At 33.0% G+C, this 72,089-nt stretch overlaps 1 protein-coding gene across 1 annotated transcript; it reads right to left on the bottom strand.

Annotated features, from left to right (window-relative positions):
- Positions 1–14,697: 14,697 nt before the first annotated feature.
- Positions 14,698–50,015, bottom strand: LOC138695091 (natterin-3-like). The gene is made up of 4 exons (XM_069819480.1): positions 49,857–50,015; positions 35,253–35,446; positions 26,981–27,124; positions 14,698–14,917 (listed from the first exon to the last, which is right to left on the bottom strand). The coding sequence occupies exons 1-4, from the start codon at positions 49,861–49,863 to the stop codon at positions 14,831–14,833; spliced, it is 432 nt and encodes a 143-aa protein (XP_069675581.1). The 5' UTR covers positions 49,864–50,015; the 3' UTR covers positions 14,698–14,830.
- Positions 50,016–72,089: the final 22,074 nt, after the last annotated feature.

Genomic DNA, 72,089 nt, shown 5'->3' on the forward strand with positions numbered 1-72,089 from the left:
TAATGTATCACTCAAAATAACTGATTGGATTCTCATCTATATTTTCTTTCCTTAAAACCTTCGGGTACTGAGCGACCAACATGGGGAGCTTTTCATCAGGATTTTTCTGAAATGGAAAGGTGCGACCACGAAAAATGGAGCCCAAATATCCTGTCAGACTACTGCTGGACACTCAAGAGTTGTTTCTAAACGAAGTATAGCCTAAAATCTATTTCACACACATTTTAGGTAAATAAATATGATTTTAGGTAAAATGTTACAAGGTATCAATACTAGAAAAGTCTGAAAACATTTCATATAATTACTCAAAAACCCTGGGTGATAGAAAAAATTTGAAAACCGATCTGAAATTGGCACGCAAAGTGCTATAAGAATCGCCCATTCTTTATCTTTCAACAAAAAAATGTGTTTAATTTTGTTGACCAGTGTAATCATTGTTACCATAACATATATTCTGTAAGACGAAAAATTAATCTTTACATATATTTTATGCTCGACCATGCCGAAATGTAGTAATTATACACCTGGTAGCAGCCCTTTAATGGACCTCATTAAAGTACACCTATTCATTCAGTTCAGGTGTTCCACCAATCAGAAAATACCATTGAAGCAATATGAAAAACGCAAGTATCGATTATTCTCGAATATACAATCGAAAGACAACTAGCGCGAGATTGGACAATATTCAACTCAGTCGAAAAAAACAACACACAAATTAACGTCAATTCACCGTCATCTTCCAGCCTTTCACAAAGCACATTCACCCAAATTCATTTCACCAATTGCCGGAAAAAATCAATATGCTCGAGCATAAAAAGTCGTATGAAACCTGACTATAATGGTAATTAAGACGCTCGTATGAAAATTATGAAACGAGCGCAAGCGAGTTTCATAAACATACTCGCGTCTTAATTACTATCATAGGCTCGTTGCATCATGTACTATTAAGCATCATAATAGAATCGGTCATTGTAAATATCTGTACCAAATTGCATATGGATAGCTAAAAAATTGTGGGATCAGCGATTAATTACATTTAACAGTGTATTTGAGACTACGTCTTCCCTTAAATATGTAATACATCACCTCTGTGTTTTTAATTCCTTTGTGAAGGAAATATTGCTAAAGATATTTTATCTCCTTACAATAAAGCATCTCCCTCAGATCGGATTTGCCAACTTCATATCCTATGGTAAGCTAGATAACCACCGAGAGTGTTATTTTCAGAAGTAACAGTGAAAACTTTAAAATACGGAGCTGCATAAATACGAATAGATAGTGAAACTGAATTCTATACTTCAGCTTCCTAGCGAGACGAGGCGAGAAACTTTCGAGCAGAATTTTATGAAGAACTTGGAAAATGTTATAAGTTTTTCTTACAGCAGGAATGGATCCTAACCTGATTTCCAAACTGCAACCAGCATCCACTCACCATAATAATGAGATTAACGTCTTTGCTCCTTCTTTCGCGGAAATAACCGAAACTTGCTATTCCAACTTTTGCTTTCTTATTAAACAATCTCTGAAGAGAATTCACTTTTTCCGAATTGCATGCATAACTACATAAGTGAGACTTAACACTCCATCCTCTATTCATTGCATCCCTCTTCCAATATTTCATGTTTTTTTTGTTCTAGACAAACGCTTAGATAATCGGCTTTTCAACCTAAAGGGTCTGATTTCAAATATCGTTGCCTATACTTACTTAAAAATGGCTTTTAAGGAACCCGGAGGTTCATTGCCGCCCTCATATAAGCCCGCCATCGGTCCCTATCCTGTGCAAGATTAATCCACTCTCTATCATCATATCCCATCTCCCTCAAATCCATTTTAATATTCTCCTCCCATCTACGTCTCGGCCTCCCCAAAGGTCTTTTTCCCTCCGGCCTCCCAACTAACACTCTATATGCATTTCTGCATTCGTCCATATGTGCTACATGCCCTGCCCATCTAAAACGTCTAGATTTCCCTAATTATGTCAGGTGAAGAATACAATGCGTGCAGTTCTGCGTTGTGTAACTTTCTCCATTCTCCTGTTACTTCATCCCTCTTAGCCCCAAATGTTTTCCTAAGAATCTTATTCTCAAACACTCTTAATCTCTGTTCCTCTCTCAAAGTAAGAGTCCAAGTTTCACAACCATACAGAACAACCGGTAATATAACTGTTTTATAAATTCTAACTTTCAGATTTTTTGACAAGAGACTAGATGACAAAAGCTTCTCAACCGAATAATAACAGGCATTTCCCATATTTATTCTGCGTTTAATTTCCTCTCAAGTTTCATTTATATTTGTTACTGTTGCTCTAAGATATTTTAATTTTTCCACCTCTTCGAAGGATAAATCTCCAATTTTTATAGTTCCATTTCGTACAATATTCTGGTCACGAGATATAATCATATACTTTGTCTTTTCAGGATTTACTTGCAAACTTATCACTTTACTTGCTTCAAATAAAATTTCCGTGTTTTCCCTAATCGTTTTGTGGATTTTCTCCTAACATATAAAAACTCTAAAACACAAGAACAATTTTTGAAGAATGCAATTAAATATTTTGTTTTAATATTCTTTTTTCAATAGGCCTATGAAACAACACTACAGAATTTAATAGCATTGAATTCACAACCAATGAACTTATCATTATTCTGTTTGCTAAATAATTTCCACAAACGTTCGCAGTGTTCATGTTGCCCATGGCCTTCATTACTTAATCTCAGTTAAAGTTTAGACATACAGAGTGTCCCAAAATTCGTGCACACCAACTACATCGTCGGAATCTGGGATGAAAATGGAGACGAAATATATTAATGACAAAGTTTCGTCCCAAGAATTTGTAATTGTACAATGTGGCAACACTGTATTTTTTAAAACAAATTGTTCTGGTGATCGTAGCTCAAACTATCCGTTCCCTACTTTAAAACTGAATGTTCTTATGATTAAGAATCGGTAGAACGGATAAAAATGCTCTCCGGCACCGAGATTCGAACCCGGAGATAATTTTTCTCCATTCTACCGATTTTTCATCATATGGAAACGCAGAATTACTGCACTGAAGATCCATAATATGTACTTCGGTACATCATAGTAATATGAATAGGCCTATTCTTACTTCATATCACCTCTCTCGATTTACATTTTTTTATTTCAATATTTTTAGTTTAATTACCTTATGTAATGTAGCAATTGTTATTGTGTTACTTTATAACCCTTCATAATTTCGTAATATAAAAGTCCTATATATTTCCGTAATACTTGCAATTTCTATTTTTATTTGGTTTAGGCCTATTTTACGTCGCTTTATAACGGGGATGGATTTCTACCATCTGTGGGATAATGTCATCGAAATGTATTCATGATCCAGCACTGAAAGTTATTCAGTATTTGTTCTTAATGGGCTTTGAGAAAAACCCGGAAATAACTCAACCAGGTAACGTGCCCCAACCGGGCTTTGAACCCAGGTCCGCTCACATTACGAGAGACATGCTAACATACTTAATATTTGTGCCGCTTTCAAGGCGTTGAATAATATTTACTTCATCAGAAATACTCAGACGTGAACGTGTTTGTGACACGATGTCTACCGGTATGCAGATGGCTTAGATTCTCGTCACAATAACAGCATACGTTGTACTGACTTCTGCTTTCTTTAGATTCAAACGCATTTTACTAAATCGACGGAACAATGTGTGAATATAATACAACTTCAGAAAAATTAGCGCTGAAGGCACCAAATTTTGTACAGACGGTAATATTACAGGCATGTTTCTATAGTTTGAAATTAATATTTTGGTTGAAAATAAATTGTAGAAATAAATTATATATACAATATATATATATAGGCGTATGTGTGAATCTAGATAATTGTTGAATTGTTGTGAAGCTGTTTTTGTTTTTTAAATATTTGTAAATATCCATGATAATATAATATGCCAAAATAACAATAAATCGATTAAACAAATAAGTAAATATATAGAAAATTAAATAAATAAATAAATCATTAAATGACTAAATAAATATGTAAATAAGTAAATAAATAGATAAGTAAATAAGTATATAAATAAATAAATGTCAGTAATTAAACAAATAACTATATAAATAAGTAAATAAGTATATAAATAAATAAATAAATAACAAAATTAATAAGCGAACAAGTAATTAAACAAATAAGTAAATAAATAATTAAACAAATAAGTAAATAAATAAGTAAACAAATAAATAAATAAATGAGTAAATAAGTAAATAAATAAATAAATAACAAAATGAATAAGCAAACGAATAATTAAACAAATAAGTAAATAAATAATTAAACAAATAAGTAAATAAATAAGTAAACAAATAAGTAAATAAATAAGCAGGCCTAAATAAGTAAATCTGTACTAATAATAAATCTGTAGCCGAAATTTTTCTGGTAATTTTCGATTTTCCAAAAATAATTGGTCCTAACATATATAATTAATCACCCTGAAACCGAAAATCGCTTTTTTGAAATTTTTGTTTGTATGTCTGTCTGTCTGTATGTTTGTTACCTTTTCACGCGATAATGGCTGAACGGATTTCGATGAAAATAGGAATATAAATTAAGTTCGTTGCAACTTAGATTTTAGGCTATATGGCATTCAAAATAAATTATTTAAAAGGGGGGTTATAATGGGGCCTGAATTAAATAAATCGAAATATCTCGCTTATTATTGATTTTTGTGAAAAATGTTACATAACAAAAGTTTCTTTAAACATAATTTCCGATAAGTTTTATTCCTTGAACAAGTTTGATAAGACTGATATTTAATGAGATAGATGAGTATTAAAATTAGAATAACTGCCATCTAAGGCCGTGTAATCAATTAAAAAACAAATGACTTCGTCTATAAGGGGCCTTGGACAACAACAATCGAAAACTATGAAAGATAGCCTACAGAGAATGTTTCTGCGTTTGTATGAAGTAATATCGGAAGCTAAATTAACTGATTTGTATAATTAATTATTAATTCACCATTGGAAAGTGTAGTTTCTCTAGATGGACATAATGCTATAATGTTATTACAGTAACTTCTGAGTGAATCGAGGACAGGTAAGATTAAAATAGCTTCTTATGCACAGAAAACTTGATAGGCTATTCTGTACATTCGTTTCCTGTATTTCCTAAATTAATTTTTGTGACCAAATGAGTGGTCTCTGGATCAAAATGATCGCATTTTAATTATGCAAATACAATTTAAATTAAGTAACATAATAAACGATTTACCCTTATATCAAACACGATCAAATGTCCTATTTTAATTATGTAATTACTTTATATTTATTTCTAACGGGTGCAGAGGAGCGCACGGGTACGGCTAGTACTAATAATAAATCTGTAGCCAAAATTTTTCTGGTAATTTTCGATTTTCCAAAAATAATTGTTGTTAACATGTATAATTAATCATCCTGAAACCGAAAATCCCTTTTTTTTTTTTGTCTGTCTGTCTGTCTGTCTGTCTGGATGTTTGTTACCTTTTCACGCGATAATGGTGAACCGATTTATACGATAATTGGAATATAAATTAATTTCGTTGTAACTTAGATTTTAGGCTATATGGCATTCAAAATACTTTATCTAAAAGGTACGTTATAAGGGGGCTTGAATTAAATAAAGCGAAATATCTCCCTTATTATTAATTTTTGTGAAATATGTTGCATAGCAAAAGTTTCTTTAAAAATGATTTCCGATACGTTTCATTCCAAGCAAAATTTTGATGGGACCAAATTGCAGCAAAAACGGATGTTCTCTGAAGGAAATGATTATATTGTAATTATTTGCGTGTAATAACAACTAAGAAATATGTTAAAGAATTATCATTGCACCAAATGAGTGGTCTCTGTACCAAAATGATCGCATTTTAATTATTAAATGCAATTTAAATTATATAACATACTAAACGATTTATCCTTCTATCAAACACGAATGTTCCCTGGATCAAATGTCCTATTTTAATTATGTAATTACTTTATATTTATTTCTAACGGGTGCAGCGGAGCGCACCGGGTACGGTTAGTAAATAAATAAATAAATAAATAACAAAATTAATAAGGAAACAAATAATGAAACAAATAAGTAAATAAATAATTAAAGAAGTAAGTAAATAAATAAGTAAATAAATAACAAAATTAATAAGCAAACAAATAATTAAACAAATAAGTAAATATATAATTAAACAAATAAGTAAATAAATAATTAAATAAGTATATAAATAAATAATTAAGTAAATTATTAAACAAATGTTTAAATAAATAAGTAAATAAGTATATAAATAAATAACTAAATAAATATGTAAATAGAAAAGTAAATAAGTCAATAATTAAATGAATAAATAAGTATGGAAATTAATAAATACAATGGTACATGATGAGAAACACGCTTTTTACCTTCCATGCTGTGAAGATCTCAGTCATAAATATAATATTCAAGATTGGAATGTCATTGGACTTATGTTTGGTGCGCGAGGAACAATTCCCAAATTTACATTGGAGATCCTCAGAAAATTAAAGGTTCCTGAAAAGACTCTTCAGACAATTGCGTCAGCTATTTTAAAATCTTCGTTGAACATCATCAATCACCATCTCTATTCATCTTTATAATAATTTTAATAATGGTTAATGATTTGATGTGCAATGTCTCTGCTTATTCTGTGGGATTCGCTGATGCCGCCACTTTCTTGACAAGTCATAGTGATATTAATGAATTGAAAACTCTTAGTAATTCCGTTTTTAATACAGCCAAGAAATGGTTTAGTTCTAATAAATTTCTTTTAAATGAAAGTAAAACTGCGTCTTTGTTGTTTAGTAGTACAGCCATGGAAAATAATAATTTTAAGCTTCTTGGTATTCCTGTGAACAGCACACTTACTTGGGCAGACCATGTTGAGTCTGTTTGTAAAAAATTGTCAAGAGTAATATTTCTTCTGCGAAATTTGAAAATGTATGTCCCGAAGAATTACATTAGAGTTATCTATTTTTCTTATTTTCACAGTATACTTTCTTATGGACTACTTTTATGGGGTAATATTCTCATACTAATAAGGTACTTATGTTACAAACAAAAAGCTATTAGAATTATAACTAATTCATCAATGAAGGCACACTGGAGACCGTTATTTGTAAATGAAAAAATTATGACTGTAACATCACTGTATATTTATCAAGCCCTAAATTTCGTCAAAGAAAATTCACATATGTTGACACATAGGAATTATGTTCATATATACAACACCAGAAACCGTGACCTTTTTGACATACCTAAGTGTAGGCCGACTAAAACAGTGAATAATTATTTTATTATGTTGTTAAAAATAGCAAATAAATTTCCGAGATATCTTTTTAATCTGGAAAGGAAGTCTTTTAACAGACTTGTCTCTGGTTGGTTAATCAACAAACCATTTTATGAAATTAATGAGTTTTTTAATGTCAACGTTGTTGAGAGTTTTTGAATTGATTTTATTGTTTTGTTGTTTACTTTTTATTGACTTTGTCAATTGCACAATGTTGTGTGCTCTGACTGTACAATACTGAATATACTGAATATTCAATGTATATTATTTATTTTCAATAAATTTTTATCGTTTTGATAGCCACCACATCTTATCGCAGAATATTCTCTTTTAAAGTTTCATTATGTATTTTTTAAAATTAATTTACGTTTTCTTTTTTTTTTCATTTGAATTGATTAGGATGCCGATATTTTAAATCCAAGATTTGGACGGCTATCATTTCGATAAGTGTGTTCCATTTATTCTAAAAAAAAAATTGTAGAAGTTTTAAAAATCACGTAAGTGCCCCTAAAACGGTAGTACAATGAAGTCCAATAGCTATCTCATGTATTGATATTACGGGAAATATCATTTTGCACAACGCAGATCATGGAACTTTATCTTTATATTTTAGCTACGTATATCATCACAATCATAGTTTAAAGAAGGAGATTTAAATCTCAAATACTGTCATCTATTAAAAATGAAATAAAGCGTTAAACTCGAATTAATGTGGAAGAATATCAGCTACACAGCATCTACTTTGTACATTAAATTCAGCCTGTAGTCACAACTCTCGACAAAGCGTGTTTGATCTCTTGCACAAGGAAAATGGTAATATCACCTTTAAATTCCCCAATACTCGTTGCATATTAATGTATTAAGAGAGATGAATTGCAAGGAGCGTAGCAACAGATGGGAGATTTATGACAGGGTATGCGTTATCCATATTTATTATCGATGTATCAACTGCCTGTATTCTGCCCTCTAAGGTTTTCGTGCACTGAATTAATTAAGATCCCTAATTACCAAGCTATTTAACGTCGATAAATGGGCATAAATCTAAAATCTGAGGCAGATATGAGGGATGTTGTGTGAAGGCAGCCTTAGAGGTATTTATTTCGTAGTGTGGCACTCAATCTCTGAATAATCCCTTCAGAAAATTTATTGTGTAGACATTATCAAAGTAGCGGTGTCTGTGAGAGAAATATGTAACTCCATCAGATTCTGAATATTGATCCTTACATAGATTTACGATACTTAAAGCCACAGATTATTGTAAGCCACCATTCACTTTTTTTTTCTGTTTTATGGTGATAAAATAGAAATCCTGTCTCTTCATTTAATTTTACGTATATTAAAAACTTCGACGGAACTACGACACATGGATTGATTTTAAATTTCCTTCGCTTCTAACCCTCTCTATTTATCATTTCATTCGTATTTCTCTCTCTGTCATTCTCATGTCTAACTCCTTTCCTTTGATGTTTTTTTCATGTGCTGTATTTCTTTATAACTTTATGTATGCCTGTTTATTTCATTGCCTATTTCATTCTGTCTGATGTTATGTTTGTATTTTTTTTATATATTTTTTTATTGTTCGTTCTCTACGAATATTTCTCTTTATCCCATTATTATTATGCAACATTTCCTCTATATCTCTATTTTGCTTTGTCTGTCTCTCATTCTTTCTTCCTGCCCTTCTTATTGAATTTATTCTTATTCTGCAGCATATCACTCTCTCTTCCTTCTCATTTTCCTCAGTTCCTCCCTATTTATGTCTCTAAATTTTCACCTCTCTCTGTTACTTTTGTCTTTTTTTTCGTTATGTCTGCCTCCTTGATAGATTTCCATCCATTTTCGCCTCATTGAGTCTCATTTTCCTCTGTTATGGTCTCATTGTGTCCCTCAATCTGTCCCCTGTCCCTGATCTCTCCCCTTGTGTCTCTCAATCCTCCTTCTGTCTCTATTCTATCTCTTTGTGTCTCTCAACCCTTACTTTGTCTCTATTCTGTCTCTTTGTGTCTCTCAACCCTTACTTTGTCTCTATTCTATCTTTTTGTGTCTCTCTATATTTCCTCTGTCCCTCATGTCTCTTTGTGTTGTGTCCCTCAATCTGTCCTCTGTCCCTGATCTATTCCCTTGCGTCTCTCAATTTTCTTCTTTCAATTCTGTTTTCTTGTGTCTCTCAATCCTTCATCTGCCTCTGTTCTCTCTTCTCGTGTCTCTCAATATTTCCTCTGACTTTATTCTGTCTCTTTGTGTCTCTCAGTAACTCCTCTGTCTATGTTCTATTTCCCTGTGTCTCTCTATTTTCCCTGTCTCTATTTTGTTTCATTGTGTCTCTCAATCTTTCCTCTCTCTCTTTCTGTCTCCTTGTATCTCTCTATATTTTCCCTGTCTCTATTCTATCTCATTGTGTCTCTCAACCCTTTCTCTACCTGTGTTCTGTCTCTCTGTATTTCGCAATCTTTCCTTGTGGCTGTTTTGTTTTCTAGTATCTATCAATCCTTCATCTGCCTCTGTTCTCTCTCTCTTCGTGTCTCTCAATATTTCCTCTGTCTCTATTCTGTCTTCTTATGTCTCTCAATATTTGTTCTCTTTTCTGTTTGTCTCTCTTATTTCTTTTCTTTGACTCTGTTCTGTCTCCTTGTGTCCGTCAGTCTTTCCTGTATTTCTGTTCTCTCTATTTGTGTCCCTCAAACTTTTCTCTGTCTCTGTTTAACTCTTGTGTCTCTCAATCCGGCCCCTGTCTCTGTCTCCTTGTATAATTTTCGTCTCTCTGTCTCCTTGTGTCTTGTTATCTTCTGTCTTTGTTCATTACATTTTCTCTGTCTCCGACTTCCATTGTTTTTCTGTGTGCTTGTATTTTATGAAGCTTCCTCTTTCTCTGTTAAAGTTGTTTTCCGTCTCCGAATTTCAACGTTTTCCTTCCCTCTATTTCATTGATCGTTTCTTTTTCTTCCTCTTACACTATTTTGCTATTTTTTTTCTTTCTCCTACTCTAACTTTCTTGTCTCTGTACTTTTGTATAATTTTTCCTCGTTCCTACCTCATATAATGGTTTACATACTTTCTTTTCATGTGTAATCTTTTTGAATTTTTGAGTTTTCATTAAGGGCCGATTTCTTAAACGAGGTGTAGACAACGACCAGGTCTTTAAATCGTGTTTGGATTTATAAAACAATATCATATTCATTTTTTTTAGTCATGGCTCGAAACCATGGTATCAAACAAAGACCACAGCAGGGGTAGCTTTAAAACACTACTTTAATGTATACTACAAGATGGAGGTAGTATGTCCATATTTTTTTTTTTTTACTAAGAACATAATCACTTTTATATTTAAGTAGGCTATGACTTTACTATTTTTCTCATTGTTTCATTATGTATTTCACTTCTGGTAGTGTGGAAGAGAAGGCCTCATGGCTTTAACTCTACCAGAATAAATAAATAAATAAATAAATAAATAAATAAATAAATAAATAAATAAATAAATAAATAAATATATAAATAAATAAATAAATAAATAAATAAATAAATAAATAAACAAGTAAATAAGTAAATAAATAAACAAATGAACAAGTAAACAAATAAATAAAATAAACAAATGAACAAATAAATAAAAATCCCCTGTTTAGTGTTTGAAATAGCAGGAAGAATCTTTTATAACTATATAATAACTATGTAACGACGATAATTTCAGGCGAATATTTCGATTCTTTGAAGAATCAACGTAAATTTGAGCAAGAATGCTAAATAATAATCTACAACGAAATTCAAGAGGCGGCGGGTTATAATTATGTCGCCACGGTGGTGCAGTGGCTAGAGCGCTGGGCTTATAATCCTGTGGATACGGGCTCAATCCCCGGTGTATCCCGATGTATAACTTGTGTTGGGAAAGCCCGTGGTTCAGGTAAACTAACACAGAACTTTTCTCCGGGAGCTCTCTGTAGCAACAACCATAACGATCTCATCTCATCGCGGGTATGTCGAAGACCAGCCTCCTAAGTCGCAACCTGGGCAACGACTCTGTCTGTAAATTAGTCTACATAACTGGCTTCATATGGGTGAATGACGAACAGTCAAATACTTGACATTAGTTAAAAATTTGTAATTATTATGCATTTATTATTTTCATTTTAGCACCTGGAAATCCGCTGCCTATTAAGTACTAAGTCATGCTACTGTTTTAAACGCATAACATTTTCTGTAAATTAGTAAATATAATTGTAACTTATCTCGGAACAAAAGAATGTACTGCAATTCAATAAAAATATTAATCCCGATGTTCATTTCATTCTAATGTCAACTGTTCATCAGGAATATATATATATATATATATATATATATATATATATATATATATATATATATATATATATATATATAGTGGCTTGTGCAGCAAATGCTGCTGCAAACTAAGTTCGTTAGACGTTCAAATAAACATTTTTCAGATTTATTTTCAATGAAGAATAGGCCTACTTGTCTTTTTGATAGTTATTTGCTTCCATAATAATGAAACATACTACCTCTCAATGGATTTTTTTAGGCCAAATACTTTTTCTTGAACCTATCCAACTTCAGTTTTTGAGTTTCAACGCAAAAACGCAAGTATCAATGTCAGGACGATAGCAGTAGCTATTTCAGGTCATTGTGGATTGTAGGCAAAAGTTAAAAAAAATGTCAGGTTTGCTAAGCTTTCGAACAATAGCATTTTCGTATAGCTGCTGCATGTAGAACTTGAACTGTAGAGCGTAAAATCATTTTATCCTACTAAGAGATCTTGCTGAAATGATCTGGAGACTACAAAATTTTCTTGGCCTCTTATTTTATCAGTACGTAATACCTTTTGATCTTTCCTTAGGAACTGTAATTTTTGCGCTCTCTCGAGCCAATGCTGAAGACAATGACACATATCAATATCTACACTACACCGCCATTTAGTATATGAAAAAGACCCAACCCCACTGGGCTAATAAGTATAAAAATATTTGATTTTTAATAACAATATTATTATCTTACTTAAGTTTTGTAGTTATATCTAGCAGCCATTCAGTAAATTATAGAAATGAAGATCTAAATTAAGATATTCTCTACATTTACTTACATAACCTCAAAACGTTTCACTTTCATGTCATCTATATAGCATCAATATTATGTACAATTAATGAAAAATAGATGCATCATAATATTAACTACAGTAATATTAAATTTCAAATGGTAATAATGTCATCAAACCACCTCAAGTTTCGTAGATTTGAATATCCAATACACAGCTGTACTCAGAAAATTATACACTGCAGAATCAGTTTTTAATAACAAATTGAATTGAGCTCTAAATATGTCGGCAATCCTGCAGGTCATGGCCTTCGTGTAATAACCTATTGTTTATTGTAATGTGTGTTTTGTTCGGAAATTCAATCAAGTCAGCCGTGATTCAATAAAATTAGTTCTCAAAACTGACAACAGATGGATTTTGGAAAATAGGAAAATTATGTAGAAAAATTAACATTTCAGTGAAAACTACTATTTTTCCGAAAAAAACTTTGGATGCCAGGCACGAAAATGAGGAGTCACTCATTAAAATCCGTTCAGCCGTTTTCCCGTAATTTCCATTACCATATATATATATATATATATATATATATATATATATATATATATATATATAATTTGAACTGGTAATGGAAATTACGGAAAAAAGCTGAACGCATTTTAATAAATGACCCCTCATTTAGAAGCTTGGAACACAAAGTTTTTCAGAAAAATAGTAGTTTTCAGTGAAATGTCAATTTTCCTATGTCATTTTCCTATTTTCCAAAATCCATCTGTCGTCAGTTTTGAGAACTAATTGCATTTGCGCATATTTTAGAATCAAACAAAACACACACTACAATAAACAATAGCTATTACACGAAGGCCATGATCTGCAGGATTGCTGACATATTTAGAGCTCAAATTCAATTGGTTACTAAATCTTCAAAACTTACTAAAATAATTTACAGATCTGATTCTGCGGTGTGCAATTTTCTGAGTACAGCTGACATTATTACCATTAGCAATGAAGTATTATTATAGTTAATGCCATGATGTGACTATTTTTCATTAATTATGCATATTAATGTTATATTGATGATATGAAAGCGAAACGTTTTGGGGTTATATAAGTAGATGTAGAGAATATGTTAAATTAGGTCTTCATTTCTATAATTTACTGAGTAGCGGCTATATAATATATATATATATATATATATATATATATATATATATATATATATAGGGGAGAGTCGGGTAGTATCGGACATCGGGTAATATCGGACAGTGAGTTTCTTTCATCTACCACACGATGATAGTACCTGATTGACATGGTTACGTTTCTGTGATGTCGCATAGAGAAACGTAACCATGTCATTCAGGTACTACCATATGGTGGTAGATGAAAGAAACGCACTGTCCGATACTACCCGATGTCCGATACAACCCGACTCTCCTCTCTCTCTCTCTCTCTCTCTCTCTCTCTCTCTCTCTCTCTCTCTATATATATATATATATATATATATATATAGATAAACTGCAAAACTTATGTAAGATAATAATATTGTTACTAAAAATCAAATATTTTTATAGTTATTAATCAAGTGGAGTTGGGTCTTTTTCATATACTTAATGACGATGTGGTGTAGATATTTATATGCGTCATTCTCTTCAGTATTGGCTCGAGAAAGCGCAAAAATTACGGTATTACTTATAAAATAAGAAGCGTAGAAAATTTTTTAGTCTCTCGATCATTTCAGCAAGATCTCTTAGCAGGATACATTTCAGTGTAGTTCACGAAACATGCAGCAGCTATACCAAGATGCTATGTCTATTGTTCGAAAGCTTAGCAAATCTGATTTTCTTTAACTTTCACCTGCAATCCACAATGACCTGAAATAGCTATTGCTTTACTCCCACATGAAAAACCCACTGATCATTCTGACATTGTTACTTGCGTTTTCGCGTTGAAACTCAAAAGCTGAAGGTGGATAGGTTCAAGAAAAAATATTAGGCATAAAAAACCATTCAGAGGGAGTATGTTTCATTATTATGGAAGCAAATAACTTTCAAAATGTCTGGTATTCTTCATTGAAAATAAATCTGAAAAATTTTTATTTGAATGTGTAATGAACTTAGTTTGCAGCATTTGCTGAACAAGCCACTAGTAAATATGTAATCTTTGCTGCGTCGCCATGACTACGAATCGTGTTTTCTTCTCGAGCAGCGTCCCTATTTCGTTTTAGAAATCACACAAGGATTCAAACATTGATCGCGGTTTAAAAGCCTTGGATGGAACCAAAATTTCGTCCGTGTTTTAGAAATAGACCCTAAAAGTCTGAAATGCGTCGCAGGTTAATAAATGATCAACTCAAGACAATGTTAACAGTAAGCTTTACTCCTCGTTAGTGGCTGCATATTCATTCCCATTACATTCATGGCACTGTAACGTCTCTAGCTGAAACACTTTTAAGGCAGTTACGTCTGGATATGACGCGTTGTAGACTTAATCAATTCATGATGAGCACCTCGTACTGCTTGTAAGGGATCTCCATGCCGTCGTAAGGGATGTAACACACTCCATGGCTGGGCTGTACCTGCGAACCAAGGAAACAACATTCGAACACACAGTCTTTCAAGTACCATTATCTACGACTTGTTTCCGTATCACTTAGTCATTCAGTAGAAATGGTGAATATTCTAGGGAGGTTGTAGAATGTTGTATTTTGAATTTAAATGTTCATATAAACATGTGTCTACAGAAAACTGTAGATATAAACGCAAAAAAGTCTTCTGTTCAGTCTGTAAATATAGGGATTCCATAAGGATCCATATTGGGTCCTTTTGTATTTATAATTTTTGTGAACGACCTAACAGCTGCCATATCTGATAAAATTATTTCATACCCAGACGACACTACTGTTTTGAGAGTTTTTAGTGACATAAATATAAATATGGCAAGCACGTTACATAATTTATCTGAATGGATTAGTGCTTTTTAAGTCTTAATCCTAGTAAAACTCAAACCTTTGTATTTAGTTTTTATAATAATAATAATAATAATAATAATAATAATAATAATAATAATAATAATAATAATAATAATAATAATAATAATAATAATAATAACAATAATAATAATAATAATAATAATAATCCGTGGCGCTACAGCCCGTGAAGGGCCTAGACGACCAGCCGGCTGCTGGCCTCACTCCCACATGCCGAAACAGAGGTGGACGATCATCCAACCAGAATAAAGGTATCGTGTGGTTAGCACGATGATCCCCCTAGCCGTTATAGCTGGCATTCGTAACCGGATTTCGCTACCTATCGTAGCTTCCCAAGTGCATCACGATGCTGGGTGGGCACCGGTCCCATACACTGGCCGAAATTTCATGAGAAAATTTCTTCCCCCATGAGGACCCGAACCAGCGCGCATTCCGTAACGCGAGTCTTAGGCAGGATGCCTTAGACCACGACGCCACGGCGCGGGACTTTATAATAATGTTAGCTGTCAAAAATATGCTAAACTGTTAGATTTTATCTCATTAACAAACTTAGCCTACATGGAAGGAGCGTTGTGCGTCAAATTGTCAAAGATTATTTACTTATTAAAGCGTAAGGAAATGTAATTTTGTAGTTAAAAATCGAAAAAAAAAAAATCTTTACGAAGAAACTTCATAACACATTTTTAGCTTCAGAATATTAACTAATTAAAGAAGTAATACTCGTGAATAGTTCATTCTTTATCCGTAATATTTTTTTACCCTGAAAACTCAACAATAACGGTATTTTACAAACAACTTGAAATTAGTGTAATTCTGAAAATATTGAGATTAGGACAAATGTTTATATGACATTTTTTGTTCAAAATGTCTTCGTAAATAAGCTCCGTAAGGGACTGTAAATCCTCGCGAATCATCCTGTATATTTATGAAGTTTTACTGTATATTAAGAACTGTATATTAGAAATGAAATGCATTATTACGAAACGAGTACCTTTACTTGTAATGTACCGTTGCAAAGATTGACTGCCACTCAGAATACTTATATGTGTACCGGTTTAAAGGTTTTAAATATGCTGCCTGTAAATAGGCTGTAAGATATTTGACAATTCCAGCATTCAAGAAAAAAAATTAAACAAGGTTAATTTCCAGACCATTTTATTCTCTAAACAAATGTTTTAAATCTAAGTTTGATTTTTAATCCACAGTTATTTTGACGAAGCCTACTATATTGTTTAATATTTGAGAGTAAATAAATAAATAAACAAATAAATAAATACACAAATGTATTATTATTATTATTATTATTATTATTATTATTATTATTATTATTATTAATCTAATAAATTTTAGCTCTGTTTCATAATCATAAATTTCTTAGTATTATGTTTTATCTGAAAATTGCGTTTATTTAGAACATTGAGTTTCTTACGCGTTTGCACTTTGACGTCAAAGTTATTTTCGTCGAATGTTATCAAAGTTCCTAGATATCTAATCTTAGAAACTCGTGCTAATTAATGTTGCTGTTTTTTTTTACATATTTTGTCATGTTGATCCTTATCTTTAAACTTTGAGAAGTGTATTTTCAATTCTAATATTTCAGCAAATTGTATTTAGATCACTGTCTTCTTGCAACATTTATTTCAATTCTCTTAATATCCTGTTTGCGTGTAATGTAATGTTAAATTAATACAGAGTGTTTCGTAACATGGTAGGCCCTTGTCAGGAACTGATTGAAAACTGCAAATAATAATAAAAGAGATTAAAATATATTCTAACTCTCTTTGATTTTAATAACAATTAAAAATTGTGTAACTACTTCAGGCCCATTTTTTTTTAAAAAGTCCTCTCACTTAGGTGTTACTATGTAACCCCACAAAACTATGAAGAGAAAGGAGACCTGTCCTCTCAATATAAAACTACAAGTTCCCTAACTTTCCCTAACATCTGAGACCAAAAGTTGATAACTCAGCGATGCGTAAGATTCGAATCGATACAGACTATAGAAGGAAGTTTCTTTTACCTCGCTGCGTTTTCTACATGCTGAGTCCTTGCTATGACCCATTATATGTAGATGTTTTCTTAGGGCACTGTGGCCTGTTAATAGGTAGTTCAATGGACAGTAGGACTGAGCTTTTAAATTAAAAACATTTTTCATCCGATCTCTTTCATTTTTAGCTGTTTCTTATTTGCATTAAAGATAAGATGTATATAAATTTTAAGCTCAACCGTAGTGCTAGTTTCAAGTTATTTTTTTAATTGTGGAAATTAGTGACCTAAAAAAAATTCAGATGGATTTTTTTTCCAGAAATGTAATGCTACAAATACCTGGTCATTATTAGGCTCTTGCCTTTTGCTAGAGTTTGTTACAATAAATTGTTAATTTTCACAAAAGTTCTAATCATACATTCGAAATTTTGTCGCAAACAGTTCGTTTGCGGACCCTTGTTTACTGGGACTTTTTCGCTTTTATTTTCGTGTACTTTCAACCCTGTAAGTTTGTGCCATCCTTTTTTATACACCCTATATATAAAGTTTCTGTTACACGTGGGAATCTTTTCGTGAAGACTACTATTTGTGATTTACCCCTGTTTATCTTAGACCTCCATTTTGTGGACCATTGAATTAGTAGAAAAAATTGAATTTTGCATTTGTAGTATTGCAGATTCTATATCCTTGTTTTTAATATACAGAGTGATTCACGAGGATTTACTGTCATTTACGGAGCATATTTCCGAAGAAATTCTGAGCAAAATATATATATATATATATATATATATATATATATATATATATATATATATATTTCAGATGGGTTTTATATTTCCAGAAATTTAATGCTACAAATACGAGGTCATTATTGGGCCATTTCCTTTTGCTAGAATTTGTTACAATAAATTGTTAATTTACACAAAAGTTCTAACCATACATTCGTAATTTTGTCGCAAACGGTTCGTTTGCGGACCCATGTTTACTAGGACTTTTTCGCTTTTATTTTCGTGTACATTCAACCCTGTAAGTTTGTGCCATCCTTTTTGATACATCCTACATACGAAGTTTCTGTTATATGTGGGAATCTTTTCGTGAAGACTACTATTTGTGATTTACCCCTGTTTATCTTAGACCTCCATTTTGTGGACCATTGAATTAGTCCAAAAAAGTGAACTTTGCATTTGTGGTATTGCAGATTCCATATCCTTGTTTTTAATATACAGGGTGATTCACGAAGATTTACTGCCACTTACGGAGCTTATTTCCGAAGAAATTCTGAGAAAAAGTGTCATATAAACATTTATCCTAATCGTAATATTTTGGAAGTACACTAATTTGAAGTTGTTAGTAAAATACCTTTTTTCTTTAGTTTTAAGGGTAAAAAAATATTACAAATAGAGAATGAACTATTCACAAGTATCATTTCTTTAATTGGCTAGTGTTCTGAAGCTAAAAATGTGTTGTGAATTGCTTTGTACAGATTTTATTTTTTAATTTTTAAATAAAAATGACATCATTCTTACGCACTTATCACAAAAATTGTTACAAATCATACGACTTTAGGAACGTGATTATTTACAGTTTAATTATGCATCCTAATGTAAAATCTTAAAGAATTTACAAGAGTGGCGTGATTTGTAACAATTGTGATAAATGCGTAAGAAAATGTAATTTTGAAGTGAAAAATCGAAAAAAAAAAAAATCTTTACAAAGCAACCATGGAATTCACAACACATTTTTAGCTTTATAGAATACTAGCTAATTAAAAACACGATACTCCTGAATAGTTCATTCTTTATCTGTAATATTCTTTTACCCTTAAAACTAAAGAATAATGATATTTTACAAACAACTTCAAATTAGTGCAATTCTGAAAATATTGAGATTATGACAAATGTTTATATGACATTTTTTGCTCAGAATGTCTTCGGAAATAAGCTCCGTATGGGACGGTAAATCCTCGTGAATCACGCTGTATATGACTGTCCAAAATGGCAAGTCGGGTGAATTTGTAAATCTTGTACATATAGAACATACATAGAATACAACATTGGAGATAGTACAGGGACATCATTTATTTTTACTAACATTTTTAATATTAACCTGTCTATACCTTTAGAGAACCGGAAACACCGCTTGCTCCCCCTCCAAGACTGGAGTTCGATGATACTGGCGTAAAACACAAATCACTCTACTAGGTATAGGAAGGAAGAAAAGTAGTTCATCCATTTACGTAAACTAGGAAATATCGCGATTTTTGAGTTTGATAATTTTCATTGGGTTTTTCTTTAATCAAAGTACAGCACTGTATTAAGAATAAGTGTTTTTACTCACGAAGTGAGTTATCCATGCGGACGTATTCATTATGCAGTGTATATTATACTTCTACAGCACATTAGCGTACAATATAGAGAAAGAAGTTAAATTGAAAAATAGTCATAATATGAATATTTAAACACAATTTTGAAAATGGTGGCCGTTCATTTCGATACAGGCTTCAGTTCTTTTGTGCATATTATCGCACTATAGACTATTGCATCTAATTCCAATTGCCAGTTTCGTCCTTCGTACTAGTAACTCATGTTGAAATAATTCTGTACCTACTCTACGTACTGTAAATTCAATCTTCACTTCTGCCCGACCCGAAAATATAAAATTACTCAGACATGCTATCTACTGTCCGTCCAAATGGTTATGCCGCAGGATTGTAGAAAGGGAGGAAATCACGTGACAGTTAATTACTTAACGAGGCCCTTTTATTTAAGTTAAATTAAACAGCTGTATAATATTACGTAAACTTCCAATTCCTAAGAGAAATTAATGTTTTCAGAAAAGAGCTAAGACAGCCCAGCTATTACAGAGGGGCGAGCAGAAGCAGGTGGGGGAAATCGGGATGCGACGTAGGCAAACGGACAGTACCTGTGCGAAAATATGATTCAATATTGAAAGTTCTTTCGTCACTGGAAAACGCGAACATATTTCTGGAACGTACTATACTCAGTAACTCAGTACTGCTTACTATCTGCGGTCTTGGTTCTGTGTGGAGTTGGAACTTTCTTAGTAGAAGGGGTGGGAGTGAAGTACATTCAAAAACTCAGGTACAATAAAAATTGAAGTAAAAATAAAATGATGTCCCTGTACAACTCCTTGTGAGACTCCTGCTTCGATGACGTATGGTTTGGAGTCAGGTGCATGAACCTACATGAGATATATTGCATTTAGATAGAACAAGCGAAACAAAATTCTGTTAAAGACGTTTTAAGAGGACTTAGCGTGTTATTTCTACGGGATTTTATGTTGCAATGTTGTGACTTTGTACACTCGAAACCAATGACTGAAATTAAATTGTTGAGAAGCTTTCTGCTATAAAATGTGCCGAAGTCAGGGGCTGAACGAAAGAGAGCGTGGCGTGAAAAAATCGTGCAAATGAACCGTGGAAAATTGAGCGAAAAGCGAAAAAAAAAAAAAAAAACAGTAAACTTGAAAGAGTGAGAGAATCCAGTACAAGGAAGAAGGAATTTTACAGCCCCTTTTCTGCAGTTCAGTTACAAAATATCAACGATTTAGTGAATGTTTTCTACACATCTAATAAATCGATGAGTAGCTACAATGCGTAATCCAACTGGTGACAGTGATTTAGAACTAAATAGTATTTCACCATATGAAGACTTTAAATTAAATAAAAGTGATCATCAAAGATTTGGAAATTACAATTCACAATCTTATTAGTACATTATGCAACGAGCCTATAATGGTAGTAATTAAGACGCGAGTATGTTTATGAAACGAGCGCAAGCGAGTTTCATAATTTTCATTCGAGCGTCTTAATTACCATTATAGTCAAGTTTCATACGACTTTTTATGCTCGACCATATTTCTAACTTGAAATTATTCATAAGTATTCATGTTATTCTTATCTGACTGAGGAGCGGAACTGATCTTGTGCAATACCTCGTAAATTGTGAGATGTGCGCAGACGCGAAAGTATTGATTTTTTTCCGAGAAAAAAATGTCGACATTGACCTTGATATAATCTAGAGAGTAAAATAAACATTAATCTTGATATAACCTTGAAATTGAATTAGACATTGAAAAAACGAGATGAAAAATTGAATTTATTTGAATATTATTGACAAGTAACGCTAATTATTATAGTAATAGAACTCACTTTATTTCAAATATAGGTGATTTATTGATTTTTTGTTGTCTTTCGATTGCATATCCGAGAATAATCGATACTTGCGCTTTCATATTGCTACAATGGTATTTTCTGATTGGTGTAACACCTGAACTTTAATGAATAGATGTACTTTAATGAGGTCCATTAAAGGGCTGCTACCAGGTGTATAATTACTACATTTCGGCATGGTCGAGCATAAACAATTTTATGCTCGACCATGCCGAAATGTAGTAATTATACACCTGGTAGCAGTCCTTCAATGCATGTCATTAAAGTACACCTACTCATTAAAGTACGGTACAGGTGTTCAGCCAATGACAAGTCAACTTTGTACCGTTATAAAACCGCAAGTATCGATTATTCTCGGATATGCAATCGAAAGAGAATTAGCGAAAAGTCACGGAGGCTGGAAATCCAATACTGTCGCAGAAGGTTATGTTCTGTTACTATAATAATTAGCGTTAATTGTAAATAATATTCAAATAAATTCAATTTGTCATCTCGTTTTTCAATGTCGAATTCAATAATCAAGGTTATATCAAGTTTAACGGGATTACATCAAGGTCAATGACATTATTGTTCCTCGGAAAAAATCAATACTTTCGCGTCTGCGCACATCTCACAATTTACGACCTAGAACAAGGTCACTTCCGATCTTGTCAGATACAAATAAAATGTATACATTTGAATAATTTCAAGGTAGAAATATGGATGAGCATAAAAAGTCGTATGAAACTTGCCTATAATGGTAATTAAGACGCTCGTATGAATATTATGAAACTCGCTTGCGCTCGTTTCGAAGAGTATTGAGTAAATTTAACCCTAATATATCGTCTCTCACTGGACGGACATTTAAAAGAATTTCTATTTCATGAGAAGTTGCACTTCAGCTGGGCGTAGAGGCTTCACACTGATTTTTTTTCTTTTCTCTGAAGAAGCGTTACAAATAAAACAATAAAATGTGTTATAAAAGTCTAGTGCAAGATATAGAAATAGGCAAATAGTGAGAAGTGGAGAGATAAGATTGTTGTGTTATCTGTGTACTTGGAAGTTGAAGTGTACTCGGAGCAAACAAACGCAAACGCATGTGACATGATGCTTGTCAGTCACGTAACAAGCCAGGGGTGAACAAAAACTTGTATTAAATAACGTGACTTTACCTATAGCCCTATTCGTGTGTATGTCAGTCTTTTGCAAGAGAAGTATTGAGGTTGCCATAGAAGCAATCTAGTCATTCTACTGTTACTGGGGACACGAAAGAAACACAACTCTGCCTGTACAAATTGAAGAGTTCAAAGCCATAGTGGGCCAAGCGCCATATATTAAAAACAGAGAAAACAAGGGTTAAATTTAAGTGAAAACCATAATTCAATTAAACATGTAGCAAGTAATCTATACTAATAATAAACCTGTAGCCGAAATGTTTCTGGTAATTTTCGATTTTCCAAAAATAATTGGTCCTAACATATATAATTAACCACCCAGAAACCGAAAATCGCGTTTTTGAAATTTTTGTTTGTATGTCTGTCTGTCTGTCTGTCTGTCTGTCTGTCTGGATGTTTGTTACCTTTTCACGCGATAATGGCTGAACAGATTTATATGAAAATTAGAATATACATTAAGTTCGCTGTTACTTAGATTTTAGGCTATATGACATTCAAAATACATTATTTAAAAGGGGGGTTATAACGGGGCCTGAATTAAATAAATCGAAATATCTTGCTTATTATTGATTTTTGTGAAATATGTTACACAGCAAAAGTTTCTTTAAAAATGATTTGCGATAAGTTTTATTCTTTGCAAAAATTTGATAGGACTGATATTTAATGAGACAAATGAGTTTTAAAATTAAAATACAATGCTATCTAAGGCGGTGTAATGAAATGAAAACAAATGACTACGTCTATAAGGGGCCTTGGACAACAACAATCGAAAGCTATGAAACACAGCCTACAGAGAATGTTTCTGTGTTTGTATGAAGTAATATCGAAAGCTAACTTAACCGATTTGTATAATTAATTATTATTTCACCATTGGAAAGTGTAGTTTCTCTAGATGGACATAATGCTATAATGTTATTACAGTAACTTCTGAGTGCTCTCTGGACCAAAATGACCGCATTTTAATTAGCCTATTTAAATAAAATTTAAATTAAGTAACATATTAAACGATTTATCCTTGTATCAAACACGAATGTTCCCTGGATCAAACGTCCTATTTTAATTATGTAATTACTTTATATTTATTTCTAACAGGTGCAGCGGAGCTCACGGGTACGGCTAATATAAAATATGCACATTAAAACTAAATGATAAATGTCAATTTTCATTAAACTATGTTATCCACTTAACTTTAACCCTTGCTTTCTCCTATTTTAATAAATGGCGCTTGGCCCACTATGGCTCTGAACCCTTCAATTGTACCTTAAGACAATAGGTTCTTTCTTCAGAAAATCAAGGTTTTGGATTTAAAATAAAATGTTGATACTTTTTTCAGTTCTGTCTTTATACTCCTCGCATTTAAATTTAACAAGGCGGAGCCTTTCGTTAACTACTTCATAATCGCTTTCTCATTCCATGAGGCCTAGTCTAGAGACAATAGAATAATTGATAGTCGAAACGATTCACACATCAATGTGATGCCAATGAGTTTCTTGTAATAATAATAATAATAATAATAATAATAATAATAATAATAATAATAATAATAATAATAATAATAATGGAAGTTAATAATAAGACAGTTAAGTATCTTAAAATTAGACTATGTTAAATAAAATGTTTTTGTCTTGATAATCCCCGTATTTATTAATCATCACATTTATTAACGAATAATAATGAATTTATTATGACGTCACAGTCATTTATTTCCTCTTTATGTTTTACACATGCTGACTGGCTTCGAAATTACTTTGCTTTAAACATTATAATTTCTATCATCGAAGACCTACTACAGTTACGTTACTGTATTAACAGATACTGTGACCAGAATTTTTTAATGCCTAGAGTATAAAAGTTTCACGTCAAGGGACAGTACAGTGGTAAAAAGTTTAGTAGAATTAAAAATTTAATTTCTGCATTACCTGAATTAATTCTGTGCTGTAATTTAATAGAGTGATTACCTGATCAGTAAACAATTTTAAGAATTCAAAAAACGTTTATTGTTGGAGGTAATTATATTTTTAAATTGGGGAGAGCAATTTGTGCAGATAAAATATATAGGTTTCCCTGGTATCTTGTACAGTTTTGAATGTTTTTAAATGCTTTCTTCCCTATTTTATTCATTATGAGTGCATTAAAATGTCTCCCTTTATCATATGAATTTATAAGTAATAAATATTTTCGTGAGTTTTTTCCCCACGAATATATATACATATATATACATTATATATATATATATATATATATATATATATATATATATATATATATATACAGGGTGATTCAGACTTCCCGTAACAGTCATTTATTTCGGAAACTAGTGCATGAAAATTTTAGAGACAAAAATATTTATGACTAAACCACATGTGAACTTTCACTTGAGCTTGATTTCATCAATCAGCTCTAACAGGAAGTAGGGTCAGTGGCGTATCGCTTTAAAATTTCAAATGGGAGTCGCTGTCAAATATGGTACCATGTGATAGAGCTCTTCAAAACAAACAACTTTCATAGGAAACGTTTTTATTAATTCCTACTCTTTCAATTAGAAAACGAACGAAAAAGCAATAGGTGATTCGGATCACCTGTGTCATTTATTTCGGAAACTAGTGCATGAAAATTTTTGAGATAAAAGTATTTATAACTAAACCACATGTGAACTTTCACTAGAACTTTATTTCATCAATCAGGTCTAACAGGAAGTGGGGTCAGTGGCGTATCACTTTAAAATTTCAAATGAGAATCGGATCAAACAGGGTACCATTTGATAGAGCTTTTCAAAACAAACAATTTTCATAGGAAACGTTTTTACCAATTCCTACTCTGCCAGTCACTTGACCACGCCGAAGTATTAGGAGTCACTGACAGTGTTAGAAGAAGAGTACAGATGTGTGCTGCTCAGAACGGCAGATAGTTTGAAAATTTATGAAAAAAATTAATGTAATTGTCCAGCCTTTCAGTAACATGTCAACATTAATTATCTTGTTTAATTTTCGTCTTGTAACATTTTTCAACATTGATGACATTGTCTTTTTGTACGTTTTCTCATTGAAAGAGTAGGAATTGATAAAAACGTTTCCTATGAAAGTTATTTGTTTTGAAGAGCTCTATCAAATGGAACCATATCTGACACGACTCCCATTTGAAATTTTAAAGTGATACGCCACTGCTCTACTTCCTGTTAGAGCTGATTGATGAAATCATGCTCAAGTGAAAGTTCACATGTGGTTTAGTTATAAATATTTTTGTCTCAAAAATTTTAATGCACTAGTTTCCGAAATAAATTACTGTTACGGGTGGTCTGAATCACCCTGTATATACAGGGTGCGGCATTTAACGTTTCCTATTTTCAAACCCCCATAACTTATTTAATTTACAAGTAAATTACAAGAAATTAATCAGTTTACAACCATTATAATCTTGGAATTACAGTACATCTTATGTTTTGAAAATAATCTCTTTAAGATGTCCTCCATTGGCGTCAATGCATTGTTGCAATCTTCCCTACACACCGGCCATTAGCCTACTCGCCGCAATGTTTCAGGTGTAACATCAGCAATTTCTTCACGAATCGCGGTTTTAAGGTCCTCGATGTCATGAAGGATACGACCGTAGACCTTACTCTTAAGATACTCCCACAAAAATAAGTCTGGTGCAGTGAGATCAGGGGAAACCACAAGCGCTGAATGTTCCAATTACGCCGCACGGAACGATACGGACTTCTCTGCAGAGCCGTTCTCACACGTTCGACATTATCAGGAGTCCGCTCCGAACTCGAGCTTTGTTTTGAACCGATCCCGTTTCACGCCACTGACGCACCCACACATTGATTTTTTTCGTGATGGTGCAACTCCACGTTGATTATCACCAAAAATCCGCCTGAATTCGCGCTGGACAGCAACAATTGACTTGGTTGAAACAAACTGTTCAACACAGAAAATGCGCTGTTGCACCGGCCAACGTTCCATGGTTAACTCAAGGCTTTGCTACACCGAATCCCTGTGTTGGGATGTGGCTAATTAAATCCAAGGCTTTGCTACACCGAATCCCTGTGTTTGCAAACATGTTTTACCAACAATGTGAACAGAATCGCCAACTTAAAATGGAAAACGTTAAATGCCGCACCCTGTATATATATATATATATATATATATATATATATATATATATATATATATATATATATATATATATAGCCTACCAAATTAAAAAAAAAAAAAGGAAAGAAAAATGTGAAATGATAAAACTATGCTAAAGGCAGGGTTTGTTAATACATTCATACCGCCAATATTCAGAAACTCAGTTTCCTCATCCCGTTGTTCTCACCTTGCCTGGGGTGAGGGTTCCGTCGTGTAGAACGCGGCCCACGTACAGCAGCTCTCCGTTCTGGGTGGTTCCAACGTGCAGAGCATTAGGCGGAACGTCTCCATCACTCGCGTTCTGCCACATGGCTTGTCCGTTGCACAGAACCTGCAGGAATTCCCATACAAAGCAGTGAAAATGTGTACTTGCTTCAATTTACAGATCTTTGTGATATCTTATTGTTAAACGTATGCGCTATTCCATCTCAAATCGACCGAAATATAGAGAAAATTGATCTTACAATTTCTAAATACAATAAAACTTTTTTGTACGTAGAGAACTGTGATACAATGCTTTGTGCAAAGTTTGAGGCATCAGAACTTCATAGTTTTTAAATTTAAAATACTTAAATTTATCGTATTTTCATAAAATTAGCAACTTTAAACTGTTGTAACTCCGAAACCCTTTCATCTAATGATCAAAATCGTGGTTTATTTTGATGCTGAGAAATTAAAGTTTATATTGACATATAAACAGATTTTCTTACTTTTTATGGAAATGGAAAAATTTAGATTTTTCCTCATTAAGACGCCTTTGGCTAGGAAAAAAAATAATTTAAAAATATATAGTTAGATTCCGCATTGAAAGTACAAATAAACACATTTTTTTTTACTGATGGTATGTTGATAAGAAAGTATTGAAAATATCAAATAAAGAAAATAAATAGTACGCGCGTGAACTAACCAGCTGACTGTGAGACGGGAGCTAGCCGAGACAAGCAAGGCCAGGAGACAAACACGTGATGTATCGTCTAGCAGTCCTGGCTGGGCTAGCTTTATCACAAGTTTTCATAAACACAGGAGTAAAATGACGCCCAACGCTCGCTTATCTTCAGCTCTCGGCCAGTGCGTGCGGTACTGCGCTGTTCAAGTCTAGGCGTGCGAAAATAATCTATTTAATACCCTCGAATCTTATTGCCGAGCCAGTAAGCAAACAATGCCGAATCCCTCTTAATAATGCATGTTTTTTTCTCAATATTTTTTTACATTTTTACAAATGGCCAAAAAGCCTAAAAGTAGGTAAAATCAGATTATCTGTCTCTCTGTGTACAATAAAATTAAGTATTACTTCTTATCATAACCTACCAAATGTCAGCTTCAAAATGAGCTACCGTTCAATGTTCTGCAGTAAATGGTTCCAGAGTTCTGAGCGCTGAAAGAGGCAGGTTTTTATAAAATACGCTAAATTTATCGCTCAATAATATGGAAACCGTTTGACTTTCGATAGTATGTTTTTGAAAATGCACTCCCCTCAGCACCTTGTATAAGTAGGGAAAAAATTAGAGTAGAAAAATATGCGAGGTTTTTTACTGATCGATTTCATATGGAATAGCCCGTATGCTTGCCATTAACGAAACAGTGACACAAAAAGTGATGAGAGCTTTGAAACGTGAAATGCCGTAAGAAATCGAAATAAGAAAGAATTTAAATAAGTGCTACACAATTTACTTTTATATAGTGCAATTTAAGACAATGATCTTCAAATGTGTGTGCATTAATTTCTTCTTCTTCTTCTTCTTCTTCTTCTTCTTCTTCTACTTCTTCTTCTTCTTCTTCTTCTTCTTCTTCTTCCTCATGTAATTAGGCCTTTGACCTGTTTCCACATCAAGAGATTGTATCTTTCCATCTTGTAAGTGTACGTCCTACTTTCCTTTTGCCTTTAGGTTGATATTGAAGTGTCAGCTGTGGAAATCTATTATGGGGTATCCTTTCAATGTGTTCTAACCAGTTCTTATTTGGTTTATTCTGTCATTTACGTTGTATATATTTAATTCTGTTCTTATGTCTTCATTATGTTTTTTGTCTAAAAGTGTATAACCCGCTACGGAACGCAAGAACTTCATTTCAGCTGTCTCTATTTTTCTTCTGTCTGATCTATTAAGTGTCCAGTTCTCACAGGCGTACGTTAACATAGGTATGCCATTGTTTTGTAAAATTTTAGTTGAGTGGTTCTTAATGTTTTATTTTTTAATGTTCTTCTTATTGTTCCATACATATCATAGAATCTATTTATTTTTATATTGATATCATTTTTGGCAGTAGGATACATTGCATCCCAAATAGTTAAAGTTATTTACTTGTTCTATTATTTTTCCGTTAATCACTGTTTTGCATCTCAAGTGGTTTGTCCCTTCAAAAGCCGTACCTTTTGTTTTTTGTTCCGAAATTCTCATATCATACTCGTTAGCTATTTGAGTTAATTTAAATATAGCAATTTGTAAATCTTCTTCTGTGTTGCTTAATATTACTTGGTCGTCCGCAAACAGTATAGTGTTATTTCAAAGGCATATTGGTTCCGTTAAGTTCAATTTTAATTGAAAAATGAGTTCTATTCAGTCAATACTTAACATAAACACAATAAAACATGTTATAATAACATGTACACAGATTTAAAAACAAACGTTTTCGCCAATTTTGATTGGCATCTTCAGGTCGTGTAGGTCGAATGGAACATGTGCCTCATGGATTTCAAGACGTTCTTCCATTTTTTGTAAGTATTGATTTAGAAGATTTAAATAATACTTAAATGCTTCTAAATATTCTTTCACTCTATCCTTACAATTTACAGGATTTTTCCTGCTCTCCATAACGGCCACACGACCGACCTGTTCGTAGCATCTTCAAATCTATCTTGAAAACTGTATCTGCAATGACAGAAGAGTTTTGCTGTTTCTTTGGTTCACACACGCCTCTTTCAACACAGTGATTCTTCACACATCGTGGAGGCTTTTTGCTATATTCTATTCTCTGTTTTTAAGTGATATTACAGTTGTAACTTTGGTTTTTAACGTCATATACCAAGTGTTCACTTTTTTTATAACATGTTCCATTCGACCTACACGACCTGAAGATGCCAATCAAAATTGGCGAAAACGTTTGTTTTTAAATCTGTGTACATATTATTATAACATGTTTTATTGTGTTTTATGTTAAGTATTGACTGAATAGAACTCATTTTTCAATTAGTATAGTGTTAATTTCTACAAGTACAAATTATATAAAAAAAAATTATACGTGATACACCGTCACGTAGAATGCGTTATCCATTTTCTGGAATTAAACTAAGTTGTATACAGAGACAGATACTAAGTCCTAGAAAGGTGGCAGTGCGCATGATCAGACATAAAACGAAACAAAACTAATTTTATTACCTCAACTAGTCCTTCTCTTGTGAACCAGGTCGCTCATCCTCTGATCATGCGCAACTGCCTCCTTTCAGGATAAAACTTTTTTTCTAAGACTGTACAACTCAGGTTCTACTCTATTTTCCCATTTAATGAAGAGAATCAGACTTAAAAAATCAGGGAGCTACTTCTGACAATAAAAATGAAAAGGTCATCATCATCATCAATAACAGTCTTGGATTAGGCCTCCTGGCCTGTTCCGCTTCCAGAAGAAAGTTGGTCTTTCCATCTCTTCCTTGGTCTTCCGATGTCTCGTTTTCCATGAGGTGTATAGTCCAATAGTCTCTTGGGTAACCTATTGTTGGGCATTTTTAATACATGTTCATACCAGTTGTTGCCGTAAGATCTATAGTATACGTAATGGCGGTGATATTCAATTCTGTTCGGATGTCAGCGTTCCTTTTATGGTCGTAAAGAGTATATCCTGCAAGAGGTCTTAGCAACCGCATTTCAGCAACTTCTATTCTTCGAAGTTGTCCTTTCGTTAATGACCATGTCTCTGATCCATATAAGGTATCATACCTAAACATGATAGGGGCAGAAGAACAAGGAATAGAAAGTAGTCTGCTGCTTTATCGGCCCTTCTCTTTTGGAATCATTATCAGCTTGTTACTGACATGTCACTCAGTCTTTTGTCCCAACCGTCAAGTCTTTCCTTCAAGCTGATTCTTCTCTACTGATTCTTGGTATCAATCTCCTCTATTTTAATTCCGCACTGTTAGGTCGAGCTTATTCCCATATATGTACCTCGTTATTTTTCCAAAGTTTTCGCAAGTATCTTTTTCTTTTACCCGGAAACATTCGTTATGGATCTAATTATTTCATATTCCTAGGCCCCAAAGCAATGGGATGCAGCTTCCAAGAATCTAAGTCTATCGTAATGTTTCTGAGAAAACTACAATTTTTGTTCTACATGGAAGAAACATTTCTTAGAGGGAGGGAGAGAGAAAGGAGAAATCTTCAGACATTTTGTTATGTTGACAAGCTTTGATTACAGAACACCGTCTTTTCCTTCTCAGTAACTTTCAATAACGTTCTGTAATTTGTTTCGAGCTTTGTCTAGCTCAGTATTTGATGCAGGTCGTAGTATAAAGTCATTCGCTGAAACGAATTCTGAGTGAGTGCAAATGTCACGAAACTAAGTTTAGTATCTATAAATTCCATCAGACGGTTCTATATACAGGGTGATCCGTTTGGGTATGAATAAAATAAAAACACCGTAAAACACTTACTACTGAACTTTATTTGTTTAAACTTTGTACATACAACACTGAAAGATTCATAGATTTCAAAAAGGTATATGATTCGGTTAAGAGAGAAGTTTTATATGGTATTCTTATTGAATTTGGTATTCCCAAGAAAATAGTTCGATTAATTAAAATGTGTCTCAGTGAAACGTACAGCAGAGTTCGTATAGGTCAGTTTTTGTCGGATGCGTTTCCAATTCACTGAGGGCTAAAGCAAGGAGATGCACTATCATCTTTACTTTTTAACTTCGCTCTAGAATATGCCATTAGGAAAGTCCAGGATAACAGAGAGGGTTTGGAATTGAAAGGGTTACATCAGCTGCTTGTCTATGCGGATGACGTGAATATGTTAGGAGAAAATCCACAAACGATTACGGAAAACACGGGAATTTTACTGGAAGCAAGTAAAGAGATAGGTTTGGAAGTAAATCCCGAAAAGACAAAGTATATGATTATGTCTCGTGACAAGAATATTGTACGAAATGGAAATATAAAAATTGAAAATTTATCTTTTCAAGAGGTGGAGAAGTTCAAACATTTGGGAGCAACAGTAACAAATATAAATTATACTCGGGAGAAAATTAAACGCAGAATAAATATGGGAAATGCCTGTTATTATTCGGTTGAGAAGCTTTTGTCATCTAGTCTGCTGTAAAAAAATCTGAAAGTTAGAATTTATAAAAGAGTTATATTACCGGTTGTTCTTTATGGTTGTGAAACTTGGACTCTCACTTTGAGAGAGGAACATAGGTTAAGGGTGTGTGAGAATAAGGTGCTTAGGAAAATATTTGGGGCCAAGAGGGATGAAGTTACAGGAGAATGGAGAAAATTACACAACACAGAACTGCATGCATTGTATTCTTCACCTGACATAATTAGGAACTTTAAATCCAGACGTTTGAGATGGGCAGGGCATGTAGCACGTATGGATGAATCCAGAAATGCATATAGAGTGTTTGGAGGCCGGAGGGAAAGAGACCTTTAGGGAGGCCAAGACGTAGATGGGAAGATAATACTAAAATGGATTTGAGGGAGGTGGGATATGATGATAGAGACTGTATTAATCTTGCACAGGATAGGGATCAATGGCGGGCTTATGTGAGGGTGGCAATGAACCTCCGGTTTCCTTAAAAGCCAGTAAGTAAGTAAGTAAGTAAGTAAGTAAGTAAGTAAGTAAGTAAGTAAGTAACACTGAAAGATGGGAGATTCCTCAGAGCTCAACATGACCCCCATTGCGCACCCTGCACAACTCATAACGGTGATGCAATTCAGCCCATGTCCGTTGTAACATAAGAGAGATGATTTCATGAAAAACTTAAGTAAATTTTACTCTCAGATCATCAATGTCCCTGGGTTTGTGTGAATAGACAATGTCTTTAACAAAACCCCACATGAATAAATCAGGAGGGGTTAGATCTGGGGAGTTTGGTGGCCAAGCCAAGAGATAGCTGCTTGTCGTACTAGGTTTCGCCTGCGACCTCCTGCATGTTTTTTTTTTTTTTTTAACACAGAACCTGTTTCTACAAATTTTCGATACCACAACATTATGGAATCGTATTTAGGTACATTGCGCACACCATACTCAAGTCGAAATTCCCTTTAACATCCTCAAATTTAGCATACCAAAGAAGACATTGTGCCCGCTATTGATTTGAGTAGCCATTTTAATCATCTATGATTTTCATTTGTCCTTTCAGATTATGCATTATTGATTGTCATATATGGAAACTCCCATCTTTTAATCATAATATAACCATCAATAAATTTTTCCTACTACCATAATAGCTTTATAATAATAAATTAATATTATCCATACCCAAAAGGATCAGACTATATACACGTACATCGGGTAAGACATTTAAAACAGAGCACCTGAATAACATGGTCATTTTTAGGGATAAAACAAAACTCTTCTGATAAAAGTTGATTGATATGAAGGAGAACATAATGTGATATTGATAGTTTTTTCATAGGTATAGGCGTACAGGAGCTATTAAAGCCAACTTAGTTATTTTAAATGGATTGATATCTTTTACTGTTTATCCCTTAAATTTGCGTTTGAAAACGCATAGAACGACTGTGTTTTGAGGGTCATTCAAAAGAGTTGAATGTCAGTGACTAAGAAAAATAGTTTACCTCAAGAAACAGATTAACTACTTGGTTTTGCTTTTACACAGTTGGAATCATACACATCGAATTTAAAACACACATTCAACTCTTTGTATGTTTCCTTTTTGTATTTGTCTCCATGGAGACCATTAGTCTCTGGTATGCAGTAGCAGCGCTCAGACGACTTCTTTCTAAAGTTATTCAGATGTTCACAATACGTTATACAGAAACCGAGAAGGTGGGTATGATTTTCACTTATAGTGAATGCTTCCAAGTTATTAGAGTAGCAATGTGATTATACTCGTAGATTTTGGTCTAGAGAAAATACCTCGTCATATTTTGTTTTATTGATGAATTACTTGTCAATGAGTTTATTACGCACAATATATTTAACTTTATTTCAATCAATAATTATGTATGGAATTATAGGATGGGGTAACTCTTTTAAATCCAATTGTAATGCACTTTATTTATTACAGAAGAAAATAATTAAAATATGTCTTCATAAACCTATTGATTTTCCATCTCAAAAATTGTTTTTAGACTTTAATGTACTTAACATAAGACAAATTTATTATATTGTATTGATAAAATTCATACATAAAAATTGAAATAATTATGAATTGTATTCTCATAGTTATGAAACAAAAGGTATGAATTCTTTAAGATTGTTTGAACCAAAATGCAACATGCTACAGTATTTAATCATAGTAGTAATTTAGGATAAAGCATATATAACAAATTTATATTTAAATATCATAATCTTGCCAATCCTAATAGTTCTAGTATTAAATTTAAAAAGTTATGTATGAATTTTATAAAAATTGAAAAATTGTAAATTTAAATTTATATCTTCTAGTAGGCATAAGAGAAATTGTATTGTATACTTATTAATTTCAATTCAGGAATCCGTTCCTGAGCACGAGTTCTACTCTTTCAGGGGCGAGCTAATGTTTTTCTGTATATATTATATTTTATGTTACAATTATTAGCTAAAAATAAATAAATAAAATATAACATTTTTGTATTGCGTACGAATAATATATGTAAATGAAACGGTTTATAGAATGAAATGAAATCTTGTGTTTAAATTAATAAGTTTTGTCACGTGCGGCTCGCTACAGGAATAGTTTGGCTGTGAGATGATAACTGCGCATGCGCGAACTTGGTTAATAAAAACCTAGACTAACGAAACCTAACTTCCGTATATGTAAGATGTGTACCCGGAGAAAGAAGAAAATAAAATAAAATAACAGAATCTAATGCTGACATCAATATAGTTGAAAATATTAATGATGATCCACATAATTCTAATGAGAATATATTTCAAAATACTTTTCAAGAACAACATAATCCTAACGAGAGTATATTTCAAAATATCAACTGTATCTAAACTTGTCACTAACAGTGGTGCTATCTGTCAGTTATGTTCAGAACGAAGGAGATAGAAAGAGAGAAAAAACAATTTTGGCGACATTGTGTATTTAGTTCTATTTGGGTGTAATCGTAACGGCACGGTTGAAAGCTACCGTAGCTAATTCTCCAGTTTAGCGATTTACTGTAAGATTTGAGTGTGTGAAATAAACGGAATAAAGTAAGCTATGAATAACTGTTAAACATACTCCAAGAACCAACAACAACAATAATAATAATAATAATAATAATAATAATAAAATGAATATGCTTGTTCCCTCACCTCGTAGTTGTACACAGGGTGTTCCTGTCCCCCGTGTGGCACGTATGCCGCCCCGTGGTGGGGGATAATCTTGGCAGGCAAGATGTCAGACCCAAAGTAGGCACGACCTATGAAAATCGGTCCTCCGTCTTTGTCGTGGCCCACCCTGATGGCACCTTCGGGCACATGACCGTTACTACCGCCAACCCAGCAGCCTATAAAGACAAAGGGACACATCTGTGAAGAAAGATTAATTTTTATGCATATGGCGTGTACTATAGTTTTCCCTTTCGTCATTCGAGCGAGTTGTCGCTGTATGAATGCCATATTCTGGGTATGAAGCCCGTCTGGGATGCTGACTTCTTTCATGAGTTCTATGTAAACTACACAGTTATCTACCGTGGATTAAATTTGTTATAGTGGAATGGTATTTTGGCGAAATTAGGTAGAGGATTCGTTATGGAATTATCTGACATTCAGCTTACAGCTGGAGATAACCTAGGAAAATATTCAACTAGGTAATCAGCCCAACCAAAATTTTACTGAAAACACTTTGTAATTTTTTTTTGTGTAATCGTGTCTAAATGAATCACGATCATAATTTGCATGTCAGACTCTGTGTCCTTCAGTCCTTACAACTCACAATTATACTATTAATCATATAATTCCATGCTGTAAAATGTTTTCAAGGATACAGTGTCCCTTCTGAGAGACTACCTCTCGTCACTGGAACTCTCTGCCGCCTGAAGTCAAGGGCTGCCGAACATTGAAATCTTTCAAATCCAAGTTAGAAAATTATCTTATGACGAGTTGCCAAACTAACTTACTATTATGACAAGTGTTGTATTGCATGTTTCCACGTATTCACATTTTTTATGTTCTAGTGATATTTAACTTATTTTATATTTTTGTTTTCATATTTTCCGATAATGGTATATCTATAATGTAATAAGTTAAGCTATATATAATCATAATTTTCCTTACTGTGTGTACTTAAAAATATTGTATTCATTGTATGCTTTGTACTGCACTATTTTATTACTACTATTAGTATTATTATTACTATTAGGCCTGTTATTATTTTATTATTATTATTATTATCATTATTATTATTACTATTCTTACTTTTTATCATCATTATTATTATTATGATTATTATTATTATCATTATCATTATTATTATTATTATTATTATTATTATTATTATTATTATTATTATTATCAATAATTGTCTTATTTTGTTATACTTTGTATGTCTCATTTATTTTGACCTGCTGTTCACATTTTATTATGCTTTTTTCTCTCTTTCTGTATGTTATATATTATGTCTGATTTCTACTTACTTGTTGTTTACATTTTATTATTATTATCTTATTCAGTTTTGTGTGTAAAATTGTAGTGTACTTTGTAAATTTGTAGTGTTTTTTGTAACGCATTTTTACTCCTGGTTGAGTGTTAGAGAAGGCCGTATGACCTTAACTCTGCCAGGTTAAATAAATCATTACTTACTTACTTACTGGCTTTTAAGGAACCCGGGGGTTCATTACCGCCCTCACATAAGCCCGCCATTGGTCCCTATTCTGAGCAAGATTAATCCAGTCTCTATCATCATATCTCACCTCCCTTAAATCAATTTTAATATTATCTTCCCATCTACGTCTCGGCCTCCCCAAAGGTCTCTTCCCCTCTGGCCTCCCAACTAATACTCTATATGCATTTCTGGATTCGCCTATACGTGCTGCATGCCGTGCCCATTTCAAACGTCTGGATTTAACGTTCCTAATTATGTCAGGTGAAGGATATAATGCGTGCAGCTCTGCGTTGTGTAACTTTCTCCATTCTCCTGTAACTTCATCCCTTTTAGCCCCAAATATTTTCCTAAGAACCTTATTCTCAAAAACCCTCAATCTCTGTTCCTCTGTCAAAGTGAGAGTCCAAGTTTCACAGCCATAAAGAACAACCGGTAATATAACTCTTCTATAAATTCTAACGTTCAGGTTTTTTGACAGCAGACTGGATGACAAAAGCTTCTCAACCGAATAATAACAGGCATTTCCCATATTTATTCTGCGTTTAATTTCCTCCCGAGTGTCATTTATATTTGTTACTGTTGCTCCAAGATATTTGAATTTTTCCTCCTCTTCGAAGGATAAATCTCCAACTTTTATAGGTCCATTTCGTACAATATTCTGATCACGAGACATAATCATATACTTAGAAATAAATCATCATCATCACTATTATTATTATTATTACTATTATTATTATTATTATTATTATTATTATTATTATTACTATCACAATTCTCAAACTTATTGTTCTTAAGACTAGTTTGTCTGTGATATTCTTTGGCAGTATACCAAGCATATTCTTCATTCTTTTAGTGTTAAATTATTAAATCAAGCATTATCTCCATGGAAACTGAAAAACATAAAACGAAATGGAGACAAATGAGCGGCGTATGGGTTCTGAAATGGACGACGACATTATCCTGGTTAAAATCGAGTTTTGTATTTGAAGTTACTCCCCTTCTAATCGCATTATCTGATGCCGAATCACAATGGACGACACAAGCTCAGAAACAAATTAATTGGCACGCGGTTTAGCGGGTTATTATAACATAATTATGCCCTGCAAATGGAACATGCCTCGTGGTCATCCCGGCCGATATCTATCAATTAAAACTATTACGACTTTGTAGAGTGCGAAATGAGGGATTTTCCTGTTCGATAGATAACAGTGATACAAAATAAACGCGGAAATTAAACTGTGTTATTTACACTAGCGATTTTAATAGTACGCGTGACTTTTAGCGTAGTAGTGGTAGAATGTGTTAATGTTTAGCAGAAGTATAGTATAGAGTACCGAATGACATGAGTTTAATACCGGGCGAGTCCAAATGGAATTATGGGGAATAGAGAAGGATTTGTAACTCATTTTCCTCTATGTAGGCCTGTTTCTCTTGTCAGCACCAAATAATTTCTCCACAATTTCAGAATCATCCGTATCCATGGTCAGTGTTGCCAAAGTTTTTTGAAGAAAGTACAGGAGACAAAATCAACATAGTCTCGCATAGAAAATTGACAATATATTTTTCTCGGTTTTCAGTTTTTGCATTTTTGCCCATGTTAAAAATCTCTTTCCACAAATTTTGAACTACCTGCATGACTTTTTTTTTTCCACGTCTCCCTTGATCTGTGATCTATGAAAGTTCGCTTGGCTATCTCAATAGAATTTCAAAGGGATTAAAAAAAAATAATTTATACAGTCGCGGAAATTTTTTTTTTCGTATTTGAACTACAGTAACGTAAACAATTTTTTTTAGATAAAACTAATGCGCATACTTAACACGTCCATACCAATTTATTATTATTATTATTATTATTATTATTATTTTACCTATTTAACCAATAGACAATCTTTTGTTCGATTGGGAAACTCTCTCTCTAATCCTTTCACTACTCTTTGTGGTGTTCCACAGGGTTCCACCTTAGGTACGTTATTATTCTTGCTTTTTATCGATGACATTTGTAAGTCCATCTGTTCCCATTATCTTCTCTTTGCCGATGATTTAAAAATATTTAGGAAAATTAATAGTCTTGCTGATTGTCATTTACTTCAAAATCATATACATGCCATTCAACGTTGGTCTGATTATAACGGTATGAAAATTAATATTTATAAAACATGCGTTATCTCTTTCTCTAGGAAAACAACTACATTGAAGTTCAACTATTCGTTATCGAATGCCGCCATAATCAGGAAGGACTGTATAAAGAATCTCAATATATATCTTGATTCTAAACTGTACTTTCATGACCATGTTGATCATTTACTTAATCATTCACTAAGAATGCTTGGTCTTATTAGGTCTATTACTTATTCCTTTTCCTCACCTGATACACTACTTACATTATATTATGCTTTAGTAAGGTCTAAATTAGAATATGCATCTGTTGTGTGGAACTCTATTACGTCTACTGATTTAGCTAAACTAGAAAATATCCAAAAAAATTCATTTCTCTTTGTGCGTTCAGATTTGCACCCAACTCCTCTTCTTTAAACTATGAACTATCTAGTAAATATTTTAACTGTACCAGTCTGTATTCGAGACGTCAGGATATTGATTACACTTTCTTTAGTAATGCTATTAATGGTGTAATTGATTGTTATTCTTTTATTCACAACACCTACCCAAGAATTCCCGTGAAAGATTTCCGTGGTCAAAGAATTTTCTTCACTAAATTATTTAAATCCCTTTCTCCAATAGCCAGATGTATTAAAAGTGCCAATTTGCAAGATCTGATTTGATTTTACTTAACTTATGCATGATATATCCTTACTTCTTATGTAATATCTTTTATTATTTGTTAGATATTGCCATTTATTTTGCTGCATTTGTCAATGATTAATGTTGACCATTATATTGATTGTATTTCATCTCACTGCCATTTTCTGTCATTCATTCTCATCATCATTTGTTCTGTTTTGTTTTGTTTTTTATTTTGTGCTAAACTGTAATTGGCCTTGTGCTGTTGTTTTGCACATTAATATTCGAAATAAATAAATACATAAATAAATAAATAATAATAATAATAATAATAATAATAATAATAATAATAATAATAATAATAATTATTATTATTATTATTATTATTATTATTATTATTATTATTATTATCATTTCAGTTAAAAAAGGAAATGTAACATCAGAAAATGAAGAGTAATTTAAATCATTTCTTATGAAACACTTAAAAACATGTACGAAATATTTACCAATTGAGATCAAAATTTGTATGTATAGGCCTATTATTTATATCCCAAATAATGTGCATAGAAAACGAAAATTAAAACTGAAAATTTCACTTCAATGTAACATTATCATTGTAGTGTCATAATCATTGTCAACATAATATCATAGTTCAGGATTTAGACCCTTTAACCTTTGCGTCGAAGTTCCTGTGTAATGTAACCTCACTTGGTGACCATGGGTGAGATCTACTGCATGTAACATAACAACCATAACGAAAATACGAACAATCAATCATAAAAAGTAAGATAAATTTACAGTTTCCGACAGGAATTGAACCCCTAATCGACGTAGTTCTAAATTTTTTTTGTAAGCATCGGTTCATATAAGAACTGATAAAAAACTACAATCTGTAGGCATGTTAGGAGACCACCGATTAATCACCAACATCATCAGGAAATTTTAAAAATTTTATAGTCTTGATGCGACGTTAAGAAAATGTGTCTCGAGTGTGTCACATTTGTTGCATAAGAAAGAGCTGGTACCTATAGAAACGCTTCTTACATTAATGCTAATGACATGCAAGGCCAGTCATAATGAAATTCCGCTGAAAACAAATTAGTAAGCAGACCAGCGTTGTTGCTAATGGATACGCCGACAACTGACGAGCAGGATGCGCAGGGAGAGATTGAATGAAATCATTAGATTTGTAATTGGTTACGTAGCACATACTTTTACACATTACGTATCACTTAAAGGTACTACTGTATTAAATAAAGGTTTGTAAGATTATCCGCCATCACATTCTTACAGGTCCTTTTCTTTTATTATACACCCACAAAACGCAAAAAAATATGAAAAATTAGAACTTTCAAAACATGACTATTTTAATAGAGAATTTTCTCCCCTTTAACTTGATATAAGAATTTTCGATTTATGCCTTATGGTTTTTCAGATAAGTCCCATTTTCCAAAATTCTGCGTCATCAGCCACGGTCACTTCTACGAAGATCACTCCAAAAGTAATGCACAACACTTTTCAAAATTTATTTTTTTTTCTAAACCTTTGCAATTTATGGAGGTCATAGATACATCCTTCCCTCTTGTATTCAAATTTAATTTAAGTCGTTCCCGTGAGTGGCGCCAGAGAGTAGCTCAGACGTGTTGGTTCAGACTTTTATCGTGCAGGTATACAGGCCCTCATTCCAAGGTGGCGTAAGGCAGTTGAAAGGTGCGGGGATTATGTGGAAAAGTGACGTATTGTTCCTGAAGGATGTATCTACATTCTATGAAAATAGCAAAGCTGTAGGATAAAAATGTATTTTTTAAATAAATATTGTGGATTACTTTTGGAGTGATATTCGTAGCAGTCAATCCCCTCGTCCAGCATTGCTTGTAAAATAAACTTCTTTCTAGTCCCAAAATAGATGCATAGATATCAAGGCATGATCATTAGATTGAAAACATGTTTTTACATAATGATGTAATTTATAATCTTTTACTGTTAGTCATAAAATTGTAAATTTATGTGTCAGTGATGTTGTACGTCATTTTAATAACAGTCCAAAAGGAGAAATTAAAATTCTGAGGAGGATGAGCATAAACCCTGGGACAAACACCATCGCAAGATTTGTTGCATCAATGGAAATAGGGACAAAATGCCAAATAACATTCAACACCTGAAGTTAAAACAAGGAGGAGGTATTTGAGAGGCAGAAAGAAGCTGAAACTGGACCGACATGAAGCTGCTTAAGGGGTGACATATGATGATGCAGTCTTCTAGGCTCTGAAAGTTTGTGGTTCATTTCCTGTAAATAGTAATTTTAGAATATTTAATTATTTCAAACATGATATCTCAGTCAAATATGGTGATACCAAGAAGATATTGGTGTCATTTTGAAGCTTGAAATTTCCCCTAGTGCCTGACAATGAGTAAAATAACATTAATGTAATTAATAATTATCTATGCATTTTTTATATGATATATGCAACATAAAATATTAGTATAAGTTACATATATGGTAATATTTAATTAATGTAAATGAAAATAAAAAATAGTTCTATGTCAGGCACTAAAGAATAGTTTTAGCTATAAAACAGTGAAAAAAAATGTGGCTCTACTTAAAAATTGCATGAGCTATCATGTTTCAAGTTGTATGTCAAAATTATAAACAAAATAATTTTTATAAACAATTTAGACACAATTTCAAGGAATCTGTTCGCTTCATTCTCTTTCTGGTACCATTCTCAATTGTATAAAAATGTTACAGAGCAAAATTATTCAAAACAAAATTTTTTATATGTAAAGGTGTACATAAGTTATACCTTAAGTAAGGATTTACTAAATAACCCACACATTCTTACATGTAACTTTGGGTTACTATAAAATATTGTAGTTCAGTTTATCTAAAATTAAAACCGCTCTTGATGTGAACAGTGAACGAAGCAATCAGGGCGGAAGTAAATCAACAATCATTTATTTTTCACATTTTCTTGGATATACAAATTATTTCATGATAGGGATGAAATTCAAATACAAACTACTGAGCCACTTATACCCGAACCCACACTTTTTGAAGTCGAAATTACGATAGAAAATCTGAAAAGCACAAGTCTCCAAGTAACGACCAAATTCAAGCAGAACTAATAGGGCCTACAAGAGGGTGGAAAAGCATTATCTAGCGAAATGATATTTGGGAAAGGAATTTGTACCAGAACAATGGAAGGAGTCCATAATTGTATCTATCTTTAAGAAGAGAGAAAAGGCTAACTGCAATAACTTTCGAGAAATATCACTTTTGTTGACGTACAAAATTTTGTCCAATATTCTTTTGAGAACATTAACTCCATATTATGTAGATTAAATTATTGTGGATTATCGGTGCGGTTTTAGGCGTAGAGGATCAACTATTGATCAGATTTTTTCTATTCGACAGATATTGGAGAAAAATGGGAATTTTAGGGCACAGTACGTCAGTTATTCATAGATTTAAAAAATACATTTGACTCGGTTAAGGGAGAAGTTCTATATAATAATACTATTGAATTTGGTGTTCCCGAATAATCTAGTTCGATTAATTAAAATGAGTCTCAGTGAAACGTACAGCAGAGTCCATATAGGTCAGTTTCTGTCTGACGCTTTTCAAATTCACTGCGGGCTAAAGCACGGAGATGAACTATCACCTTTATTTTTTTGACTTTGCTCTAGAATATGCCGTTAGGAAAGTTCAGGATAACACAGAGGGTTTGGAATTGAACGGGTTACATCAGCTGCTTGTCTATGCGGATGACGTGAATATGTTAGGAGAAAATTCACAAACCATTAGGGAAAACATGTGAATTTTACTTGAAGCAAATAAAAAGATAGCTCTGGAAGTAAATCCCGAAAATACAAAGTATGTGATTATGTCTCGTGACCAGAACATAGTACGAAATGGAAATATAAAAATTGTAAAGATGTGGAAAAATTCAAATATCTTGAATCAACAGTAACAAATATAAATGACACTCGGGAAGAAATGAAACGCAATATAATTATGTGGAATATCTGTTATAATTCGGTTGAGAAGCTTTTTTCATTCAGTCTGCTCTAAAAAATTGAATGCTAGAATTTATAAAACAGTTATAGTACCGGTTGTTCTGTATGGTTGTGAAACGTCTTTTTCCCTCCGACCTTCCAACTAGCACTCCTTATACATTTCTGGATTCGCTCATACGTGCTACATGCCCTGCCCATCTCAAAAGTCTGTATTTAATGTTCCTAATTATGTTAGGATTACTCAGTACCTACTTGAATATTACGTTAACTTCATCATTAATAAAATTTCAATAATTTACAATGATACTATGTCAACATCATTAACCCTCGGCTTTTAACTGATTTTAACATGTGATTTTAATATACTTCTCAACTTTTATGAAGTTATTTACGACTGCAACATAAATTATATTTTGTCATATAGGCTACTATTAATCTATTAATCTTCAATACACAACGAACTTCAACGGCAATATGAGATTGGTAATAACAACTTGATATTATCCATAATAACGACACATAATTGTAACAATTTGACTGTATTTAATATTGCAACATTCACAAAAGTGCATATTCACAACATATTTGTTTAATAGATTATCACAGCGTCACCTAAGTTTATATAAACTACATTTAACATTCAGTTTGTAATTCCAAACCTTTCACCTTCAATCCACATCCTTTCTATTTACACCAAATTCAATATAACAGTCAACTAGGACCCCTTAGACCTTTCTGACCTTTTTGATTTTTTGATGATTTTGAGTTTTTGACATGACGTAATATTTTCATGTGACTTTCTGTTAAAATAAGCACATTTAACCTAAGAGTCTTATTGTTAAACAAGCATTCACCTTTGAGTCATTATACAGTTTATTGTTCCAATATAATAACTTGTTCGCTATCTCTAGCTGTCATGAATGATTATAACATGACATTAAATATGCATATTTATCATAAAACTACCATTTGTTGCTGTATTTAGTGTACCTTTTTAGAAAATGTGTCTAGTGTATTTATAAATTTCCATTAATTGTTTGTAGAATTTCAATATGTATTATGCAATTATGTACAAATATCTTTATGGTCTGAAGATTCCCAAAATGGGCGAAAACGTTCACAAGTAAAATATTAAAATGTGTTAACAAACATAATTCTGGGTTAACATTAAAATAAGTCAAGACGGAAACAAAACTAAAATTATTTTATTTCTTCATTACTTGAATATTGCCCATTCCATTAATATTTCATTAAAATTTAGGTTCTCCGGAACTAATAGAATTAGTTCATACACATCTCTGATTTAATTTTCAACATAATCATCTTCATTTTTGAAGTTTTCTCAAGTCCAATATGATTTTTAAATTTTTACACATATACATAGAAAGTTTGTGGCATTTTTTGAAGTAGAGCAGCAAAATTTGACAAATGCGACTTTGGCTTAAGCCCTGGATAGAAATTAGTTAAGTGACAGGCCGAGTTCTGTGAAACATGATCCCAAAGGATGTGACACATCCCCGTGACCTGTGATTCATAACCCTGAATTCTGTGACTCATAGCCTCTAGGTCTGTGACAATCCCGAATTATATGGCGCATAGTCCCAAAGTCTGTGACACATAGTCCGTATAGCGTTGCACGATAATAATAATAATAATAATAATAATAATAATAATAATAATAATAATAATAATAATAAAAAGGTAAAGGTATCCCCGTAACATGCCATGAAGGCACTTGGGGGGCATGGAGGTAGAGCCCCATGCTTTCCATGACCTCGGCACTAGAATGAGGTGGTGTGGTCGGCACCACGCACTGACCGCCTTTTACCCCCGGGAAAGACCCGGTACTCAATTTTATAGGAGGCTGAGTGAACCTCGGGGCCGTTCTGAAAGTTTGGCAACGAGGAAAAAATCCTGTCACCATCTGGGATCGAACCCCGGACCTTTTGAGTCCGTAGCCAGCTGCTCTACCAACTGAGCTACCCGGCCGCCCCAATAATAATAATAATAATAATAATAATAATAATAATAATAATAATAATAATAATAATAATTTATTTTAGCTGGCAGAGTTAAGGCCGTAAGGCCTTCTCTTCCACTCAACCAGCAAAAAGTGTATATACATATGCATGAACTTACAAAGAATTCAACAATTTGATTTAGATGAGAGATACATGTATACAAGAGTTATTTACGAATTAAACAACAAAATACTATGAAGTATTAATTAAACACTAAAATAAACTGTGTAGCAGAATTAAGCTAAAATAAATAGAATGTTAATATATTTCAAGTAATATTAGATAATAGAAAGAGATTATTATGAGACAATTTTGAAAATACAGCACTATCAGGATGATGTCTAAAGGAAGGAGTAACAATGTAGATAGTGATAGTTTAAGTCAGTATGATTGGAGTGAAATGCTAATAAGGTTATCTTTTAAGCTGTTCTTAAAGGTGTTTATTGTCTTGCAGCCCCTAACACTTTGTGACATATTCATGTAGTGATACATTCTCTTCAGAGATTGGCAGCGCTGAAAAATTTACTTCATACCGAGGAGATTTTCTAATAATGGCGTGGGAATCAGTCTCATTTGCGAAATATTTAGTATATAGAAACACTTCAATTTGGGGCAGGAAGATGGGATTATAGAAACCGTGTTACAACAGTTGTGCTGTTTAAAATATTTACGTTAGGTATCTTGACTGATTTCCAATGTACTATGAAATGATGTTCCTATACGAGTCATGGAAGGCCATGTGGGTTACTATGACAACTGAGTACATGCACAAAATTACCGATGTTCTGAATAAGGGAAAATACGAAAAGAAAATTTGGTAACAGCATGTTTGATAATTTCAACAATAAATATTTATAATAGATGTATATCGGAAATGTAAAGTAGGGACGTATTTTGCTCTTTGGACAATCTTTCGTCAATTTGAATAATCTTTGAACGTTTACTGAAGCCTACAAAATTCAGTGAGTCATTTACCACATAAACTGAGTTAAACATACGCGTCATTCTTGTAAGACTGAGTAAATAGATAAAAGTTTGTGTGCATAATTTACACATATGGAACTTTCCTCTTTAGACTATGCTTTCTTACATGAAATTTATGTTCAAGACTTTTGCGAGTATACGACATAGAATACAGCAATAGTAAAAAGAAACTCTTGTTGGAAATTTGTTTTATTTCAAGGTACAGTTGGAAAAATCATATTAAAGAAATTACCCCGAAACTAAATTCAGCATGTTTTGCTATTAGATCTATGCAAAAGATAGTAAATATCAATACCTTAAAAACAATATACTTTGCATACTTTCACTCCGTAATGAGTTTTGGAATAATATTCTGGGGAAATTCCACAGATAGTAACAGTATATTTCTATTACAAAAAAGAGTAATTATAATAATAATAGGTGTCAAATCTAGGGAATCTTGTAGGACTATTTTCAAAAAAACTACAAATAATGCCCATGGCTTGTCAGTATATTTTTTCATTAATAAACTTCCTCTTATGTAATCGTGAAAACTTTGTAACTAATTCAAGAGTTCATAGCATAAATACACGTCAAAAATGACTTTCATACTCCATCGGCAAGTTTATCGTGCTATCAAAAAGGAGTGCGTTATATGGCAGTAAAAATTTTTAATAGCCTCCCTATCGATATAAAAAATGAAACTCAAAACATAAAATTATTTAGGGCCAAATTAAAGAAGTACCTAATTTCTCACGCCTTCTATTCTGTAGGTGAATTCATGACATTCAATAACACTTCATGAAATTGATACTAAAACTTTGTGTTGTACTAGTAGACTATATTGTAAATCTCGTCTATATATATTTCATCTAGACTGTGACTATAAATTAAGACTTTATAATAGTATTAAGTTTTTTGACTTGTTCCATATTCTAGCTGTAAGCATGTATGAATACCATGGAATGTTAATAAATACAATACAATACTAGTAGACTATTTTGTAAATCTCGTCTGTATATATTTCATCTAGACTGTGACTGTAAATTAAGACTTTATAATAGTATTAAGTTTTTTGACTTGTTACATATTCTAGCTGTAAAGCGATGTATGAATACCATGGAATGTTAATGAATATAACACAATACAATACAATACAATACAATACAATACAATACAATACAATACAATGCTTATGTATTTCAGGAATAAAATGCTTATTTTTAAAAGAGGTGTTCAAACTAGGTGCTAGAGCTTTAATACATGCTCTGCAATGCCTCGACATAGACCAATCTGTTCGGAATTTCAGCTGCCTGTCGATTTCGTTGTTAATTTTTATTACAAAATTTGTTGAACATGTCGAATCATTTCAAACTTCCTGTCATTAAATTAACAATATTGTTGTTGATGTCTTGTTTCAACAACAATGTGTGGATTTTCGTTGGATCGATGATGGGCATTGTCAGAATTTGAGTTCACCTTTCACAGTGAATGTCAACACCAAACTTGATTAATATCAGTAAGTTGGAGATTCACTAACTTCATTCAATAACATTTCTTACCGAAGGGGAGAAGATGATAAAAATTGGTTTATATCCTGATTTATGCACAGTTTTATTTTTTTTTAATGTAGAAATATTGTTGTTGCAACAACTAGAATTCGACATTTGTTCTTCTTCTAAGCCTGATTCATTTCAAATGCTTTATTTTACATTAGATAGATCGAAAATCGAATAAGCTTCTGTAGTCTGGAATTATGTTACGAACAATTTGGGTAAATTAGAGAGTATCCAGACAAAATTCAACAAATTGATTACCTATTTTCATTCAAGACCATTAAAGGCGATATAAGCTACGATTTTTTTTTTCATGAACAATTTTAGGTTTCGTGTTTCTATGAAAAGCATGGAAACTCAACAAACTTTTCTATAACTGAAATTCTAAACACCCTTCTCCTGTCTCCAAGGGCATTAAAATTAATAACTTATACAGCAATACATTTCATCCAATAAATTTGTAAATGTATAATTTGCATAAATTACCACTAATACAATAATTGTATGCAATTACTATATTTACCTATGGCTTTTAAGCAACCCGGAGGTTCATTGCAGCCCTCACATAAGCCCGCCATCGATCCTTATTCTGAGCAAGATTATGCAGTCTCTACGTCATATCCCACCTCCCTCAAATCCATTTTAATATTATCCTCCCATCTACATCTCGTCCTCCCCAAAGGACTTCTTTCCTCCGGCCTTCCAACTAACACTCTATATGCATTTCTGGATTCGCCTATACTGTTCGTGCTACATGCCCTGCCCATATAAAACGTCTGGATTTAATGTTCCTAATTATGTCAGGTGAAGAATACAATGCGTGCAGTTCTGTGTTGTGTAACTTTCTCCATTCTCCTGTAACTTCATCCCTCTTATCCCCAAATATTTTTCTAAGCACCTCATTCTCAAACACCCTTAACCTAAGTTCCTCTCTCAAAGTAAGAATTCAAGTTTCACACCCATACAGAACAACCGGTAATATAAATAATAATAATAATAATAATAATAATAATAATAATAATAATAATATTAATAACTTGCTGATATGACAATATAAAACTCCTGCACTGTTTTCTGGAAATATTTACGAGTTTATCATATAGGTACCGAAATGCTCAGAATGTTGAGATATGATTAAATAGATATTTGAAGAATTTCGATTCTAGAAATTCTCAATTATAATCACAGAAGGTATATAACTAGAAAACTTACTGTACTTCAAATTTTAATTAAATTTAATGACGACCATTTAATATTAGATCTATTTCTACAAAACACAATGAATCTGACACACTTCGTGCTTTGTAAGATCTTAAAACGGGCACACATTCAGAATATTGCATTCAGTTAGATGGAAAAGAAAAACATTTTTATACTGACGATTGAATGTCTGCCATTTTGAATTTATTAGCAACATTTTTCTTCCTATAAATACTGTTTAATGTACTCCTTGAGAAAAATTTCCACCTGCTAAAATGTGGTGAACTTTCTATCTAAAATGTTCCACCTATAGATTTTTTTTTCCCCCAACTAGATTTTAAATTTCAACTAATTTGTACAGATGTCAATCCATGACTATTGCTTGAAACATCACGCTTTGACTTAGCAACCGTAAATGATATTCTTTTGTTTTACAAATTATCAAAGCCTGCTAATTTCATGGCCCACTGATTAGGTTATTTCTTCATTGTTTTTATACATAGGTTTCTTATGGTAACGTTAAATTCTTATATCCTATACCCAGAAAAACACGCGATATATATGCAATCCTGACTAGAAATTTAAGGTCGCCACCTACCAGACATGTTGAGATGAAGATGTGTTCACTTCCGTAGTTCGTCACTTACTAGCGTTCTTATCTCGCTCAAACATCCAGATGTGACTTGAAAGTTTTCTGCATACATAATTCGGGCTCTGGTGTAGAGCGTTGCCTAATTGCTTAACAAGTGAGTACCAACTTAACGCCTTCACTTCAAGTGTTAACTACATATTGCAAATGTAAACTACACAACACATGCTGCTATATAGACAGGAAGGGTTTTTATGTACACGGTCCTAACTTGGTTGGCACGTCGGTTTTCCACACTGCAAATCCCAGTTTAAACCCCGGGCAGCCTAACTGAAATTTACTGCGGACATAGACAAACTCGAATAGACTTTATTCGTGTGCTTCCGTTTACCTTAACATCATTCCGACACCTTCTGCTTGCGTCACATTTATTGTGGTTACAGAAGGCATGCGAGAAGATACAGCAGGGAGTAGGCTACCGCAACGATATCAAAGCTATCATGATTATACAGGGTGGTGGGTGTTCAATGACATTAAGATCAAAGGAACACGTAATTACCCCCATCAAAATTATATATATATAATTATATATGTTAAGCATTTGGAATATTTAAAAATTTATGTAGTATTGACTTTAGACCTCAAGAAAATGTAAAAGTGTAAAATAATCGTCATATTTTTTTAAAATACAGGGTGGTTCAAAAGTCCCGTTCTTATTACGTAGTAGACATAAGCCAAATTGTATTACATACTTCTTAATTTCAATTCAGGAATCCGCCCCTGAGCACGAGTTCTACTCTTTCAGGGGCGAGCTAAAGTTTTTCTGTTTATATTATGTTTTATGTTACAATTATTAGCAACATAAATAAATAAATAAATATAAATAAATAAATCAGAAAGTAAATAAATAAATAAATAAATAAATAAATAAATAAATAAATAAATAAATAAATAAATAAATAAATAAATAAATAAATAAATAAATAAATAAATAAATAAATAAATAAATAAATAAATAAATAAATAAATAAATAAATAAGTAAATGAATGAGTAAGTAAATAAGCAAATAAATAAATAAGTAAATAAATAAATAAGTAAATAAATAAATAAGTTAATAAATAAATAAGCAAGAAGTGTGTTGTCAGTGAAGTGTGAAGTGTGTTGTGTAAGTGAAGTGCGTTCTTTCAGTGAAGCTTTATAGTTTATAGTGTTAGTGCAAAGTATTTGAACAGTGAAATATTTTGAAGTGTTAGTGAAATCAGGATAGAATAAGTGAAATGTGTCGTAGTTCCAGTGCAGTGAATGAGTTGTCAGCGAAATGAGTGTAGTGCTGAAAGGTACTTGTGCACGTATGAACATATCATTCTAGCGTGTTTCAGTTCGAACTTAGGGTTAAGATACAAATTAAATTTACTTTAAATATTATTTTAAGTGATCGTGCTTCATTTAATTTAGGATGCTCCTTATTATTATTATTATTATTATTATTATTATTAGTGTTATTAATTTATTATTAATTGTACTTTTTATTAATTCTGTGTATTACTGTTATTATTGAGTGTAATTAGTTACCACTGCCACCGGGTATATACCCATTTGCAGTGTAAATAAATAAATACATACATACATACATACATACATACATACATACATACATACATACATACAATCAGGAAACTACAAAAATACATATTAAATATAATATAAACAAAATACATTAAAAACTATTATATACATGAAACAAGGATGAAAATGTCAAATATTCAAACAATACAGAAATGTAAATTAAAGAATTTATAGATGTAGATTCACTTTCCGGGCTGAGAGGCCGTGGTCTATTGGTTGGTTTTATACCAGACGTTTCGTCTGCAACTGCGGCAGACATCTTCAGTGGAGTGGTATCCGAGGTCAGTTGCCTCAGGTACGCCGAGAAGAGTCTTGCGACCTCGGATACCACTCCACTGAAGATGTCTGCCGCAGTTGCAGACGAAACGTCTGGTATAAAACCAACCAATAGACCACGGCCTCTCAGCCCGGAAAATGAATCTAGATCTATAGACTCCGGCCATGAAAGCCTACACTGCAAGATTAAAGAATTTATCCCCTATGAGCAAATGCTCGTGGTCGGGAGATCGCTACTGAGAAATAAGGTGTGTCATTGGTCAAAGATGAAATTCTATGTACTGATGTCATTTGGTATTATTAAATGTAATTCTATATTCATCCGAAATGTGTTATTTTGTGAAAGATTATTTCAGAGAATAACTTACTATTCCATTCGCTTTTATAATAATAATAATAATAATAATAATAATAATAATAATAATAATAATAATAATAATAATAATAATAATAATAATAATAATAATGATTTATTTTAGCTGGCAGAGTTAAGGCCGTAAGGCCTTCTCTTCCACTCAACCAGCAAAAAGTGTATATACATATGCATGAACTTACAAAGAATTCAACAATTTGATTTAGATGAGAGTTACATGTATACAAGAGTTATTTACGAATTAAACAACAAAATACTATGAACTATTAATTAAACACTGAAATACACTGTGTAGCAGAATTAAGCTAAAATACATAGAATGTTAATATATTTCAAATAATATTAGATAATAGAAAGAGATTATTACGAGACAATTAAAATACAGCACAATCAGGATGATGTCTAAAGAAAGAAGTAACAATGTAGTCAGTGATAGTTTAAATCAGTATGATTGGAGTGAAATGCTAATAAGGTTATCTTTTAAGTTGTTCTTAAAGGTGTTTATTGTCTTGCAGCCCCTAATACTTTGTGACAAGGAATTTCATTGACGCGAGGTGGATACTGTAAAAGATGATGAATAACAAGATGTTCTATGAAGAGGTATACTTAGCGTGCCACAGATAAGTGATCTGGTATTTACGTCGTGGTTAGTGTATAGATAAGAGAAACGAGACGAAAGGTAATTTAGTGTTGAGGTGTGCAGAATTCGAAAGAGTAAAGACAAAGAGTGTAAAGTTCTACGTTCTTTAAGTCGGAGCCACGAGAGACTTGCGAAGGACGGTGATATGTGGTCATATCGTCGGATGTTGCACACGTATCTGACGCACATATTCTGAGCTCGCTGTAACTTGACTGACAATTCAGAACTTAGGTCACTTAACAAAACGTCACAATAATCGAAGTGCGGCATTACTAGGGTTTGTACTAGGGTAAGTTTTAGTTGCTGGGGCAAGAAGTTTCTCAAGCGACTCAAACAGTGAATGGAGGAACAGATTTTTTTTTATCGTTTCTTTAACTTGAAAATTCCAACTTAGATTATTATCAAAAAAGAAGCCAAGATTTTTTACGATAGATGAATAAGGGATTAGCGTGTTGTTAAGGGTAACAACTGAAAGATTGCTGTTATTAAGGGAGTTAACTAAACGCTTAGCTGGGATCAGTTAAGCAAGGCGTTATTGCAGTGCTGGCTGTAGGTTTCAGCACAGTTTATGTTTCGGAATCCAGGCCTTAACAGCGCATGTGGTTTAATTGTGCAAGAAATCCGTTCCTATTTAATATTTCATCAAAAGAAGCAAATTGCACGCCTGAACACAAACGCCCCCACAGCTGTCACGCCCTCTTTGCAGAGTTACCCTGACCGTCCTAATGTATTCATACAGCACCGAGAAGCTGGGTTTGCAAAGCATGTGGCTGACTGAGATGTCCAGGAGAAAGAATTCTGGCCCGACGTAAAAGGAAAGGTTGTAGCTAACTCGGAAAGTAATACAAAAATAGAAATGTTCTTCTTGGAGCCCATCATCATCATAATCATCATCATCATCAAAATCATCATCATCATGTCCACACCTGTCGAGTAACTGTTAGCACGTCTGGCCGCGAAACCAGGTCGGGGCAAGTTACCTGGTTGAGGTTTTTTCCGGGGGTTTCCCTCAACCCAATATGAGTAAATACTGCGTAACTTTCGGTGCTGGATCCCGGACTCATTTCACCGGCATTATCACCTTCATCTCATTCAGACGCTAAATATCCTAAGATGTTGATAAAGCGTCATAAAATAACCTACTAAATAAAAAAAAATCATCATCATTATCGTATATGCTCGGATATCTATGATATGTCATAGTTTTGTCCTGATCTATTTTTACAAACTTGTGTTAAATTAAGGGGTTAGGTACAGCTTACAGCAGTAAAATTTTTGGAAATATTCAACTTTTTTTTCCTCCATTACTGTATCTTGTACAATAATGAAAATTGTTATGTGTAAAACACTGTCCTTCTGCTATATGAAAAAAATAATATTTTTACGATTAAAAAAAATTATTTCTATATTTTTTTTTCAAAATTCAAAATGTTGGCAATTCACTGTACAGTGATGAAGCGTTTCCCTCATAACTCATAAACTTGTTAACTTTTTCATGTTCTCTCTCTTTTATTTTATTGCTGATACTCATGTTTACAATATCGTGCTCTTTCAACTAAATTCCTTAATAAATAATAAAAATTTTTATTTTGTGTTAGGAGAAAATACTGATATTTGACCATTTTTTAAAATGAATTTATTTTTATCAGACAATCTATCAAAGGTAGAGAAGTGATCTTGCATCATATTATATTTATGAAATGCATAAATGCACACAAAAATGTCATCACAGAATGTTGGATAGTTTTTGAGTTATGTGGGAAACGCTTCATCACTGCAAAGGTGAACTGAATTTTGGAAAAAAAAAAAAATAAATAAAAAAATAAAAAAATAATGTAAATAATTTTTTTTATATTGTAAAAATATTTTTTTTTTTCATATAGCAGAAAGACACTGTTTTACACGTAATTATCATTCTTGTACAAGATACAGTAATGGAGGGAAAAATTGTTGAATATTTCCAAAATTTTACTGCTGTAAGCTGTACCTAACCCCTTAAACACGTTTCTAACTTTTTTTTAACATGATGACACAGTTTTTATTGGTCGTATGGATGCATGTTTTACAGTATCTTAGCATTAAGTCATATTTGACAAAAAAAGTTGTATAATTTAATTTAATCTACAAAACTTCGCTCTTTAGGAGGCTGCCACATAGATAAATTGATATATACAACTTGAAAAGTTATAGGCTAATAAAATAACAAAAGGCTAATATACAATTATAATAATTATGGCTATGTTAGGAGAAAATCCACAAACGATTAGGGAAAACACGGGAATTTTACTGGAAGTAAGTAAAGAGATAGGTTTGGAAGTAAATCCCGAAAAGACAAAGTATATGATTATGTCTCGTGACGAGAATATTGTACGAAATGGAAATATAAGAATTGGAAATTTATCTTTTGAAGAGGTGGAGAAGTTCAACTATCTTGGAGCAACAGTAACAAATATAAATTATACTCGGGAGGAAATTAAACACAGAATAAATATGGGAAATGCCTGTTATTATTCGGTTGAGAAACTTTTATCATCCAGTCTGCTATCAAAAAATTTGAAAGTTAGAATTTACAAAACAGTTATATTACCGATTGTTCTCTATGGTTGTGAAACTTGGACTCTCACTTTGAGAGAGGAACATAGGTTAAGGGTGTTTGAGAATAAGGTTCTTAGGAAAATATTTGGGGCTAAGAGGGATGAAGTTACAGGAGAATGGAGAAAGTTACACAACACAGAACTGCACGCATTGTATTCTACACCTGACATAACTAGAAACATTAAATCCAGACGTTTGAGATGGGCAGGGCATGTAGCACGTATGGGCGAATCCAGAAATGCATATAGAGTGTTAGTTGGATTAAAGAAGTGGTCCACATTTCTTGACTCGTGAGTCAACCCCCTCAACACACGAGCAGGTTGGAAGGGTAAAGTATGATCTCCCTCCCCTTAGCCTTCACTTGTTCATTCATGTAAACATGACAGAATTACTTGTGGAGAGACTTGTGGTTTGACATGCGCAAACTGTTGGTTGATTTCAGAAAAGGAGATTTATGATTATCACATGACGGAATTCATTACTGCATTTATCTTGAAAATTTATGATATTTATGCAATTATTATTCTTTTGTTTCAGGGTACAAAAGTTCCTGAATTACTGGACCATATTGGGTAACAGATTTGGTGTTTCTTGCAGGTATGTCAGAACACCTTGATACTTAAATCACCGTTTACATGAAATAACGAAAACGTTAATACGTCATACAAACTATTTCGAACGTCTGTTATTTGCATGGAAGCAAGTTTATCAGAAAAAAAGTTTCTATTGTTTTCCTTGTGTGTAGTAACTCTTGCGACTTCCTGAATGGATTGAAAGTAGATTTTAATAACAAACGATTTAGTGATTTTAAAAGCATGGAGATTGATTTTCAATTGTATTCAAATCCGTTTAGTGTGGATAAAATGAAGGTGAAACCATATCTACAAGCAGAAGTTGGAGATGTATAAAATTGCACTTACTTGAGAAGTCAGTATAAAGACTTGGCAGGAGTAGATATATCCTAAATACTTGGAAAGTTAGAATGTCCTATAATTAGGTTATTTACCATCAATATCACGTTATTTTTGTTCTAGATAATATATATAAACTTTTTTTTTCCGAAATGGAAGTTGTAAAATCAAAGAGAATTTCGCATATCACAGACAAACATCTCGTTGCCCAATTATTGAAATTGCCTACATCCAGCTTGACTAGACCTTACTAATAATTTTAACGAGTTAATCACATATCCAACATAATGTTTAAATTGTGGATAAAGTAACAGAAAAATGACATCAAATCAAGTAAAATTGAAAAAGAAGTGAACAAATGTAAATTTACATAATGTAAATTGTGAAACAATTTCATAATGTTATATTTTATGGCACGAGTCAATTTTTAGGGAGTTTCCTAATTTTGACGAGAGCAATTATTGTATAACATTATAACATTATAAGAAATTAAACTACAACATCGCATACAGAACAAATAACACTCTACAAAAACATCTCAACACACAAACAAACAAATACAACCACACAGGCATATACAAACTCAAATGTAACACCTGCAACAACTTCTACATAGGACAGACAGGCAGATCATTTCAAACACGTTACAAAGAACATATCACAGCCATAACAAAATTATAAAACACCTCCACATATGCAGAACACATCACAAATGCCAACCACACCTACAGCGACATCAACACAGACATGGAAATACTACACATCCAACCAAAAAGCCAGAAACTCAACACACTAGAACAATATGAAATATACAGACACACGAAAACACACCCCAACGATATTCTCAACACACAACTCAACTTCAAAACACATACACTTTTTGACTCTACACTACGAACGCACTCACACAGGAAACAAGAGGCGCCAAGACTAACAACGACCAGTTCCGAAGATGACCGAAAATAGGTCGAAACATGTTAACAAGGTACGTTAAAATTTAACACAAGGAAGTTCTTATCATACATATTCCGAAGAGATTATAAATGTGTTTCATACCTCATTTTTTGTACGACAACATTATAAAACAATTGATATAGAAATAAAATCAGATTAGTAATGATGCATAGTTTGATAAAAGAGGTTGCTATGGCAACAGTAATGTATTAAATATTATAGCATAGCAAATCGTTGGTTAATGAAAGCACAGCGGAAAGTACTGTAAATCTGGGCTAACGACTTCGCAGCTTGGTACGTGACTAAATGAGTTCACTAGTCTTTAAAATTAACATGGAGGCATGAGATTAAATACTCTTTGTAATTAAATTCATTCACTATGGCTGCAATTCTATTAATTTTGGTTCATTATTTCAACAGCAAGTGTGACGACACGATTTTTGGCCCAAGACGGGAGCAGCGGAAGGAGAAGGGTCTTTGGCGTCAGGGAAGAGATCATCTAGCTCCAGCGTTCGTCTTGCAGTTTGAAGGCGGAATCTACCTGTAGCAGCTAGCGGCACAAACTTCAGCAGCCTTCTGTACGTGGTTCGAATCTCCGGCGCTGTAGCTGTTTCCCTGTGACAACCGAGCCTTCATCTCCGAGGGATTGTTCATCGAATCCTGTCGTGGCAAGGAGACCCGGCGTGAAGAATACGGATCAGACGGTGTGCCTACCCACCGGAGTTCTGTCAGTCTGTCCACCTAACGGTGTCAACTGGGAGGCTGGCGGGATAGCAGCTACCACCTGAGTGGTAGCGGCTGCACTACACCGGAACGTGAGCTCCAGTAGACTTTAGACTTTAATTTTAGTTTTGTTACTATTTCTTATATGCTGAAGACAGTAACCGACCCTTCTGAGGGCCACTACAAATTTGGTGGTGGGCTCGAAGGTAGTCATAGCAAGTGAGATTCATGTTGTCTAGTGGGAGGTAAACCCGCACATGACTTCTATCTGTTAATTAGTAGCAGTAGTTATTGAGGTTTGTTATAGATATATGGTAATGAATGACTGTAAAGTAATTTAGCCTAGCGCTTTGAAAATGAACTAGATAAAATTTGGATCAGACAACTGTGGAGAGAAAACCAAGAAAGAGAAAACAAAGTTTTAATGATACACTGAGGTGAAATTTTGTCAATGTTGTTAAAAAAAATCGATTTTCCGTCTTTAACATTAAAAAATTTTGTGTCGTCCATAGAACCTCTTCATATTTTCATGCAGTTATGCCCCTTCAGTCAGCTGTTATGGCCGACATTTAATGAAAAAGTTGCACGCTTTAGGTAGATGTCAAACGGTCTTACTAATAAAAACTCTATATGCAGACGTTTAACTGTCTTATACTTATACAATGAGTACCTCGTTTATAAGTCGTGTGTAAATTCCTTACTAATAATCACTACATACGTCGTGTATAACAGTATAACTGTTACACAGCTACGTCATAGTTTCGTCGTTACTTCATTACGAAAGGTAATAAAATATCTGAGGTTCTCTATTGCATCCGGTAGAGCGCTCTAGTGTGCCGTGTTATGTATCGATAGTACAACTGGCTCTGATCGATTACCACACTATATTTTGGTCAAAGAGTACAAGCTACAGCAATAATATTCTAATTATTCTGTGCTCTTTGTTTTGTTCTTCTGTGGTTACAAGGCATCCATCATCATAAAATGACAGTCGATACGAACAGCTGTTAGAGGGGCGGCCATTTTTTTCTATATATAACGCTTAAACAAGGGGTTTCATGTATATAACTACTGCAAAGCAATTCCCATTATATAGTTACAGACTGTTTATACATCCATCACTTATGGATGGTTTATTAGTAACGTTTTCTATCTCAACTCTGCATAAGTCTCGTATAAAAACTATACACTGTTTATTAGTAAGACCGTAAATATTTAGACATCTACATTTACATTTCTGTTACATAACTATTAATTTACTAAAAATGCTACCCCTTCTCTAAATTTTGTACTACGTGCATCATATTTTAGGTATTGTTAAAGATGTGCTCAGCAAAACTTTGTATAAGGATTTTCCTTAAACCTCAAGATTTGGGGGGGGGGGGGAAATATACTTTTCTGCTAGACATCACAATTTTTTCCTGTTTTTATATTTGGCTACATAAAATAATTTTTTCTTAGCTCTTGAATAATAATGCAAAAAATTAAATAGCAATTTACGTTTTATGGAGCTTCAAAAGTATTTGGAGAGAATTTCAGAGAAAAAGTTTCGAATTTTTAGGAGAAGTTCAATTTAAAATTTACAATTTAAATTAACAAAAATGTTAATAATTAATTTACTATTGGACCAAATTGTCCCGCGCCGTGGCGTCGCGATGTAAGGCATCCTGCCTAGGACTCGCGTTACGGAATGCACTCGAGTCCTCATGGAGGAAGAAATTTTCTCGTGAAATTTCGGCCACTGTATGGGACCGGTGCCCACCCAGCATCGTGATGCACTTGGGGAGCTAAGATAGGTAGCGAAAATCCGGTTTCACAAACCAGCTGTAACGGCTGGGGGGATCATCGTGCTAACCACACGATACCTCCATTCTGGTTGGATGATCGTCCACCTCTGCTTCGGCATGTGGGCGTGAGGCCAGCTGCCGTCTGGTCGGTCTTGGCCCTGCAAAGGGCTGTAGCGCCATGGACTTAATTTTTTTTTATTTTTTGCTAGGCATCACAAATTTTTCCTATTTTTATATTTGGCTACATAAAATGTTTTTTTCTTAGCTCTTGAATAATAATGTAAAAAATTAAATAGCAATTTACGTTTTATGGAGCTTCAAAAGTATTTGGAGAAAATTTCAGACAAAAAGTTTCGAATTTGTAGGAGAAGTTAAATTTAAAATTTACAAATTAAATTAACAAAAATGTTAATAATTCATTTACTATTAGACCAAATTAGATAACGTTTTGAAGAAAGTCTATTTATATTCAGTATATCTGTCCACATTTTCAAACATCTATCTCAAACGGTTAAGTAAATTCAAAATTTTACCTCTATATATTCTTAAATGTTATTAGATGAAACTGTCACGATATAAAAAAAAAACAACAAATATTTAGTTGCACGAAAACTTCATCACAAAATTGCAGTATATTTAAAACTGTATGAAATCAAAAACCATACATATATCTACAGTGTGGTCAAGAAGTGGGCGTACCCCCCTTTATTTTGTGAAGACTTGTATTGGCGTGTTGGTAACCTAGGTAACCGTTCAGTGGGAGTAATAACCGGTATCGCAGCTGTGGAAGATGCCCTGATTCCGGATTATCTCTACAAAACATCTACCAGAGCATGGCGCAGGATTCAGCTGTGCTGCAGTAATACAGACGTTTTGGACTCTTCAACAATCGGGTAAGTGTTTTTATCAAGCGTTCAATCGTATTCATTATAGTGACAAAAATGAAAGGGGTACGTCCACTTCTCGCACACTACGAAGAATTGTTTAAATATTATCGGTCATTCCTTACCATCTTTGGGCATCCTATACTTCTCTATCCGTAAGGAGTACATCTTTTGCATTGCTTTTCTTAGTCTGTTATTTTCCATTCTTCATTGTAACATGCTTTCTTAGTTTATTGCTGTGATTTTCAACCATTTTATTACATGTAATAGATCATATTTATAATAGTGCTTTTTGTCTTGGAGAATATACGCAGTTACCGCACTTAGGATCCATATTTCGGAAGTTTCTATTCGTTTTATTCCACTTTATTTGAGTATTCAATTTTATTATCCAAATATAACGAGTACAATGGCATGACTTTATATAGTTTCGTTTCTTAACGCTTTTTTTTTTTTTTGTAGAAGTATTCGCCTTAACGTAGCACAAAATTACCGAACCTATTGATCTTCATATCTTCTTTAATATTTGTTATATCATTCGCTGTTATTATTTTATCTGTTATTGGATTTTTACTAATGAAAATAACTTCCTTTCTGTTGATATCTTTATAGTTAAATGTTTGGACTTTCCGTTATCTTCAAAAATATATTACCGGTTGATCTGTATGGTTATGAAACTTGGACTCTCACTTTGAGACAGAAACGAGATTAAGGGTGTTTGAGAATAAGGTGCTTAGGAAAATATTTGGGGCTAAGAGGGATGAAGTTACAGAAGAACGGAGCAAGTTACACAAAGCAGAACTGCACGCATTGTATTCTTCATCTGACATAATTAGGAACAATAAATCCAGACGTTTGAGATTGGTGGGGGATGTAGCACGTAGCTATGCGTGAATCCATAAATTTATATTGTAGATTATTAGTTGGGAGGACGGAGGGAAAAAGACCTTTGGGGAGGCCGAGACGTAGCCTATATAGAGGATAATATTAAAATGGATTTGAGGGAGGTGGGATATGATGGTAGAAACTAGATTAATCTTGCTCAGGATAGGGACCGATGGCGGGCTTATGTGTGGGCGGTAATGAACCTTCGGGTTCTCTAAAAGCCATTTGTTAGTAGGCTAAGTAAGGAAATCTTTATTTTTTTTTCTGTTGATATCTTTGTCGTTAAATGTTTGGACCTTTGGTTAAGTTAAACAATGAATTACCGGTTATTCTGTATGATTGTGGAACTTGAACTCTCACTGTGAGAGAGGAACAGAGATTAAGGAGTTTGAGAATAAGGTTCTTAGAAAAATATTTGGGGCTAAGAGGGATGAAGTTACAGGAGAACGGAGAAAGTTACACAACACAGAACTGCACGCATTGTATTCTTCACCTGACATAATTAGGAGCATTAAATCCAGACATTTGAGATGGGCAGGACATATTATAGCATGTATAAGCGAATCCAGAAATGCATATAGTGTGTTAGTTTTGAAGCCGGAGGGAAAAAGACCTTTTGGGGAGGCCGAGACATATGTGGAAGGATACTGTACTCCACCCACGAGAAAGTCTCCAGGGAATGAAGGGAAGCGGGGTGATGCTATGAATGAATGTTGATGCCATAAGGTCACACACGTTGGTACTCATATCTCTATTGGCTTTCTCTCAAAGCACAAACCATAACAAATTTTATACTACCCTAGTTACAAAATTAGATTACAGTTAATCTCCTGGTCTTTTAATCTCTTCATACAGGAAATAACATATGGAGGAGAGCGTATGATTTTTAAACTGACGTTATAACTCTAATATTATCTATCTACTTCGCTCCAATAGATGACGCAATAGTAAGCACATTCCTTTTACGGTTTTTCTCCTGGTTGGAGAACAGTAATATTATAATGTATTTGAGGGAGGTGGGATATGATGATAGAGACTGGATTAATATTGCACAGGATAGGGACCGATGGCGGGCTTATGTGAGGGCAGCAATGAACCTCCGGGTTCTCTAAAAACTATTTGTAAGTAACTAACTAAATTTAGTTTTGAAAACTGCTTTTTGCTGCTCATTTTCTGATCTGGTCATGTACAAATGGTACAGTCGTAAAATGAACCCCGTTAATCATAAAGTTCGTCTGTAATTTATCTATCCATTGCTTAATTAAATAATATTAACGAAATTATTAAGCATATCAAGGTCACATTTTCAGGCCAGTATTGTCGCGCCTATACTTTCCAAACTACACGACATATTCAAATGAAATAAACGACAATCGATAGACGAAGAATAATTGTATCAAGCGTGACCTTGAGTTGGAATAAGTGACGTCATCTAGGAATTCGCGGTATGGGAAAGTTTAGGCAGGAATTAGAGAGCGAATCTCGCGGTAGCCGAGGCAGTGTAACTGGAGAATGAGACACGATAGAACGTTCGGAGTTGCGTCAAACAATTCGTAATAAACTAGGCTACAAAATGAATCGAGCAACGTTCAGCAGTCGGTAAGTTAAATTGTATAATTCGCGAGTGAATTTGAGTGAAACAAGAAATTAAAAAAATCGAGGTGTTTGTAGCGCAATAAAATTGGAACCGGACGTATAAGGAACGGATAGCAAACGATGGATCACGATGGTTGCTATAGCAACCGACATGTTTGCCCTCAATGCGTACAAGTCTAATGTACTTTCTATGTGGGGATAATATCATTGCTGTGATTGATAACAAATTATGTCCTTAAATTATGGTACGGACGAAAGCGTGTTTACGTTAATATATAGAGTGACCCGTAAGTAATGTCATTAAATTCAGGGGGTTAATCTTTGAGATATTTGAAACGAAAATATTTAATACAATTTTTCTCATTTCTTCTTTCTTTTCGAGATAAAAATTGTTTTATGTGGAATATTTCATAGCGTGTTTTTGGAAAGCCATTGACTTAAAGTTCCAATATGCTCATTCAGTTTCAGAGAGCAGAGTATTCTGGTAATAAATTATTGTAAGAATTTTAGTTTTTTCCTTTAAGTGTGCAGAAAAATTGGGCCGAACAAATGTAACACTTTAAAATTCCTTTCCAGAACGAAAAGTTGCATTTATATGGATAAAGTTTCTGCACATTTTAAAGACAAAATTAAAATTCTATCAATTTTTTTATCATAATACACAGCTCTGAGAATTAAGTCGCCCTCGGTAGAGCAGTTGGTATAGCGCTGGTCTTCTATGCTCGAGGTTGCGGGTTCGATCCCGGCCGAGGTCGATGGCATTTAAGTGTGCTTAAATGCGACAGGCTCATGTCAGTAGATTTACTGGCATGTAAAAGAACTTCAGTGGGACAAAAATTCCGGCACACCGGCGACGCTGATATAACCTCTGCAGTTGCAAGTGTCGTTAAATAAACCATTTTTTTTTTTTTTTAGAATTAAGTCAATGTCTTTCCCAAAACACGCTATGAAATTCTTCACATAAAACTTTTTTTTTCTGGAAAAGGAAGCAAAAACGATTTCTTATGGTTCACCCTCTATACCGGAATCCTTCTATTTTTCCCATCTATTGAAATACGATTACCGCACTCTGAAAATTTTCTGCAACTCCATTCCAGACAACTGAACACATTTTTTATTCTCATATTTTATTTTAATGCTTTTTACAATTTCGCGCTTCATTATTGTCGTTTGTAAAATGTTATTGTTTTGTTGTTTAACAATTTTATGGGAAATTTCATATCGAAATCTAAAAAAAAAAGAATGTTATTACTTAAAGAAATAAAATTATAAAATGTGGCTATAATTGTAAACATTTCCCGTTACTTTCTCTACCAAGTGATATAAACTTGACAACTGAACACATTTTTATTCTCATATTTCATTTTAATGCTTTTTACAATTTATCTCTTCATTATTGTCGTTTGTGAAATGTCATTGTTTCATTGTTTAGCAATTTTATGGGAAATTTCATATCGAAAATCTAAAAAAAAAGAATGATGTTACTTAAAGAAATAAAATTATGAAGTGCAATATGTAGCTATAATTGTAAACACTTTCCGTTACTTTCTCACCAAGTAATATAAACTTGATAACTGAACACATTTTTATTCTCATATTTCATTTTAGTGCTTTTTACAATTTCGCTCTTCATTATTGTCGTTTGTGAAATGTCATTGTTTCATTGTTTAGCAATTTTATGGGAAATTTCATATCGAAATATAAAAAATAATGTTGTTACTTAAAGAAATAAAATTATAAATGCAATATGTAACTATAATGTAAACATTTTCCGTTACTTTCTCTACCAAGTAATATAAACTTGACAACTGAACACATTTTTACTCTCATATTTCATTTTAGTGCTTTTTACAATTTCGCTCTTCATTATTGTTGTTTGTAAAATGTCATTGTGTTTAGCAATTTTATGGGAAATTTCATATCGAAAATCTAAAAAAAAAAAAAAAAAAAGAATGATGTTACTTAAAGAAATAAAGTTATAAAGTGCAATATGTAGCTGTAATTGTAAACATTTTCCGTTACTTTCTCTACCAAGTAATATAAACTAAGCCTAAAATCATACGTTAAATTATGTAATACTTCTGCTTTGATATGTGTTTAGCAATAGTAAGACAAAATAGCAACGCTATGCCTCTCAGCGTGTTTTCCCCTCTCTCTTAACGTTCCTGGAGGCAACAGTGCTGCCCTCAATTCTCAAGCGTATTCCCTGTAATATTTTCATATTTCCCAGCAACCGCAGGACATGTGTGTATGTGTGTTTACAGCTCATACATCTGTTGCACGAATACATAAGTCATTATTATAATATTTCTGTATTTATGCTATCCTATTCGTACGCTAATAAAATTCCATGATAGATGTTGTAAATAAGAAGGAACAAAACCTAATATACGTTGCAGAAACTCAACCACCATGCTATACATGTTAAAATAGGACTGTTCGAAATTAAAGTTTCAAGCAAAAAAAAAAAAAGTAATATAACCGAGGATAAGAAAGTAAGATATGGATACTAATACTGTTCTATAGGCACATCATTACAACAATATTTTATTTCTATATTTATGGTCTTCAATTCGTTCTCTAAAGGAATTGATTTCTAATGCATAACAAAAATGAATGTTTTTTTTTTTCCTTTAATTTTTGCCTTGTGATCCATCAATGCGTGGCATGTTAATAGACACACTTTCCTTCAACGTGCGATATAACATTATCGAGTTGTAATTCCGAGCAGAAAAGCTGTGAAATAGCGCTTAAAACCGGTTTAGATTCTACCGTTAGAGAACATCTGTCAAGGTCAGGCAACCGACCGAATATTCGATTTTCAACCGGTTACTCCTTATGTTTTGCAGATAGACAAAACACCAGGCGCACTTCATCATACATGAAATCGACATTTTCTGAGTACACAAACGGAGTAACAATTGAAGGAAATTTACTTTGTCTTATTTAAAAATGTGTTTGCTTGATATAGGTCTACAATTATTAGTTGTACACCTTAATACACTTATCTTCATCTATAGTAATAATAAATCTGTAGCCAAAATTTTTCTGGTAATTTTCGATTATCCAAAAATAATTGGTGTTAACATGTATAATTAACCATCCTGAAACCGAAAATCGCCTTTTTGAAATTTTTGTTTGTATGTCTGTCTGTCTGTCTGGATGTTTATTACCTTTCACGCGATAATGACCACCTAAGGCGTTGTACTGAAATAAAAACAAATGACTTCGTCTATAAGGGGCCTTGGACAACAACAATCGAAAGCTATTAAACATAGTCTACAGAGAATGTTTCTGTGTTTGTATGAAGTAACATCGGAAGCTAATTAAATGTTTAATTATTATTTCACCATTGGAAAGTGTAGTTTCTCCAGATGGACATAATTCTACAATGTTATTACAGTAACTTCTGAAACATATAGCAAGTAATATAAAGTATACACATTAAAACTAAATGATATGTCAATCTTCATTAAATTATGGCTGCATGTAATAACAATTAAGAAACATGTTAAAGGAATTGTCATTGCACCAAATTAGTTACGGCTAGTAACTAATACATAAATGAACAAATTGACACTGATAGCAATAAAGGAAATAAGTGTAATGCAGAATATGAAATCTGAAGCGTAAAGAAATTTAAGAATAAAATAAATTACAATTACTTACTAAAGAGAAGAGCAAATAAGTACATAGGCCTATATTCTAGTGTAATATTTACATTTTAAACTCAAAATGTATACCTCTAATACAGTAGTTGTTAATATATAATGCCTTTTAATTACTCTAAAGAGCTGCATTATTATATTTAATTAATAAATCATTTTTAAGAAGATAGAGTAAAATATTCAATGGAAATAGCCATTAACAAAACAAAAATAATGGCCTTTTGCTTAAATATCCAATACCAAGCAAAATTTGTTTAAATAACACAATTTTGGAAAGAGTTAATGAGTTTAATTATTTAGGATATAAACTTTCTTTTGTTGAAAATTTGGATTTATCAGAGAAATTTTAAAAATTCAACAAATCAATGGGCATTATTAATAGATTTTTAAAACCTTCATTAGTACAAAAATCAACTCGTACTCGTCTTTATCAAATAATAGCTCGACCAGTCCTATGTTATGGGAATGAAGCGTGGACTATGAGGACAAAAGATGGAAGCAGACTAACAGCTTGCGAGATGAGATTCATGCGCCAAACAGCTGGCTACACTAAATGGGATCGAAAGAAAAATGAAGATATCCTTCAAGAACTTAATGTGTCATCAGTACTGGACTGTATCTCCAGATATCAGTTAAACTGGAAGGAACACGTCTCAAGAATGGTTTCATCCAGGATCCCTAAGGCAATAATGAAGTATCGTCCAAATGGGAAACGGTCACTTGGTCGACCTATGAAAAGATGGCAAGAAAATCGCTTTTTCAGGCCGTAACAGTTCTTTTGGGATTAGTACTTGACAGGATGATGATGATGATGATGATGATGATGATGATGAAGATAGAATATTAACAAAAAGAAAAGTACTCTGTAGTTCAAATTCTTGTACTTTCACGAAGCATGTTGTTGCCCTTGAAGATACCCAACTGTAATACCTGGACTGGATGAATGAATCTATGAATGAATCAACGAATTAATCAATCAATCAGTGAATCAATGAATGAATCAAAATGTGTTTTAGGAATGGACTACATCACAGCAATACAAAGACCTATGGCTCTATATAGGCCTACTATATGTAGCGTAGATGTCCTATGTCAGAGGTCTGCATCGGACGTTTTCGCTCGAGCGCCAAGTAGTTCATAGTATAATCCGATAGGTAGCGCACATGCATGATGGGTAAAATTGTCGCGAGCGATAAATCCTCCGGCGGTATAAGCCGAGCGTTAGACATTCGTTCTTGTTGCAGTGATGAACTGTGTAGTAACATCATAGATGTTTATCACTTCAAAACTCTGCAGTGTTTAACTAACCTCTTCATAGTACAACTATAAAACTTGCTTTAAAATGTAATATAAATGTTGTAGGTATATTTTTTTGTTTTTTTTTTTCCTCTCCACACAGGAGTGATTTTGTTTTTCCATATCTGATGAATGTTATTGGATGTAAATGTAATTATTGTAAACGGAGAACACAATCACGATAATGCAAGAAACGTATCAAGTTTTCTAGTAGTAGTAGTAGTAGTAGTAATAATAATAATAATAATAATAATAATAATAATAATAATAATAATAATAATAATAATAATAATAATAATAATAATAATTAGTGTATCAATCTTTGCGTCTGTAACAGTTGTGCAGCATGATTATTCGTTTTATTATATTTTGTGACGTTATCTCTGTACTAATATTGTTATTAATCTACTGCTATATCAATAATATTTTGTAAAACGTTTCTACATTGTCGCAGTATATAGGCGGAACACTATGTATGGACCTTTCACATATATGTGGTAAATCAAATATTGAATAATTATTAATTAGCAATAATACCTGTATATCGAAGTTTTTCATACTATTTTATTTATAACTTCATGTTCCTGTTTTGGTACGTTCCATTGACTGTTCCATTAAACGTTTGTCATAAACGCAGAAAATAAAGCCTTATTTTTACCGTGTGAGCAAAACATATGTGTATCTTATCTGTCGCCTTCCATACAAGATAAGACATGTCGGTGAGATGACCTTGTACTGTGCTTCTATTTATTACGTGCGTATCACGACCGATCTTATCTCACTCGAGCGTGCGACATTCGACCGAGTTCAAACGAGCGATTTAACTCCAATGCAGCACTCTGTCCTACGTGCTCCGAAAATATGACAATGAACCTATATTCGTAATGAGATATTAAGACTTTAAGGGTTTTAACTCCTACATGCAATATTCTCACACCATAATTTAGGAGCCTGATTCCTTTTCGAGAATTTGTCAGTAGGAGATGGTACTCTTCTTCTGCGGCAGGCGGTAGTGTACCGGAATTTCTATGTAATCATAGAGCAGGTGTTTGTTAATTACGTGAAACATCGACATAGAAAACAACCATGAAATTAAATTTTAATGAACAGCGTAATTAGATACCGCCGTGTCGATATTTGAATTTCAAATTTGATCACGACACACCACAGTTCGTTTACAACACGATCCGTGTCATTTGCTACTACATCAATCCAGCGACAACAAGCGACAAATGGGGAGGAAAGTGTTGATCTGTGGGTCTTCTGAGTGTAAACGGAACCTTACAAAATTAGGGCGTTCAACACTCACTTCATAGCCATTGAATAGTAAAATTTAATTACAAATATTTAACCTCCAGTATAAGCCATATATACCTCTGATTGAGGTTGTGGCTAATAATAATAATAATAATAATAATAATAATAATAATAATAATAATAATAATAATAATAATAATAATAATAATAATAATAATAATAATAATAGTACTTTATTGCCAGAACAAAGATAAATATTGATTTTTTATATAAGAACCCTGTAGCCATCAGTGTGGTTTTAGGCGTAATAGATCAACTATTGATCAGATATTTTGTATTCGGCAAATAATGGAGAAAAAATGGGAGTATAAGAGCACAGTGCATCAGTTATTCATAGATTTAAAAAAAGACATATGACTCGGTTAAGAGAGAAGTTTTATATGATACTCTTATTGAATTTGGCATTTGCAAGAATCTAGTTCGATTAATTAAAATGTGTCTCAGTGAGGCGTACAGCAGAGTTCGTATAGGTCAGTTTCTGTCAGATGCGTTTCCAATTCACTGTGGGCTAAAGCAAGGAGATGCACTACCACCTTTACTTTTTAACTTTGCTCTAGAGTATGCCATTAGGAAAGCCCAGGATAACAGGCAGGGTTTGGAATTGAACGGGTTACACCAGCTGCTTGTCTATGCGGATGACGTGAATATGTTAGGAGAAAATCCACAAACGATTAGGGAAAATACGGGAATTTTACTGGAAGCAAGTAAAGAGGTAGGTTTGGAAGTAAATCCCGTAAAGACAAAGTATATGATTATGTCTCGTGACGAGAACATTGTACGAAATGGAAATATAAAAATTGAAAATTTATCTTCTGAATAGGTGGGAAAATTCAAATACCCGGGAGCAACAGTAACAAATATAAATGATACTCGGGAGTAAATTAAACACAGAATAAATATGGGAAATGCCTGTTATTATTCGGTTGAGAAGCTTTTATCATCCAGTCTGCTGTCCAAAAATCTGAAAGTTAGAATTTATAAAACAGTTATATCACCGGTTGTTCTTTATGGTTGTTAAACTTGGACTCTCACTTTGAGAGAGGAACGTAGGTTAAGGGTGTTTGAGAATAAGGTGCTTAGGAAAATATTTGGGGCTAAGAGGGATGAAGTTACAGGAGAAGGAGAAAGTTACATAAGACAGAACTTCACGCATTGTATTCGTCACCTGACATAATTAGGAACATTAAATCCAGACGTTTGAGATTGGTAGGGCAAGTAGCACGTATGGGCGAATCCAGAAATGCATATAGAGTATTAGTTGGAAGGCCGGATGGAAAACGACCTTTGGGGAGACCGAGACGTAGATGCGAAGATAATATTAAAATGGATTTGAGGGAGGTGGGATATGATGGTAGAGACTGGATTAATCTTGCTCAGGATAGGGACCAATCGCGGGCTTATGTGAGGGAGGCAATGAACCTCCGGGTTCCTCAAAAGCCAGTAAGTAAATAAGTAAGTAAGTTAGTAAGTAAGTAAGAAGTGTGTAGCACCCCCAAAAAGAGTAAGTTACTGTACATACCTGTGCTCAGGGGGCATTCCACATAAGTTAATGTTAGGACATTTTATTGAATAACAGAGTAAAAAGTAATAAAAGAAAAAAAGAGAGGAAAAAAAAACACATAATATCACAATAATTGAACTTTAAATTTTCTCTGTTAATAGCAATTTTAATAGATTTTTTTTAATAAGGAGCATTAGCAAATTGTATGTTTGGGAATTAGCTATTATCATGTTATAAAGCCTTGGACCGAAGTTGCTACTGTGATTATATGCTACAGTTGTAGTACATTTAGGAACTGTCAAGCATATGTTGTCTGATCTTTTGGTTTTATATTTATGTGAATATAAATTAAATATATTTCGGTTTTTATATACGAAATTCAGTAATGCATTGTTATAAATTTGATGAAAGTCAAATATTTCAAATTCTGAATACAGCAGCTCTGAAAGATAATCAAGAGGTTTATTAAGGCATATTTTTATTAATCTCTTCTGTAGCAGTGTTATTGGCATGAGGGAGGTACTATAAGCACTACCCCATCCTACAATACCATACTGTAATATAGCTTGTACTAATGCGAGGTAAATCAGATGTAAAGTATGGACAGTCAAGTAATTTCATAGGATGACAAAATAGTGAATAATTTTTCTTAATCTATTGCATAGAAAAAGAACATGTTTATCCCAACGTAAATGTTGGTCGATTATTATTCTGAGATATTTAACTTGAGATTCATTTAGAATAGGACAGTTACAACTATTAGAAGAACAATTGGAGCGAATCAGGAGATTTCATACCAACAGATGTTAACGAAAATGGTACAACCGTAGTTTTAGAATGATTTAAGGCAAGTGTGTTGGAATCAAACCAATTTTTAATCAATGTGCTGCCATTGTTTGCATTAAATTAGGTATCATCCCAAGTTTTACCTGCAAAAATAATAATTTGAATTTCTTTAAATTAATTGCCAATAAATCATTAATATATATTAAAGACAAAATTTGACCGAGGACAGTTCCTTGTGGGACACCGATATTAATATTTCGAGTGCTACTAAATTTATTATCAATTTTGGTTTTATGTGTTCTGTTACTAAGGTAAGAAGCAAACAATTTCAAAACAACTCCATTAATTCCTATCTTACAGTACTTAATATATTTTATATATTGCTACATCTATTATCAGGCAATACATCTCACTTGACGACAT

This window comes from Periplaneta americana, chromosome 2, assembly GCF_040183065.1.
Source record: "Periplaneta americana isolate PAMFEO1 chromosome 2, P.americana_PAMFEO1_priV1, whole genome shotgun sequence".
NCBI classification, from domain to species: Eukaryota; Metazoa; Arthropoda; class Insecta; order Blattodea; family Blattidae; genus Periplaneta; species Periplaneta americana.

Bases quoted from the DNA above. Each gene is read 5' to 3' on its own strand.
- LOC138695091 (XM_069819480.1), bottom strand. The intron at 27,125-35,252 runs GTGAGGGAACAA...GAATTCCTGCAG, and splicing joins ACCCTGTGTACAACTACGAG to GTTCTGTGCAACGGACAAGC. The intron at 14,918-26,980 runs GTGAGAACAACG...CTTGGTTCGCAG, and splicing joins GAACCCTCACCCCAGGCAAG to GTACAGCCCAGCCATGGAGT.